Here is a 71,915-nt window from a genome sequence, read left to right as displayed (position 1 = left end):
CACACTTTGGGTTTTCTGGTGACAACTAAAGAAATTACATTTGCCTACTTGTTAGTTATAATGTTTATTTTTTTCTGCCTTTTGGCTCATATGGCATCTTCCAGCTGAGGTTCTCTGAGCATCTCTTGTGCTTTAAAAAAACCTATGACTAGAAAATAATAATTATTATTATTATTATGTATTTATATTACTGTAGCACCTACATGCCCATGTCATGAACCAGACCCCCTGGTGCTAGGTGCTGAACAAACACAGAACAATATAGACAGTCTCTTAGCTCATGATCTAAGTATAAGGCAAGAAACAACAGATAGATAGGTGTAGTACAAGGAAACTCAGAGACAGAACTACTCAACATGACAGGCTGTCTCTCAGTGCACCATTAGCCTAAAAGCTGTCAAGTTTTTTTTTTTATATTGTGCTTTAAAAATGTGATTGGTTTTCCAGAAACAAAGCACAAACACATACTTTTATTTTAAAGTGAAACGAAAAAGAAGGAAGCAATGGTCTCGTAGGTCTGACTGTGACAGCTTGAAAGGACTCTCAGGGAGTGCCCTGCAGATAGGCCAGTGAATCCATTTTATTCTTTATTGTGAAGTACAAATATGGTGAACCACATGTACCATATCAGAGAGTGTCTTTTTTTTTTTGGTCCCCTGACCCCTCAAAAACTGATTTAAATTTTTAAATGTAGGCCACTGGTCCCAAATGTGAAAAAACCACTTCCCACGTATGAAAATAGTAAAACAGAATTAGAGCAAAGAATTACTGTCCAGGGGTGTTCCAATTCCACTCATTCTACGTATGAGTTCCTGCCTCAGAAGGTGATCTCCAATGAATGAAACTGGGTTCCTGTAAAAAAAAAAAAAAAAAAAAGACATTATCTTTGCACAGGACAGGAGGAATTTGGTGTCTCCAGAACAGCTGTTGTGCTGTCTTTGCTTGCAGACTGGCATGGGGGTCCCGATTCCTGGAATAGCTCCCTGAGAGTTCCAGATCAAAGTCATTTTTCCCCATGTAGATAAGGCCTTAGAAAGGCAGGCACATTTCTTTGAATTTACATCTGCTGAATATATAGAGCAGTTCCCAAGCACAGAATCACAGAACATTAGGGTTATAAGAGACCGCAGGAGGTCATCTAGTCCAACCCCCAGCTCAAAGCAGGACCAACACCAAGTAAATCATCCTTGCCAAGGCTTTGTCAAGCCAGGCCTTAAAAACCTCCAAGTACAGAGATTCCACCACCTCCCTAGGTAACCCATTCCAGTGCTTCACTACCTTCTAGCGAAATAGTGTTTCCTAATATCCAACCTCCCCCACTGCAGCTTGAGACATTGCTTCTTGTTCTGTCATCTGCTACCACTGAGAACAGCCTAGCTCCATCCTCTTTGGAACCCCCCTTCAGGTAATAGAAGGTGGCTATAAAATTCCCCCTCACTCTTCTCTTCTGAAGACTAAATAATCCCAGTTCCCTCAGCCTCTCCTCAAAAGTCATGTCCTCCAGCCCCCTAATCATTTTTGTTGCCCTCTGCTGGACTCTCTCCAATTTGTCCACATCCGTTCTGTAGTGGGGGGACAAAAACTATATGCAATACTCAAGATGTGGCCTCACCAGTGCCAAATAGAAGGGAATAATCACTTCCCTTGATCTGCTTGCAATGCTTCTACTAATATAGCCCAATATGCTATTGGCCTTCTTGGCAACAAGTGCACACTGCTGACTCATATCCAACTTCTTGTCCACTGTAATCCCCAGGTCCTTTTCTGCAGAGCTGCTGCTTAGCCAGTCGGTCCTCAGCCTGTGGCTGTGCATGGGATTTTTTCTTACTAAGTGCAGAACTCTGCACTTGTCCTTGTTGAGCCTCATCAGATTTCTTTAGGCCCAATCCTCCAATTTGTCTAGGTTACTCTGGACCCTATCCCTACCCTCTAGCCTATCTACCACTCCCCCCCAGCTCAGTGTCATCTGAGAACTTTCTGAGGGTGCAATTAATCCTATCGTCCAGATCATTAATAAAAATGTTGAACAAAACTGGCCCCAGGACCGACCCCTGGGGCACTCCGCTTGATATTGGCTGCCAACTAGACATCAAGCTGTTGATCACTACCTATTCAGCCTAACAATCTAGCCAACTTTCTATCCACTTTATAGTCCATTCATCCAATCCATACTTCTTTAACTCGCTGGCAAGAATATTGTAGGAGACCATATAAAAAGCTTTGCTAAAGTCCAGATATATCACATCCAACACTTTCCCCATATCCACACAGCCAGTTATCTCATCATAAAAGGCAATCAGGTTGGTCAGGCACGACCTGCCCTTGTTGAATCCATGTTGACTGTTCCTGATCACCTTCCTCTCCTCCAAGTGCTTCAAAATGTATTCCTTGAGGGCCTGCTCCATGATTTTGCCGGGAACTGAAGTGAGGCTGATTGGTTTGTAGTTCCCTGGGTTCTCTTTTTTCCCTCTTTTAAATATGGGCACTATATTTGCCTTTTTCCAGTCATCTGAGACCTCCTCCGATCATCAAGAATTTTCAAAGACAATGGCCAATGACTCTGCAATCACATCAGCCAACTCCCTAAGCACCCTTGGATGCATTAGATCTGGGCACATGGACTTGTGCATGTCCAGCTTTTCTAAATAGTCCTTAACCTGTTCTTTCACTACTGAGGGCTACTCACCTACTCCCCATGCTGTGCTGCCCAGTGCAGCAGTCTGGGAGCTGACCTTGTCTGTGAAGACTAAGGCAAAAAAAGCATTGATTACTTCAGGTTTTTCCACATCATCTGTCACTAGGTCGCCTCTCCCATTCAGTAAGGGTCCCACACTTTCCCTGACCTTCTTCTTGTTATTAACATACCTGTATGTAAGCGGACTGTTATCCCCTTACTAACATTCAGTGGGGGTGTTTGGTTGCTAGCTCCCAGCACTAAAAGGGGAGGGATCGATGGCAAATCAGGACCCTGAAACCGACAGTCCCCAGGAACAATGGCAAGAGGCCAATGCTCCAGGTCAGCCTGATTGACAGGGCGGGCAGGCTAATCAAGCAGTCAGGAGGCCAGGGGGGTCCCACCCTCTGTGTGAGCTGGAATTGTCTGAGTCAGACAGAGTGGGGCCAAGCTAAGGAGAGAGCAGGGGGTCCAAGTTAAGCTGCTAGGAGCAGAGCTGCAGCCCAAAAAGGCAGAGCACAGCCCAGAGAGAGCAGACCTGCTCTGGGAGGAGAGCTGCAGCAACCAGAGCCAGAGGGGCCAGACAAGCAGCCCAGGAAGCAGGTGAGAGCTGAGAGAGAGTCACAGAAGCAGCCTGCAGAGCAGACCTGCCCTGGGAGAGAAGCTGTAGCAACTGGAGCCAGAGGGGCCAGAGAAGCAGCCCAGGGAGCTGAAGGCAGAGCCGCAGCAGCAGCCGTGCTGAGGCAGTGTGGAGCTGGGGCTGGACAGTCCGGAGCTGGGTGCGGTGAGCAGCTGGGGAGAGCGAGGGGGACCCTGGGCAGTGGGCCCAGCACAGGGAGACGCCTCAGCCAAGAGGCCCTGCAGGCCAGACTTGGAGGGGGATCATAACCCTGACAGAGCAGGGGTGACACTGGGGAGAAGGGTCCTGCCACCCAGAGCCTGAGAGAGTGTGGCCACCACCAGAGCAACTGTCTGACCCGCAGCGTCCCTGCAGCACAGCCAGGGCCTGAGAAGGAGGCCTGGGACCTACAAGGAACAGACTGTGAAGTGCCCTGATGTCCAGAGACACTGTTTGTGATGGTCCCTGCCACAGAGCGGGGTGATGTGTTTTCCTTTAACCTTTCCCATTTTTCCTTATTCTTTTTTAAAATTAATTGTTAATTAAATAACTTGTATTTGCTTTAAATTGTATGATGTGATCAGTGGGTCAGGGAGGTGCGCAGTGCAAAGAAAGTACCCCGGAGTGGGGACACCCTAGCCCCTGTCCTAGGTGACCACAGCGGGGTTGGGGGTTGAGCCCCCCAGGAATCCTGGGCCCAGCCTTGTTGGGGTTACGAGGACTCTGCCAGACAGGAGAGTGGAAGGGGAATTCTCAAGGGGATGGAGGCCTCTGGGTAAAGGAAGTAGGAGCGAGGACTCAGATCCTTTCACCAACCCACTTCACCGGGGTAGTGCAGAAGCCAAGAAAGTTCCCCACAATAGCGGGACCATTCCCCCGCTTACATGTAGAAACCCTTCTTGTAACCCTTCACATCCCTTGCTAGCTGCAATTCCAGTTGTGCCTTGGGCTTCCTGATTATACCCCTGCATGCTCCAGCAAATTTTTATACTCCCCCCTAGTGGTCTGTCCAAATTTCCACTTCTTGTAAGCTTCCCTTCTGAGTTTAAGCTCACCGAAGATTTCACTGTTAAGCCAAGCTGGTCGCCTGCCATATTTGCTATTCTTTCTGCACTTCGGGATGGTTTGTTCCTGTGCCCTCAATAAGGCTTCTTTAAAATACAGCCAGCTCACCTGGACTCCTTCCCCTCTCATATTAGCCTCCCAGGGGATCCTGCCCCGTCAGTTCCTAAGGGACTCTAAGTCTAAGTCCAGGGTCCGTATTTTGCTACTCTCTTTTCTTCCTTTTTTCAGGATCCCGAACTCAACCATCTCATGGTCACTGCTGCCTAGGTGGGCAGCTCATTAGCATAAGGAAGAGAAGAGAAGGAATATGTAGCATGAAGTCTTAACTGCAAGGGCCTAAGCTTCTGGTTTTACACTATTATCACTATTATTTAGCAGAAGGTGGGGATGTGTGTGTGTGTATAGATATATATATATACACATGCATACTCAAATATGAAAAAACCTCAATTCTTGGGGACATTTTATTTGTCACCTCTTTGTCAGACATATCTCCAGTAACACCAGATTATCATTTACAGAAGGAAGCAAGAGCATTAGCACTACCACACTTCACCATTCTTACAAGACACTGTTGTCTCCCTGAATCTAGTCAAACTAGAAGGTATTTACAGCCTCAGCTAAGCTGCCGCAGAGCATGGTGCAAATGTGGAGATTATAAATTAGTTTTAAACTGCAATGACAATTGCTCACATCTCTGCCTTTCCCATAAATTTCAGAGGCAAGAGCAATTAATCTAATTAAAAACATGAATGTGAACCGGGCGGACGGGATTTTAATAAGCAATTACATTTTTCCATTAAAAATAGTTTGCATGATTTCCAAGCCCGTTTGTGTTTTTGGTTACTGAACCCCATATTAATCATTAAGAAAAAGCAGAGCAGCTGTCCTCAGTTTTAAGGTCTTCCTTCCTTTTTGGAATAAGAAGCTCAGAGGCAGATGTAGTTTTGCTAAGGTAAATACACATTCTGAAGTAGATTAGTAACATTTGACTGCCTAAGAGAGATGCTTGCCAGTTTGAATGGGGAATTCACTTGCTTCTGTGGAAGAGGAAGATCTGTATTACATGTAACCCTCTGCTTGCTATCAAGATGTTCTGTGTTGTGTATTGCTCTTTACAGATCATAGCCCTTGAATTTTCCACTCCCTTACAGCCCAGAGGCTGCTCTATCTAGCACCGGCAGGAGGGGGAATGGCCGCCAGTGAGATCAGGGAAGGGAAGAGATAAAGATGCAGCCCTTTCAGTCTCTTCCCGCACTGTGTGGACTCTGGCTTGTCCGAAGGATCTACTACAGTATGTGCAGTTCTTGTCTCCCAGATTCCAAAAAATAGATTGAAAAAGATCAGTAAAATATAAATGATTTGAGCCAGGTGTCCACACCACAACTGGTACTATTGTTAGACTCAGCAACAGAGTAAGGAAATTCATGAATGCTGAGCTAGGCTATTTGTCCTACAGAGGGCTGAGACTAGAACAGGGTAAATACAACAAAAAAGTATTTGAGAGTATTCTTGAGAATGAAATCTAGTGATTCACTTCACTGCTAACCAAGCCTCCCTTTTATTTCACAAATATTTGGGTGAGCAAGGTTTGAGTTGCAAGAATATTTAAAGAAAGCAACAACAGTATGAACACTGCTGGGTCACTGAATTCTCCTGCTGATCAGTATTGTCTCATTGTTTCCTTGTACTTCCCTGTCTGCTTTTTTCATCCATGGCTGATAGTCTTATATTTAGACAGTAAGTTCTTTAGAGCAGAGACTCTCCCTTTAGTATATGTTCATTCAGTGCCTAGTTTAAGATCATAAGAACATAGAACTGGAAGGGACCTCTTGGGTCATTGAAACCAGTCCCCTGCTATCACAAACAATTCTGTTATATAATCCCATTCATAAATTTATCAAGCTCCATCTTGGTTGCTAGCACAGTGGGGCCTTGCCTCTAGGTGCTGCCACAACACAAATAAATAATAATAGGAAATATTTGCAAGAATGTTAATGGCTCAAAATAATTTCCAGCATAATGAAAAGTTATGATTTAGTCACAAAAAGATTCATCAGACATTTACTAATAATGGATACCTTTGTAAAAATCACACCTTGTTTGCAGATAAATTATGAACTGGAAAAAGGACTCCTAGTTTTAACATTGAAGTCATCCAGTCAGAAGAGAGAGAAGCATATCTGATTCAGATGATATGGCAAAAATAGCAAATCATGAAGAGCAAATACTAACAAAAATTGTTTTGCAAAAAAAGAAAAAAATTGCACAAAGCAGTCAATCAACTGGGAATAACACTTTAATAAATATACTAACTTTAATATTAATAAATATCACACATTAACACATCACATTCTGTTGATGGATAATTTGCATTTATAGACAATTTTTTAAAAATATGAGCTCCCTTTCTTGCCAGTGCCTCTAAAGGACTATTAGAATCAGAATAATTGGATGGAGAATGAATTTGGATTGTGTATGGTTCAAATTTATTGCTCCTAGTTCATTTATTTATTTGCAGCACAAAAGAGAAAATTTGTAATTGAGATCAGCTAGATAGTTAAGCTATCAGGCCTTATTTAATATGCATCAGCAGGTGCCGCACATTAATCTTGATAAGGCCTTGATACTCTGCAATGCCTGTGTTTCCAGGTTTGTTAGAAACACTTAGGCCCAGATCCTTAAAAGTATACAGGCTTTTAACTTCCAGTGGGTTTCAGCCTCTGTAATTTTAGGAGATGGAGGGGTTTGCTCTTATTTTCCTTTTTATCCTGTTAGTTTAAATATTCCCATGCTGAAGTAATTCTGTGACTGGTCAGGACCTGGAAAATGGCTTAGCATGCGGCTAAGAGGAACAATGGCAGTTCTGAGAATACTTCAGAGGCAGAGTTTGGCTATAGGTCTAAAGACCAATATTCTGTTTTGTGTGTGAAAGTACTGATAGTGATTAAAACAGTCTCTGTGTCCCACCTTTCATCATTGGTGCTGTCAGATTCAGGCTCAAACTTGCTCCCATTGACATCAATGGGATTTTTCCCTTTGGCTTCAGTGAGAACAGCATCAGGCACTATTTGTTTTTAAACATGTTTTAAAGTTTCCTAGGCAGATTGGCATTGCCATTGTGCAGTGTGGACACAGCTGAGGCCCAGGCCCCCCAGACTCAGGTCCTGTGCTCATGGGCGCCAGATTTGTATCATTTTTGGTGGTGCCCAGAATGGGTCCAAGCAGAGCCATCCCGTCCATAGGACAGACCAGGGTAACCACCCCAGACCCCATGCTTTGGGGTCCAGAGTGGCCTGCTGGAGTAGCGGGAGGGGGGGCCAGCAGCAGCAAGTGACCAGGCCCCAGCCAGCCATGTTCCGCTCCACCGGCTCCCAGCATCACTGGGCAGCCTGGGGCCAGGTCACTTGCTTCTGCCAGTGCCAGGCCCCCAGCTAAGCCCCTAGACCGCCCTGGACCTCACGTCCCCCGGAAGCACATGGCCGCCCAAAGTGCAGGGCCCAGGGCAGTGACGGCTCTGAAAATATAAGCCCAGAATATAGGCCTGGCTCCACCTATGTTCCTGAATATTGGTGGAACATGGGCACCACGGGCCCATATAACTATGCCTGTGCTATCCCACAATCCCATTGCCCAGTGCTCCTAGCCATTCTATCTCAAGACTAGCCAGTAGGTGCTCTGGAAACAGCAGGAACCCCCTGGTTCAAATACAGCTGCTCGAAGTTTAACCCTTCCATTTTATTCTGATCACAGAGGGACCTCTCTCCTGCATTAACTATGGCCATCAAAAAAAAAGGCCTTTGCCAAGCATGCTGCTACCTCTCACGAAACTACAGTCAGATTCTGGTAAATATGTGGTGTGAGGTGAGCAAGACATTTGACTGCAGTGCCAGAGTACCCAAAATGACCATGTGTACCAAGAAATACACGAGCTGGCCATGTTGGGGATTCACTGGATTAAAGTGGCTCAAGACCAATTACCAGAAAGCCAGGGATGAGAACTGCACTTCTGGGACCTCCTTGTCATGTGCCTCCTTTATGAGGAATTTGACAAGATTCAGGAGCCCCCCGTGGCTCACACGAGCCTGAACTGCAATCTTCTGACCCCAGAATCCAGTTTGGGACTGGACGGGAGCCAGTAGGCGATGGATCAGGCAACCGAAGTGACTCTACTGCTCACTCTGATTGCCGAGGAGGCTTTGCCACTAGAGCAGCTGCAGCAATCCTGGGTCCCTACTCAGAGGAGCTTTTAAATGCCCCCACCCACCAAAGGAGCAGCCCGCTACATGGAACTGGCAACATAAACACAAGAGGCATAATTAGTCCCATAGCCTGGTACATTTCTGGCTCCATGGCTTTTGTTATTAATAATTGATGGGAGGGATTTCTAGTTTATGCCTCAATGTAAATGTATTACATGTTGCGGGCAGCAAAATATATCCACTAATGGTGGATTTTCATGCCAGCACCCTAGGAACCCCACCCCGTCCTCATCCTCACCTCGTGGAATTCATAATGGAAGCACAAACAACAGTGAAACAAGTATTCAAAATTAAATTTTTAATAGAAACTCTCACATTCCTACAAAGATGTGCTGAGGTGTTAAAAGTGAGAACTTTGTATTGCCTTCCCTTTTAGTACATCCTGCCATACACAATCAACCAAATGACAGCATAACAAACCACCTGTAAACAGTGAACTTTACAGGAGGTAGGTTAAATGTAGTCCATGGGTGACAATAGGAATGTGCTAGGTAGGTTAGGGGTTTGTTTGTAGTCCAGAAATATGCCAGAGGGAAGGGAGAGATGGCTGTGTAGATCTTTCAGAGTCCGTATCATCATGTGTGTTTGCATGCAGTCACAGCAGGCTGAATCAGAAACCACAGGGAGGCAGTAATCCATATGGATGCTGGTGCAGCATCCTGTTGGTTTCCCCTCATGAATTTTGACCCAATCCCAGGTGCTGATAGCTTCAAACCTTTCCCATAGTAGGAACTCCAGATAGGTAGTCAAATTGGAATGATGGGCATATTTTCTAGGTCTACCAGTGTAGGTCACCAGCCCACTCCACTCACACATGTGCTGTTCAGTCACCATAAGTTTGAAAACTTCTGTAGCATACACAGCTGAGTTGCCTCCAGCGGTTTGGAATAAAATGTCTCTTTGCCTTTCGAGAACCTCCAGAATGGTTACGTCCTCCAGAATGTGGAATGACTGAAAGGCCAGAGAAAGCTCAGGTAGTAAGTTATGCCCTCCCTGGTCCCCTCTTTCCCTCCCAGCCCCAAAGTCCAAGGTGGTCTTAAATTTTTAAAGAAAAAGCAATTGTATATTTTAAACTTACTGTTGTCTGTGGACTCTTTTCACTCTAACTCTGCTGTGTCCATGGAGCTCCTGGGAACAGAAGCATCTCTCTCACAATATAAATTGTCCACCCTCTATAACGCTGATAGAGAGAGATGCATGACTGTTTGCTCCCCTAGGTATTAATCATTACTCTGGGTTCATCAATAAACAAAAGTGATTTTATTAAGTATAAAAAGTAGGATTTAAGTGGTTTCAAGAAATAACAGACAGCACAAAGTAAGTTACCAAGCAAAATAAAACAAACACACAGAAGTCTAAGCGTAATACATTAATAAACTGTATACAGATAAATCTCAGAGATGTTCCAATAAGCTTCTTTCACAGACTAGACTCCTTCCTAGTCTGGGTCCAAGCCTTTCCCCTGGTACAGTCCTTGTTAGTTCCAGCAGCCATCTTAGGTGGTAAGCAGGGGTGTTCTCATGACTGGCAGCAAATGTTCTGGTCCACTCCCTTTTTATAGCTTTTGCACAAGGCGGGCATCCTTTGTCCGTGCTTGGCCCCCACGCCTCCTTCTGAATGGAAAAGTAAAAGGATTAAGATGGATTCCAGTATCAGCTGACATGATCACATGTCCTGCGAGACCCCAGCCTCCATTCTTCCTGACCCACACTACACAGGAAGGTTTGCAACAGAGCCATTTACAGTTCATTGATTCTGCAGCACCCTTCATGGCTTCCACGTAATATGTTCACATCAGTAATACAAGTTTAAATCTTATTCTCCTAACTTCAGACGTAGAGAAAATACATGCAAACAAATAGGATGACCACACTCAGTAGATTATAAGCTTTGTAATCATACCTTACAAGAGACATTCTGCATAAAGAATATTCCAGTTACATCATATTCACATTCATAAGGATATTTTCATAAAGCATGTGGAGTGCAATGTCACATGCACAACTACAAAAAGGGGAATAACGGGTTAGGTTTTTGTGCTGATTAAAAGGCTTGAGAGTTATATCATTCAATGATGTAATGCAGTTGTGAAAAAGCCTAATATTCTGGGATATATCAGCAGGATTGTTGTACCCAAGATATGAGAGATAAATGTCCCACTCTATTCAACACTGATGAGGCCTTAACTGGAATACTGTGTCCAGTTCTGGGTGCCACAGGTTGGAAAAGATGTGGACAAATTGGAGGGAGTCCAGAAGAGGGCAACAAAATGATAAGAGTTTTAGAAAACCTGAACTAAGATTTTTAAAAAACTGAGCATATTTAGTCTTGAGAAAAGAAGACTGAGGAGGTACGTAATAATAGTCTTCAAATATGTTAAGGGATATTATAAAGAAGACAGTGATCAATTGTTCTGCATGTCAGCAGAAGGTAGGACAAGAAGTAATGGCTTTAGTCTGCATCAAAGGAGATTTAGATTAAATATTAGGAAAAACTTTCTAACTATAAGAATAATTAAGGTCTGGAATAAGTTTCCAAGGGAGGTTGTGGAATCCCTATCACTGAAAGTTTTAAAGAACAGATTGGACAAGCATCTGTCAGGGATGGTCTAGGTTTACTTGATCCTGCTTCAGTAGAGGCAGCTGGACTTGATGACTTCTGGAGGTCTCTTGCAGCCCTACATTTGTATGATTACATGATTCTGCAGGGCTTAATTAGTGTGAGTCATCAACACCTGAGTGAATTTCACCCTGAGGCCATGTCTAACTAGGAAAAAAAGATGTATTAATTAGGGCTATTAATTAATCGCAGTTAACTAACAAGTTTAACTCCAAAAATTTAATTGCACTTATAACGATACAGTAGAATAGAATTTAAATTTATTAAATATTTTTGGATGTTTTTCTACATTTTCAATATTGATTTCAATTAGAACACAGAATACAAAATGCACAGTGCTCACTTTATATTGTTATTTTTGAGTACAAATATATGCACTGTAAAAATAATAAACAAAAGATAGTATTTTTCAATTCACCTCATACAAGTATTGAACTGCAATCTCTTTATCATGAATGTGTAACTTACAAATGCAGATTGTTTTGGTTACATAACTGCAAACAAAACAGTGTAAAACTTTAAAGCCTACAACTCCACTCAGTCCTCCATCTTATTCTGCCAATCGCTAAGACAAACAAGTTTGTTTACATTTACAGGAGCTACTGCTGCCTGCTTCTCACTTTCAGGTGACATTGTAATTAAGAACAGGTGTTCTCATGGCACTTTTGTAGCTGGCATTGCAAGGTATTTACATGCCAGATACGCTAAACATTCATATGCCCCTTCATGCTTCGGCCACGATTCCAGAGGACAGACTTCCATACTGATTATGCTTATTAAAAAAATAATGCGTCAATTAAATTTGTGACTGTTCTCCTTGTGGGGAGAATTGTATATCCCCGTTACAGAAAGGAGAAAGCCAATGCTGAAGATCAGGGGAGAAGTCTAGCAGCTGTGACTTATTAAACTGCTGGGTGGCAGGGCCTCTGCCTGTGGGAAGCCATAAAAAGGCATCGGTGATACAGGCTAGTTAGAAAGAAAGTAGTAATCCTGAAAAGGGAATTGATTGCTCTCTAACCCCTGAGACTGCTGAACTAGGCCCTAGCTGAGTGAGAAGAGGAGCTGGAGAGTTATTTGCTTGGATTGTATTGAGACAGACTAGATGCCTGGCACTGTAACAATGCTAAAACCTGTTTTTGGTTGTTCTCTCCAATTGTCTGAGGTTGAAGAAAGGGGTCCTTTGCAATTGTTTTGTTTCATTTGGACTGTAGCTGGGGGAAAACTCTTTGACTTTATTTTGTTTTGCATGAGACTACAAGGGTGGGGAGTGTGTGTGTGTGTGTGTGTGTGTGTGTATCCCCTTCTCCTTTTTGACTTGGCCAAAAGGGGCCGCAGCCCCCAACCTCCTGCCCAGTTTCCCCCCCCAGAGAAGGCAACGCTCCTGTTACAAAGTGTTAAGTAAACAGTTTAGGGTCTGGTCTGCTGTGTCATCACACTATCATGAGTCTGGTGTATCCCATGGAGTTACACAGAGCCGGCACTAGGCATAAGCAGACTAAGCAATAGCTTAGGGCCCTGAGCAGCTCAAGGAGGGCCCTATTCACTTTTTATTATGTGTTGGGGGAGGGCACAAAAATATTCCTGCTTAGGTCCTCCAATGGACTAGCATTGCCGCTGGTGTTACAAGAGCATAAAACGGATGTAACAGAGTCGAGAATTGGACCCATAAATAGGTTCTGCATGGTAGAAGGAGTCACAATAATAGTACTATATAGAGCTGACTCTTAGAAACTAACGATTTCATTAACACTTCAAACCCATTCATTAGACACTTCTGACTAAGCATTAATAATATTATTCACCTTTGTGGTGCTTTGCATCTGTATTTCCAAACACATTTACCAAAGAAGGTTGGTATCCTCATTGATTCTTTTACAAATGGGGAAACTTGAGGAAGAGAGAGGCAAAGTGACTTGCCATGGTCAAACAACATGGCCGTGGCAGAGCTAGGTCTCCTCGTTCTTATCCTGATGTCCTATCTGCTGAAAGATGGTCAGACAAAAACAACCTGACCAGACAGTAGAATTATTTCAGTTCACATTTCACTGCATTGTACAAGAGGCCTTATCAAAATAACTTGTTTCCACGTCTCATACATAATCTTCACTTAACACACCTAAGTTGTTCCCTGATTGTATACAGTACACTAAGTAAGGCTGCACTGAATCTTACATTCACAACCAAACAGTAAAGTAACTCACAATGCATAAAGTGGTTTTATTATACTTCTAATGTGGTAGCTGAATGTTGCTGGTGATCTCTGATAAGTAAAAGCCCTATAAATTGTTCCCCATGGTACTGTACTGATCAGTGAGAAACACGTCTCAAGACAACTCCTTAACCCGAAGCTTTATGAAAAGAATACAAGAAAGCTGTGCCATAAATAATTAAATATGTATTTTTAATATTAATGCAACTCGAAAATAGCTTGTGTTTTGCTTCTGATGTTCCAAAGATGTTGACTGTAGGCAAGCAAAGATCTTATTCCTGATGCAAAAAGCTTTGAAAATAGGACAATGTCTTTTATACTGAAAAGCATATTTTCAATTGTGGGTTTGTAATTGAAGTGTATTGGCTGCTGTGCAGTGCTCCTAGGAATGGGTACTGAAGATCAAAACCAAGCACATGATAAAAGGAATGGCAAATACATTTAGCTGGTTTTTAACTAAGTAATATGTCAGCCATTTAAAGACTACAACATTGTACTCTATGATAAGGCTGGTGCCAGAAACATGTCACTATGGATAAAGATGGTATGAAACAGATGCTAGCCACAGAAGCTTTGCAGCTCTATTAAACAATATTTCTTAACATTGTGGAAAAAGCTGAGTTTTCTATGTTGGTTAGATATCAATGTTATTTTCAAACTAGTAAATATGAAAAGTGTTTATTTACGTGACCGGACTGTCGCCTTTCAGTACTGAGAAGAGCCCAAAATGTAATAAGTCATTTTCCTTATTAGAATTCTGCTCTTCTTGGGAAGACCTTATGAATTTAAAGGATGTTGGAAAATGAGGAAGATCCAGATTTCCGGTGTCAATTGTGACACTGGAGTGAATTAGAGCAGGTCAACATTTTTCAAACTCAGAAAAATGTGGCAAAACTTTTCTGATTAAATTTTGTGAAATTTTAAAGTTTTTTTTTTTTTTTAATTATCTTACGTTGGGGTGAGGGAAGGGATTCAAAGCACTTCCAATCCTTATCGTTCTTTAAAGAGAGCAGGACAAATGCCCACCACTCTTGTTCCAACTTTGTAAGTCAGAATCCATCTTTTGACAGAGTTTGGTCTTGTTTATTGGTCAGGATTTGAAACCTTTTATCGGGTGCTGAGTGCCCCTACTCCCAGTGACTTCAATAAAACTTGAGGGCACTTGTTTAGAAAAAGGCATGATAGGAGCCTTCTGCTGTAATCCTATCCATTACTAGTATTTTTATACAACTTACTGTTGGCAGAAGCCTATTCGCTCAGTGAGGTTTGAGTAGCTCAGCCTTATTTATCATATGCTAGATATTCTATTAAAAAAAAAAACCTTGTATTAAAGTAAACCCAGAACATAAAGATGAATAACATAAAAGTGTCCTGTTAAAAAGAAATAGCTAACAGCTACTAGCCTATAAAAGAGAGCCCCAGCTACAGAAAGGAGCCCCTGTCTCCTAGCCCCTTGTGCCATTGCCAACAGACTAAAGTTTATATTTTCAATATGCATACATTAAATCAATGCTGGTTATTCCAATACAGCTGCAGAATAGCTTTACTTATCTGTGTATGGAATATATGGTTTGCATTATTACGTGCTGTGCACAGATATTGTACTGCACACAAATGCAGGGCATTGGTATTCCAGAGCTCAGGTGTACTGACACTTATGTTAAATGGGTTCACTTGACCCCTGTTGTAAATGGTCAAAACCATAATGGAAGCTGTGAAAACAGCCCAAGGAGCCCTACATATATTAGTGAGCTCTGATCTTCATGAGTTAGAAAAACATTAACACTCCAAAGTTAATGGAGAGCTCAGACATAACTACACTTGGCTGTCTGAGGCAAATGATTAGTGATGTTATTGTACATCCCTGTTGTACTGTTCCTCTGCAGTTCATTCACTTCTCCAAGGGCTATGTCGTCCTCTCACATTTTGGGCCTGATCCAAAGTCAGTTGATGCCAATGAAAGTGTTTCCATTGACTTCAGCAGGTTTAGGATCAGCTCCCCTAAGGCAGAACTCCTTTGAACATTATGGGAGTTCTGTTTAAAAACTGGTGACACAATATGCCCTCTAGTCACTAATAACTAGTAAATCGGTAACTTAAACTAAAGTAATGATGAAGGACATTAGTATATGATGTACCATTTGCTAGGCAGCCAAATAGTCATTGACCACTGCATTAGAAAACAAATAGATAAGACTCAGTTCTTGCTAGACCTCATGACACAGGTGTGATTTGCCAACTGGAACATGTGCTTCTCCCATTAAGCAGGAAAACTAGAATGTAAAATGCTAACTTCAAAGGGATTCAGCGAGTCCTTGTGCCAGCTAAAATGGAGATTTCACTATAAACTTTCTCCTACCAGCTTCATACACCTGCAGTGCCCCTCCATAACTTGTTCATGGATAATAACATGGTCTTTCTTTTGGTTTGGATTTTTAATCTTCTTGCATTTCCACATGGAGGTTCAGTATTTTGAAACAGAGGCCATTGGATGGGAAAACTGACTAAAATAACCAGCAAATTTCCACTCAATCTTTTTTTTGACACAAACTACTGGCTTAGCAGGATCTGGGACAAATAACCACAAGCTGCTGATGAGGTGGACTGCATGGACCTGCACCCCCATGCTACCACAGGCAAGACATGAAGACAGAGAGGCAGACATATAGAGGTCCAAGGAGAGTCATTATAACCCAGAAGTCTCGGGAAGGATTATGTTCTGAAGCACAATACCTTCCTGTGCTTCCATGGGGCAGTATATTTTGAAGCCAGCCCCTACTTAATGGCAGAGGCTAAACAGTACAGTCTATAGTTAACCTCTCTGTACCTTAGTTTACTAATCTATATAAAATTAGGATCCTAACTCTCCCTTTGCTTCCTCATAGAGCTGCTGTGAAACATAATTAATTAGTGTTTATAAGGTGCTTTGAGATCTTTTGATGCAAAGGGCTACAGAAGTACAAAGTAGTAGTATTTTTGTCTTTTCCACCTCACAGGGCCAGCTCCAGGCACCAGCTTAGCAATCAGGTGATTGGGGCGGCCACTCCAGAGAGGGGCAGCAGGTCCAGGTATTCGACAGCAATTCGGCGGAGGGTCTCTCTCACTCCAGGTCGGAGCAAAGGACCTCCTACTGAATTGCCGCAGATTGCAATCGCAGCTTTTTTTTTTTGCGCACGAGCTACTTGGGGTGGCAAAACCCCTGGAGCCGGCCCTGCCACCTCATCATGCAAATCAGTCATAACAGTGAGATCTCTGGGGTAGGGACTGTGTCTTAAAATAGATGTATACAGTGGCCCTGTGATGAAGGATAAAAACCCCTCACTAGACAAGCAGGGGTTAAAGACTAGCTAAGGGCTCAGGCAGCCCCACCTGGCTCTGTCTGTAACGCATGCCAGCCAGCGTTGGTGGAGAAGACAAACCCCCAGCTCAGAGGTTCTCTCTACACTGCAATTAAATACACCTCTACCCCGATATAATGCGGTAAAGCAGCGCTCGAGGGGGCTGTGAACTCCGGCAGATCAAAGCACATTTGATATAATGTGGTTTCACCTATAACGCAGTAAGATTTTTTGGCTCCTGAGGACAGCGTTATATCAGGGTAGAGGTGTACCCGCAGCTAGGTCAAAGCCCCGGCTCCAACCCAAGCCCAAACATCTGCACTGCAGTTAAACAGCCCCTTAGTCCAAGTCCAGTGAGCCCAAGTAAACTGACACAGGCCAGCCATGGGTGTTTAATTGCTGTGTAGACATACCCAGAGGGCCCCAGCACAAGGCGGTGAACAGACCTCTGATCCCCTGCTCTCAAAGAGGAGCACAGCAGAGAGCCAAGCTGCTTTCAGTGCCTGTGAGCACAGAGCAGTTGGACAGATGGCTGGAGGATCCTGCTAGGACAGAGATGCTGGTGCAGCTCCTTATTGCTGTTAATTTAGTTTCTTTCTTTTGTTATGTGGGGAACTGGGACCGGGGCTTGACCCCAGGGCAGACTGCTCTGAAAATGTGAGCCCCTAGGGGAGAAGGTGGGCTGATGTAGGAAGTAACTCAGGGAAGAAGCATCAGGCCTGGCAAGATGGATCTTAACCACTCGCCAGAAGCCGGGGGAGTGAGGGGGGGTCCTCTGAGTTCCACTACAGCCTCACTGAGGAGACTAAAGTGAAGACCCCAGGCACAAGGGCCCTGACACACTACTGGGCCTGGACCTGGGTCGTCCACCTGGCATGAGGTTCTGGAACTACTGAATTGAAACCTTGGATTAAAACCCCAGAAGTGAGTGAGATTAAATGTGACCCAGCCAGGAGGCCAAGTCACAAGGCGAAAGGGACCACCAGCAAACTGGGTCAGCAGGTCTATCGAGAAAAAATCCTACATCACTGCACCTTGCTGCCAAGTGGCATGCCAGCTGGTGAGTCGCTCTGTCACTGGGCCCTAGTAAAGTGAGCCCAGATCAGGACTTTAAGGTGCTGCCACACTACAGACAAAGAAAATGCTATATGAACTGAACTGAAGGTTAGTAACATTCCCAGAAGGAACTGTGGACTTTTTAGTTATTGGATCGAATTTCCAATATGCAGAAAACTGCAGGACGTTTGTACTAACCACTCAGTCCATTAACCTAGATTCCTATTTTAGCAGCTAATCAAAATATCAATACCTGGTCAAAGAGTTAGAGTTCATGCCACATTGTATTTCTTCTTGAAAAAGTGAAATGAAACAATTAACTAGATGGTACAATAAACCACTTTACGTATTCACAGCATGATACTCACACTCATTCATTTCTAACGGAGTTTCCTGCTGCTGGAGCAGTCTGCTACTGAACTGATGATCAGAGCACACAAACGCCTAGTTAGGATGGTGAGAACTCAGCTACCACATCTCAGCGTGTCCTACTGTACCCAAGGTCACCACCAGCAGGGCACAGGTGTAAAACCACATGAGCTGGTACAAATGCAATTGTGAAGGGGATGACAGTGACAGTTCTCTGTTCCTGCTACAGTCATCCCAGTGTGCACTTGATCATTTATTATATATTTAGCTCTACTAATCATCTTATCCCATTCCTGAAACTGGCAGGATTACATTTCAATGTGGTGTCAGAGCTTTTCTTTTAACAGTGGCTATACTGAGCTACACAATATTAACCAGCTTTCACATTTCACCCAGTGGACTGCGTTATCAAAGATGGCCTGGTGAGTTATTGTAAAGGTGACTCCTAAAAGCCCCCTTTCTTTTGTGCCAGCCTCGTCGCCAGTTTGGTATCCAGATGGCTTATAACAGACAAAACTCAAAGGAAGGCAGCTAGAGTGCAAGTGGTGGGAGCCATATTTGTAGTAATGGAAGCAAGGGACAGGTTCTGATCCCCCACCCTGGCATCCACAAAATCCCAGGTGGTGGCACTGCTTCAGAAGAAGAGCTGCCTAGTGGCTGTCATAAATAGATAGCTAAGGGTTAATGTTTCTTTCACCTGTAAAGGGTTAACAAAGGGAATCAAACACCTGACCAGAGGACCAATCAGGAAACTGGATTTTTTCAAAACTCAGGGAGGGAATGTTGGGTCTGTTTCCTTTTTGTCTGTCCTTCGTTGGAGGCTTCGTTCGATCTGCAAGCTTCTAAATCTTCAATTTCGAAAAGTTTGAGTAAAGGGAGCAAAAACGAATGCTTTATACTGTTTTTGTTTGTATTACATTTGTAGTTGCTGAATGGGTAAATTGTAATCTCTTTTTTGAAGTTTGTTTATTCATATTTTTCTTTTAAGTAATAGCCCTGTGTATTGTCAACTTAATGCGAGAGTATTTGCTGTCTTTTCTTTCTTTTATATAAAGCCGTCTTTTTTAAAAAAACTTGGTTGGACTTTTTCTTTCTAGTTATGCAGGGGACAGGATCTCGTGCCAGAATTACTGTCTCTCTGGGAAAGACGAGGGGGAAAGAGACAGGAGGGGAAGGTAAATCTGCCCTCTCGGTTTGTGTTTCAAGGGATTGAAGGCAGGAAATCTCCTAGTAGTACCCAGGGCTGGAAATCTGGAGGAGTAAAAGCAGGAAGTGGAAATGGTTTATTTCTCCTTGTTTTAGAAGACTCAAGGATTTGGGTTCTGGGGTCCCCCAGGAAGGATATGTGTTGGGGAGACACTGAGTGAGGCCAAGACCACTGGGATTCTTGGCTGGTGGCAAGCCTATCAGATATAGAGCTCGTAATTAAGCGTATAGCATGGGGTTCATCTAGCTTCTCAGGTTATGACCGCTAAGGTTCAAATCTGAGTAGGAAGCTACGACAGTGCTCTTGTTGTCTCCTCTCTGCCAGGATTAAGTATCAAGTCTGTGCTCACTGAAGAGCTTCTTATCACTTCACACACAAGGGTTTAAGTTTGGACAGGACTGCTCAGCCAGTGGTATGTGAGCATGCTAAAAGGAGACAAGTTTCTCTGCCTGGCATTTTAGAAAGTGTCTAGGGGAGTATAGGGAACTGGGGGATGATCTATTGACGGACTCATGCGCAACTGAATCTCCACGTGAGACACTGGTCCATTGCGGGGCAATAATTGAAAATTTGTTGGAACAGTGTGCTGAGTCTCTGATCAACTTTAAAGGGCGACATCATTAGAAGATGCGTGCAAAGCAGCATAACTGAATTCTCAGATCTCCATGCTGACTATACCATCTTGTTCATGTTATGAAGCATTTATTTGAGTAAGCCCACCATGATATCTACATTCTCAGCCGTTATGCACAAACACTTACAAATGTTAGCACGTGAGGCTCCAGGTCAAGCTGTTTAATACCTTAGATCAGTAGTTAACATAAACATCCTGATCTCAACTGAATAGCCACCCACTTTAAAGAAAATTGTGCAGCCCACTCCAATCTCCAGTGCTTTATGCCATGAAAGACACTCAAACTATAGGGAGAGACAACTCAGGAGTCTCATTGGAAGAGTTGTCAACATGCCAGCACCTGAAAGATTTCATCTCAGAAACTATAGCCAAGGGGAGCCAGAGCACAGCACGGGCCCGTCAGAGGGGGGCAAGTGGAGGCAATTTGCCCTAGGCCCCGGGCTCCACCAGGGACCCCCCCCCCAAGAGAATGGCTGGGGTTTGCACCGCCCCGGCCTGACTTGTCTCACCGCCCCTCGGAGGCTCGTCATCCAGAGCATCCAGGAAAGCTGCAGCATGGCTCAGTGGCGCCCCTTGAGCCCTCCCCAGCTCAGAGCCCCATGGTAAAGCCGGGGGCTAGGGTCGAGCTCGCAGGGGACTGAGCCCGCAGGGACAGAGAATGGGGGTGGTTGGATGTGGTGTTCAGGGTCTGTCAGGACTCAGCGGGTGGGGGGGTGATTGGGGTCGCGGGCAGTCACGGCACAGAAGCAGCGGTAGGATCCTGGGTGTGGGGGAGAGGTCTCTGGGGGATGGTGAGGTACACGAAAACAGGATGGTCGGGGATTCGGAGTGGGGCGGGAAGTGGTGGGGGTCAGACAGGGCAGGCAGGCTGTTTGGGGAGGCGCAGCCTTCCCTTGTGCCCCTAAAGCTCATTCAGCAGTTTGAGGCTTGCAGAAGAGCCAAGCTATTAGCTTTTCCATTAGGGCTACCATCCCTTTCACTTCTCAAATGCCAAACTATAGTCTATATTTAATTTCAGTGCCATAGGGAGATTCATGTCAGGGAGGGGAGTTATGTCAGGGAGGGTAGCTTCATTTAAAATTAGCCACTAGGGAGGGATCACTTGAGAAGAGCAATATCCTTCCCAACCCTACAAAGGGAGACCCACACACACACATTCCCTGAGGCTCCAGAGGGGTTATTCAGTGTTTTCAAACTTTTGTCCTAGTTCATAAACAGATAGTTAAGGGTTAATGCCTCTTTTACCTGTAAGGGTTAAGAGTTCACCTAGCCTAGCTGACCACCTGACCAAGGAACCAATGGGGAACAAGAGTTTCAAATGGAGAGAGAGAAGTTTCTTTTGTTTAGTCAGTCTCAGTTTCAGCCGGAGTGAAAAAGATCAGGAACCAGCCTCTTATCAGAGTAGTAAGTTTTAGAAAGGGATAAATAGGTTTATGTTTATTTTCTTGTAACTTGTCTTGGTACCATTAAGGGAATTATCAAATTTGGGTATTCTTGTGTGTATTGAGTTTTTGCCAGGGGAACATCCTGTGTTTTGATTTGTTGTCTGAGAGAGTAGCTGGTATGCTAATTTCTCCCAGAGGGTTTCTTTACCTTTCTTTTCTTTAATTAAAAGCCTTTTTCTTAATACCGATTGATTTTTTTCTTTGTTTTTAGATCCAAGGAGGTTGGATCTAGATCCACCAGGAGTTGGTGGGAGAAAGGAGGGGGATGGTTAATTTCTCCTTGTTTAAGATCGAAGGGGTTTGATCTGTGTTCACTAGAAAATTGGTGAAGTCCCTCAAGGCTACCCAGGGAGGGGAAGGTTTTGGGGAAAAGAGGGTGTCCAGACACTGAGAAATCTGGATGGTGGCAGCAAGACCAGATCTAAGCTGGTAATTAAGCTTCAAACTTTCATGCAGGGTCCCCACATCTGTACCCTAAAGTTCAGAGTGGGGAAGGAACCTTGACACCTTGGTGACCCCTTTCACATAGCAAACCTCTGAGTGCGACTCCTCTCCTCCCCTTATAATTGAAAACACTTTTTATATTTAACATTATTATACATGCTGGAAGGCAAAGCAGGGTTTGAGGTGGAGCTGACAGCTCCGACCCTCAGTAATAACCTTGTGACCCCTGAGGGGTCCCGACCTCCAGTTTGAGAATCCCTGGGTTAATTAATTTAGCACCCTTGCCCATTCACATGCACATGCTATATTGAGCATTTCAGTTTCCACAACTGAGCTCATCCCAGATTCTGGAACAAGCTCAAATGCTCAGTTCGTGGATACGTACATAAGCTATACTAAAGACAAACACACAGTAACCGTCTCCAGTTTGTGATGGACCCCATGGAGCCAGCCTCTAGAAAACAGATAAATTGATGGAGGTTAAGTCCATTAATGGCTGTTAGCCAGGATGGGTAAGGAATGGTGTCCCTCTGTTTGTCGAGGGTAGACGGATGGCAGGAGAGAGATCACTGTGATCATTACCTGTTAAGTTCACTCCCTCTGGGGCACTTGGCATTGGCCATTGTCAGTAGACAGGATGCTGGGCTGGATGGACCTTTGGTTTGACCAGTATGGCTGTTCTTATGTTCTAACCTAAATGAACCCAAAGTTATGGAGTCAGATACAAGTCAAGGAAGCCAGCAGAGTATCAGAAACCTGGAAAAATCTCTGACTGGAGGGGCAGGTCTTTGGCACAAGCCAAGGTGGTTCAAAAGTTTTGGAATTTTTTTAAGCAGAATTTTTTTATTGTTTCTTTAGTACAATCAAACACAGCAAGCAGCAAATATTTGGCCACACACTTCTGAAACCCCAAACCATACTCAGGTTTTGGCAGACTAACTTCAGCTTTTCAATTAAAAAAACACAACAAATTTTGAAGGAAAGTAGAAATTGTCCGTGATTTTTTTCTGCTTTTTAAAAACCCCTAGTTTTTGATCCAAAAAAAAGTTTTGACAGAAAATATTTGTCCAACCCTTTTAATGAGCTTTAGTGCCTTTTAGCACTAGCTGATGCTGAGAACCAGGGATACCTTGTAAAGAAATTTTCTCAAAACTGGGTTTGTGCCGAGATGCGGAAGGTTTATTTTTCCCAGGGCCACCTGTGGCGGGGAGCAAGTTGGGCAATTTGTGCCAGGCCACGCAGGGGCCCCCACGAGAATATAGTATTGCCATTTTTTTTTATGGAAGGGGCCCCCAAAATTGCTTTGCCTCAGGCCCCCAAATCTTCTAGGCAGCCCTGGAGGAAGGAGGATTAGGACCTGGACACAACCTGGCTGCAAGGAGCAGAGGAGGAGGAGAAGTATCATAGTCTGATTCTATTAGTCTATCAGGGTTGGAAGGGACCTCAGAAGGTCATCTAGCCCAACCCCCTGCCCAAAGCAGGACCAATCCCCAGACAGATTTTTGCCCCAAATCCCTAAATGGAGCCCTCAAGAATTGAACTCACAACCCTGGGTTTAGCAGGCCAATGCTCAAACCACTGAGCTATTCCCAATACATATGTCCAAGTGACAGGGAAGATAGTGATAGTCAACAGTGACAGAGAATGTGGCACAAAAGGGAAGAATTAGCAAGGAAACATCGGCTATGTTTAAATTACCAGCAATTCTTTCAGGAGATATCACCGAGAGACAACCTGAGATGTGGATGTGGACAGATAGAGACAAATCAGGAATGGAAAGCTAGATTTGTGAGTCATTCACATAAAGATGGTATTTGAAGCTTTGTGAATGGATGAGACAACTGAGATTTTATAGGCATAAAGGTTGGGAAGTTAAAAAGTTATGATTCCCACAGTAACTTTGATTCACTTCATTAGGGATGAGCTCAAGCTGCAAAGTTTGCATCTGAATCCAAGATCTGAACTCCCCAAAAATTAAGAGGACTATGTTCCAGCCTTTACTGTAAAGGTAAGGTATACAGATGCAAAAGTCAGATCTGAATCTGAAGTTTCCCAAAGCCCAGGGCTTGGTTTTGGGCCCATCTTTTTCTATACTAGACATATAGTAAAGAAAAAAAACCGTGTATGGTTACAAAATCTCATATGTGCCAGAGGACCAAATTTGAAGTTACTCTGGGGACAGTCACTTGAATTTTCAAACTTTTAAAATCTCATCCAAAAAGTTACATTAGCACCAGATTTCTTGAACTTTTTAAAGTAGGTTTGCAGTGTGTTGTTTTATTCCACTTTCATTTGAGAAAACTTGCTAAAAATCCCACTTTTTGGTTTACTTAATTTTTGAAATTTGATTTGTTATTGGGTCTAGTGGGTTTTGTGCTTGTAGAGCATCATTACCAAAAGTTAAAAAGAAACAGAAAGTAACTGGAGAATGCAAAAACCTGGACATAGCAAATCAACAATTAAATTAGGCCAACCATCTTACAAGGAAAAGAAATGTAAAAGAATTGATTGATAGTTTTGCACTATTAATCTCCCTTGACGGAGATCATGAACATTCACATAGCCACACTAGGTACTTTCACCCTCATTCAGGAATAATAAGGGCTATCTAAAAATCATTCTAAAGGAAAGTAGTCAACCAAACTTAGTGAGAAATTATTCACTCTCCCTTTTGGATCGTCCAACTTTTGCTCGGGGCGAGTGGATTCATGTTAAAGCATCTCTCTGGCATGTGTACATTTCAGATATTCACAATCTTTCTTGTTCTTTGGCAGTTCCCCTTTCAGATTGTGTCAAGGAATGTGATTCAGCCGGTGACCTTCCTGATTTGTTCAACATTTTGAAAAGCAAACTCTGGGCCATGCTGATTGACACCAGCTAAAGACCTGGTTTGCAGTTTCTAACTACCCAGAGATCTATTATGTGCTCAAAATAATGAAGGGATTGACTTTCCCATCACTTAAAATGATGGAAATCAGAAGAAACCCCATAAACCTCATGTATGATTGGAAGAGAATCAGGCCTTGGGAAAGCAGCTGTGATTCACTGCAAGTATGATTTAAGTAAAAAAGAAGTAGTACTTGTGGCACTGTAGAGACTAACAAATTTATTTGCTTAAATAAATGTTAGTCTCTAAGGTGCCACAATTACTTCTCCTTTTTTCTGATACAGACTAACAGTGCTACCACTCTGAAATCTGATTTAAGTATTTGCCTCTTGCAAACAGGGGTGCAGGACAAATCCATTCTGAGTGAGAAAATCCCAGAGATTTGGGGCATGGCCTCCTCTGCCACAGACACCTGGGAGGGGAAAAACGAAAGCTAACGTCATTGTGCAACCTCACCTGCAGATAGACAAGGAGGGAATGAGTGACTAGCTGGCAGCTCCCCAGATCAGCCAGGAGAGCAGAGCAGATGTCTCTCTCCCTTCCTGGAGCAGGTTACAGCCCGGGAGAGAGATGCCAGCGTGCGATCTTGACTGGATTGTTTGAGTCTTGTCTGCTGACTGTTAATGATTTGCTGCGGAAGCCACCCGCACAGGAGAAAGATTTTGCCGAGCAGCTGAGCCAGCAAAGAAGCCGCGCACTAGCAGCGCCCTCCCACCTCCTTCCTCCCTGTCTGCGCTCGCCTCCCACCCAGCTCTCTAGACAGCAGCTACTCGGCGGCGTCTGGCTGCAAATGGAAGTGGCTGGTCCCGAGGATGCCCCCTGCCCGCGGGCACCGTCGGAAACAGCAGGAGCTGCCGCAGCGCCTCCGAGATCGTTCCCCAGCCTCTTGCTCGGGATCAAAGACAAACTCTGCACATGGTGAGTACAAAGGGCAGAGGGCCGCGTGTCTCTGCCCTGCTGCCACCCGGAGGAGCCTTGCAGAGGCTGAGCCACGTGTGATCAGCACATGGGTAAGCGGCGAGCTCCCTTCCCGGAAGGGATGCCCTAACCCCCCCCCCCCCCCCAGGGCTACCCTATTCAGAGCAGCCCCCTGCCTGTGCCCAGCTACCAGCGAGTGCGAGCTGCGTGGGGCGTTTACACGTGGCTCTCTGGGAAAGCCCTAGCACCCCAGGGGTAATAGCAGCTCAGCTCCAGGACTGCTTGGGAGGTGGAGGAGAAGCCTGAAAGTGAATTGCGGGGTCAGGAGGCCAGTTCTCAGCTCTGCCGCTGACCTGGTGTGTGGCTTGTAGGCAGTTCATTTAATCTTACCAGGGATGATAACACTTCCCCTCACCTCCCGAGGGAGCGGGTGCTGTAAAACGTGTATAGAGCCCGGGGTGGAAGGTGCTACAGGAGAGCACGGTATTAGGTAGCTTTTGCAATTAAATCGGTGTCCCCAGCTTCATAGCAAACGTTCCCCCTTTCCCTGATCTACCAGCCACTTTATTGTGCACCCAACTGGTGTTGCCACATGCGAACAGGATGGACAGTAGGATCCTGTTTTGGCACCTTGTCATCCTTTTGCAACAAAACAGCCCCAGAGTGCAACCAAACCTGGATCTGGCATGTGGGATGATATTCTGCAGGCTCTAAAGCTGAATTGGGGGCCTGCTAGTGGCTCATGAACAGAATTTGCAGTTTGTGGGATTACCATGAAGAAGTCAGTAGCAGGGGGATGAATGCTTGAGTGGCAATCCTTTATGGGTCCCCTTTGATCCCTTCACTCATCCCTATTTGGTGTCTCTGTAACGTAGTATCAATCTTTTGGGAATGAGGGGCAGGGCAGAGCTAGTGACCTGAATAGGGAAGAGATTTAGTCTGTCCACTTTGGCTGCAGTCCTGGCCTCGTTTACATTATTGGTAAAACTCCCATTGATTTTAACGGGCTTGGGATTTCACGCTTTGTGTCTTATGGATAAAGTGGGGGAAGGGAAGCATGAGGAAATCTCCCATCCATCTTTCTGCCTTTTTAAAAACCTGCAGCAGTGAAGTCTAGGTAGGGTGTGTCACACATACGCTCAAGTCAGTGATTGCCTTGCCAACCTTTTTACGCCCACAATCATTTTTTGAATTTAAGGGCAACCCAGGATCTCCCCGCCCCTTCCCCAAATCTCCACCCTGCTCACTCCCCCCCCCCCGCTTTGCTCTGACCCCCCACCCTCTCCCCCCCCACCCTCACTCATTTTCACTGAGCTGGGGTAGGGGGTTGGGGTTCAGGAGGGGGTGCAGGCAGTAGTGTAGCCAGGTTCTAACATCAGGGGGAGCGAACACATAAAAAAAAGCGCCACCTGACATATCAAATTACACCTCTACCTCAATATAATGTGACCGATATAACACAGCAAAGCAGTGCACCGGGGGGCTGTGCACATGCCCAGTGGGACAGCCCCTCATCGCTCCTAAGGGGGCTGCTCTGCAATCTGTGGCCCCTGGAAGCAGGCAGCACACAGGAGCGGGTGGGGGAGGGCACAGTCCCCAGCATGAGAGAGACAATTGGACAGAGGTGGGCAGGGTCTGTTGGGGGTTTGCATAGGGGAGAGGCGGGGGGCTGCACTGGGAGACTCTCCAATGCAGCACCTAGCCACGCTGGCTCTGTGCATCATGAGGCCACTTGGGAAAAGGAGACAGGAAGAGAGAGAGGCCAAGGAGGAGTGCCCTTCCCCTCCCAGCTGGGTCTGTGAGTCCCTGATCTCACAGAGTCTCAGGACTGCAGGCCACCCAGCCCCCAGGTACTGGGCTGCAGTGCAAGCTAGAGAAGTCAGGATCAGTCAGAGCACTTTCCATGTCATCATGAAAACTCACTCCTGGAAAGCTGGGTGAGGTAATGGGGAGGGAGGGGTAATATATACTGAGGTGGGTAAGGTAATATATTTTATAGGACCAGCTTCTGTTGGTGAGAGAGACAAGTTTTTGAGCTTTCACAGAACTCTTCTTCAAGAAGAAGAAAGAACTCCATGAAAGCTCCAAAGCTTGTATCTCTCTCTCACCAACAAAAGTTGCTCCAATAAATGATATCACCTTACCCACCTTGTGGCTCTAATTTCCTGGGAACAACGGGGCTACACCAACCCAGCATACAAAAATGCAAGATTCACATGAACAGCACGGAGTGACCACCATCACACCAGGACACTATTTCCACGATTCATCTTAGCATAATGTCTTCATTACACCAAGGAAGTAGCACTATCAGCGCAATGAGATAAATATAGCCACATGTGCATGCCAAAAATTCAGAGTACAAGCACACTGGGATCCACACAGTGGGATAGTAGTGTCAGTTTAGTTCTCAGTCTCTGAGTCCATCCCCACTAAACTAAGGCCAAAGTCAGCTAAACACAAGGGCACCTGCAAATAGCTGTACTAACAGCAGGATCTACACTGGCACAATAGAAGGAGTTGCATGTCAGGGCACTAATTCCCAATCTCAGTGCAAGGCAATATGGGATCCAGGCACCAGGTCCTTAGAACCAGAATTTGTACTCACAGGAGAGTGTGATAAAATTAGAGAAGTTACAGAAGGCAACTCCCAAGAAACAAGGCATTGACCAAATGGCTGGGTGGATGTTAACCATCACCAGCCATTGTGTGCAGCAAGTGAATGACAATTAGTAACTTAATGACCCTGAGACTCAGAAATGCCTCCCCTTCCTCCCAACATGATCACAAGCCCTTCCCTTAGGAGACAATTCAGATTTCCCCTGATAGAAGAGTGAAAATAAGGCTACCTCTCCCTGCTCCCCAACATGGCGCCTGGACTTGTGTTTGCCAGATTACATGGACTAAACTAAACACATACTACAACAGCAGATAGTTTGTTCCAGCCTTCCCTTGGGAGACAATTCCATCCACACCCCCAAACCAGAGATTGTACTGCTATGAAGATTTCCCCTGATAGTCTCAGTTTTCCTCTCCTCCCCCCAACCCCTATCCCTTCCCCACTGCCTCTTCCCTTCCGCCCCTCACCCCCTAAGAGGCAGTCACCCAGATGCCAGGGAGGGGGAACCAAGCACACTACATGGCCACTGTCTCTGAAAGGCAGGCGTCTCTGCCTGGGCAGGGAGGGCAAGCAGGGACACCACACCCCACAGGAGATGCGCCTCCCCACCACCAATGCCTGTCCTGGTCCAGCTGCCCAGGTGCAGGGGATGTTTTTCGAGATGCCTCTGACTGAGCCCCCTGCCCCTCACCATGCAGATGGCAATCCCACCAGCAGCCAGTTACTGGCTCTCACAGCCACCTGGGAGGTTTCCAGTCCCCCCCAAGCCACTCTCACCACAAGAAAGACCCCTTTTGAAATACACTTACCAACTGCTGCTACTGGCTGCTTTTAGTTGGGTGAGAGGTTAGGAGCTGCTGCTGCAGAGCCAGAGAAATCATGCCTGCCACAAGAAGCAGGTAGGAGAAGGAGACGGGGTCTCTCAGCTCAGCCCCTTGCTCCAGGAGCAGTTCCCCTCGCCAAAAAAACAGCTGAGCAGCAAGCACTCGCACTCCCCTAGCTAGCTACCCTGCTGCCCCCGCCCCAGCTGAACTGCTGATGGCTCGTAGGCCCTCACGGACCCCATAAACAGTTGACGGATGCCCCTGCTGACCTCCTTCTTCCCCAAGGCCCCAGCCTCTCCTCCCCAGGAGCCCAGCTTGCTGGAGCTCAGTTCTTTCTCCCTCCCCTCACCGCCTCACTGATTAGCTCTCTGTCTCCCTCCTGCTGGGAGACAGCTAATCAGCGAGGCAGGGAGGGGGCAGGGTTTATGCAGCACACTAGGGGAAGCCAGCAGAGCTTGCCTGCAGGAGCCCAGCTTGCTGGAGCTCAGTTCCTCTCCCCTCTCTGCCGCATGATCAGCTGTCTCCCTCCTGCTGGGAGACATAGCTGATCAGCAGGGGCAGGGTATGCAGCACACTGGGGGAGGCCAGGACAAGCTTCAGAGCAGACCATAGGCCTCACCCCTGGCGCCATGGCAACCCCGCTTAAGGCGCTGCTTTTTTGAAAATGTGCTGAGGGGAAGCAGTTGCTTCCCCTGCAGCCCACTAGCTACGCTACTGGATGCAGGCTCTTGGCTGAGTCTGGAGCATGGGGTTGGGGTGCAGGAGGGGGTGAGGGGTGCAAGCTCTGGGAGGAAGTTTGGGTGCATGATGGGGCTCTGGGGTGGGACAGAGTGTTGGGGTGCAGGACAATGGGAGCTGCGGGGCAGTACTTGCAGGCAGAAGCAGCATTTAGGGGGAGACCCCTGCCCAGGGCCTTGCTGGCTGCTTCTGGGAGTGGCGTAGGGCCAGGGCAGGTAGGGAGCCTGCCTTAGTGGCAGTCCCACTTCTCCACCAGAGATGGTAATGGACTGGGAGATCTTCTAGGATTGAACGGCCGGTGACCACTGCCTTAAATGAAGAATAACCATGAAAGGCTGCTTCTAACTCTCCCTGTGTGATTTTGGTCCTGTAAAATGTGGAATGTGCTGGCCCTGATCCGGCAAAGCCTATGAGCATATGTTTAAAGTTAAACATGCCAGTAGTCCCACTGAAAAACTACTCATATGCTTTCATTTAAGTAGGTGCTTAAGGCTGTTAAATCACTGAGGTGTTGCAATGCTGAGTATAGCAAAGCCTAAATACCTTTTAAAAATCTGAGCCTATGTGTTTTGATGGATTGGGGCCTGACTGCTTGGTACTTTGCAGAATCGGGCCTATATCCCCATAGTTATCTGTCTGTATCCTAGAACCACAACATAGTAGGAACATTTTTTACAGTTTTGTAGCATCAAGGACTAGGATGACAAGAGAGGTTTCTAAGAGGCAAGTCTCTCAATGAGGATCCTTTTAGCTGTTGTCTAACATTGGACAAAACTCAGGACTACAATCTCTTTTGCATCTCAATGTCCAGAGAGTTGACTTCAGCTGAGACAAGCTTAGTATTGGAGAGTATTAGTATCTGGTTGAAAACACAAATGGGGAAAAAGAATCTTCACTAAAATTTGGAAGTCATTTTCTTTCCATGGGTTTAGAAAAGGAACTCCTATTCTTTCAAAATATTCACAAACATGTTGAATAACAAAAGTTCCTTTTCAAAACCTATGGACTGAAAATTACTTCATAATTTTTCATTCAAATTTTTATAAGAAATTTTTGATTTATAGTTTTTTGAATGTTTTGGGGCTCTTTTTTCCTCCTCCCTTACTACTTTTCTCACATTTTAATCGCCCCCCCATCTGCACCCCTTTTTCCATTTTCCACAGAAGAAGGGGGAAAGAGAAAAGAGGAAGGAAAAGGAAGGGGAAAATAAAAAAATCGTAAATAACATTACTGAGACTAATTTTTTCATTTTCCAATTTTGTGAAAATTACAAAGCCCCCAGAAAGTTTGTAAAAAAATGTTTTTTCTAAAAATTCTGATGTAAAGAAGAACTAATTTTTAAGAATAAAACAAAGTCTTCATATGGAAAAAAATTAACCAGCCTTAGAATTAGTTAGAGGTGGACAAAGGTTAGGTTTCACAAAAGCTTATGCTCAAATGTTACTCTCTAAGGCCTGGGCTACACTAGTGGGGTGGAGGGTGTTTGAACTAAGATACACAACTTCAGCTACACAATTCACGTAGCTGAAGTTGAAGTATCTTAGTTTGACTTACCTGGCCGTCCTCATGGCGGTGAGTTGACTGCCGCAGCTCCCTCATTGACTCCGCTTACTCCTCCTGCTGAGGTGGAGTACGGGCATCAATTTGCGGATCGATTTATTGCATCCAGACGCGACGTGATAGATCGATCCCCGATACATCGGACACTACCCGGCAGGTAGTATAGATGCACCCTAAGGTGCCACAAGTACTTTTTAAGGTCTGTTAGGTCATCTAGGCCAGTGATGCTCAAACTTTTCCAGTCGCATGGGGCCCCCTCTTACTATTAATGGAATCTATCCATGAGCCCCATTACTGCACAGTCAAGACTTCCTCAGCAGCGTGCTGCTTCTATATTGTTGCTAGGCTGCATTGCAAGAGCAGGGCCAATACCTGCCCTTCTGTCTCTCTCCTCTTGGGTTTTCAGGATGGGGGAGGGCACGTATGATAGTCTCTGGGGGCAGAGCCAGTGCTGGGTGTGGAGGCTGGTGGGAGCAGAAATTGGCATAGGTGGCCTGCTGAGGTGAGTTGGGGGAGGAGGTGGCGCTCCATCCCCGATCCCCTGTGGGGACTGGCACGAGCTGTCTGGCATCGCTGTTCAACCCCCCGAACATTCCTTCGTGCTCAGAGTGGCGCACCTCACAGTTTGTGCACCACTGATCTAGGCTATCTCACTGCCAGTGCAGGATTGTTCTCTGAGAGCTAGCTAAGTAGCGGGATCTCAAAAAGAGGGAAAAAATGTTATCTTTGTTCCTGTGGATGAATTTTGGCCAAAGTTGTGAAAGGCAGTATGTATACCCTGAAGTGTACACAGCAGAGCCATCTACTCTCAGAGCCATTTTGGGAACTGTAATAATAATTCATATACTATTTTGGACTTTTATCTCAAGGCTCTTAATACACATTACTAACATTAAATGCACTTCTATTCTGAAAAGTATCTCTGTAAAAAGGCATTGTTGGGCCCCATATTTACTGGTGTCTAATAACTTTTGTTAAGTATGCTCAGCTTACTTTTTTTTTTATCTGCCAGCTCTGCACTTGCAGCCTGCAATCCATTTCTTTTTCATACATCACCAGCAGTAACAAAGACCTTCAGTGACTCCTCTGCAATGCCATTAACTTTCAGTAGGTTTGCATAGGTGACACCAAACAACTCTGTTGAAGTGTCACTAGAAGGAATAGAACCCAGCTCACACTAGCCGTGAAGGGCTAACAAAAATAAAAAGTAGTAAGTTTTATTATTAACACTCACGTCAGCAGATCTGACTGAAATATGCATAGGTACAGAGCTCTTGAATAAGAAAATGTAATTTTTATATAATTTATCTTCAGTGTAGACTTTTTAAATTAATTTAGCCTCACAACACAACTAAAAACTGCTTTAAGTTACAGCTGCCTGGCTGTTACAAGGGTTCACACAAGCTTAGTTGCTAATCTGTGGATACGTCTACACAGCAGCTAGGAGGTGTAATTCCCGTGTTGGGTAGATGTGCATGTCCTAGCTCTGATTGAACTAGTGTGCTGAAAACAGCAGTGTTGACATGACAGCATGAGCAGTGGCTTGGGCTAGCATCCAGATTACAGTCCTATCCGAGATCCTAGGTATGTACTTGAGCAGCTAAACTGAGCCACCACCTGAGCCACAGCAGCCACATTTCAGCCTAGTCTGCATTACCAAGTTAGGGCGATGTATGCCTTGCATCAGCCCAGTTGTGCATGTGTCTACACTTAAGGCTCTGTCTGCACTACAATGTTTGGCTGATGCAAGTTACATTAAATGCAACTGCCGCAGTTAGCATCTTGCTTGTGTGCGTGCAGACTTGGCTCCTTGCATTGGCACTGTGTACACTCATCAAGAGTGCTTGTGTTGATGCACAGTGCTGCATCGTGGGTATTCTAGTGAGCAGCCCACTGCCGTTCGGCACACTGTCTTGGGCATAAGTGAGTTGGGCAGGTGTGACTGGGAGCAAGGTTTCAACTTCCCTGAAAGCAATGTTCTCCATCCCATAATATTGGAATCCCATAATTTTCATACCTATTTTCAGTTTCCCACAAACCGATGCAGGGCTTGTTGCTGTCTGCCATCTCTGACAGAAGCATGGAGCCTGCACAGTTCTGCACTTTTGTCGTGAGCGTCGCAAGCACAGGAGGCACGATGCTCTGGTATTTGTAGAACTGCAGGGAACATGACAATTTCTTGGAGGACAAATTGCCATGAGACATAGTGAGAACCAATTCATGGGTGTTGGTGGCATTCACAGAGCATCTGCAGACAGTGAAGCGCCACTTCTAGGTTGAAGAAATGAGCGCCGACTGGTGGGATGGCATCGTAATGCAGGTTTGGGATGATAGGCAGTGGCTGCAGAACCTTTGGCTGTGCAAGGTCATGTTCCTGGATCTCTGCACTGAGCTTGCCCCAGCCCTACAACTCAGAGACACCAAACTGGGAGCAACTCAGACAGTGCAGAAACAAGTGGCAGTCACACTGGACACTTGTAATGGTGGATTGCTACCTCTCAGTGGGAGTCATTTTGGAGTGGTATAGATGTGCGGACTCACCCCTGTGGCACCTCCTGCTGGTGACTTCCAGGAATTAGCTCATTCCAGCTCTGGAGCGCTCTCTGCAGGCCAGTGATCCACCTGTCCCCTGGACCCCATATCCCTCCCAGGACCCCAGTGCCCCTTTAACTGGAGTGCTGCCCCCTGGCAGTACCCCACCAATCTGGGTCTCCTCTGCCTGGGGAACCCCCAACCCACTATCCTCACTTTGCCTCATTTTTGGCTACTGCCCAGTGTCCATCTAGCCCCCATTCACTGGGGCAGACTGCAGTATCAGCCACTCATCATCAGCAAACGGGTCTGGACTGGCTGCCTATACCCACTCTCAGGCTGCCCCTCTGCAAGCCCAATTCCTAGATGGGCCTAGAACTAGGCCCTGCAGCCTGGGGAGTTGCCGGCCTAGGGCTTCCCAGCTCCTAAGGCCTGGTCCGGGTCCGGGTCCGGGTCCGGGTCCGGGTCCGGGTCCCCTGGGTGAGTGCCCCAGCAACCAGGCCTGTCTCCCTCTTCAGTCAGAGAGAGACTGCTCCCTCTGGGTTCCCTGGCCTCCTTATAAGGCCCAGTTACTTAGTTTGGGGCATGGCCCCAGCTGCAGCCACTTCCCTCAATCAGACTGGGTTTTACCTTGCCCAGCCCCAGCTCTCTGCAGGGCTTTTTCAACTCTCCAGAGTCAGAGTGGGTGCTCACCTCGCTACAAGTGGAAAATCCACAGTGAAGGCCATTGTGATGCAGGTGTGTAAGGCCATTAATAGTCTCCTGCTGCGGAGGACGGTGACTTTCAGCAATGTGCAGGACATTGTGGATGGAGCAACAGACAGCACGCATATCCCTAGTTTGGCCCCAGAGCACCTTTCCACAGGGTACATCGACAGAAAGGGCTACTTTTCTACAGTTATGCAAGTGCCGTTGGCTCACCAGGGATTTACTTCATTGCCATCAATGTTGGCTGGTCAGGGAAGCTGCATGATGCTTGCATTGTTCAGATAGCTACAAGCAGGGACCTTCTCTGCTAACTGGTGGATTTTACCGCTGGCAATGTTGAACTGCCAGTAGTGATCTTTGGGGGGACACAACCTACTCCTTAACACCCCTGACTCATGAAGCCGTGTGCCAGCCATCTTGACAGCACCAGTTAACTATCAACTCAGCAAGTGCAGAATGACAGTGACAGTGGGAGGTGACAACTAGAATTGTATAGTCGGAGGGGGTTTTATTGTCACCTTGTTGTCACCATCCCATAGCTATAACCCACACTCAGTGAGGACCTGTGATGTAGGCTCTATTCACCACTGAACAGTGCCTCCTCCTGGTGGTTCTGGCGATTAGCTCTGCCAGGCAAATGCCCCTTCCTTCCATTGTCTCTTTCTCCAGTGTACAGTCCCTCTCTCGCTCTAGGAGCTGCTGCTGCCTCTTTGTTACTCTGTCCTCTGACCAGGTCACTCAGCCGTTTCCCTTTCCAGGGTGAAGTTCTTCAAAGTCTCTTCTGTTCAGGTGGCATCAGGCAGTCCTCACGTCCACTGCCCTGACCCTGTCTCTCCTGCAGTGACTCAGGCAGTCTTCTAATTCATTGCCCCAAACAGTACCAATCTGCAGTGGTTTGCAGAGGAACCTACCAAGGGTCCTTTACCAAGCAGTCAAGGTCTGCAGCTTCCCTGACCTTACTGATCTCACTGCTAGACTGCTTCTTCCTTGCTTCTACTCTTCCTTCTCCCTTACCTCAGGGAGTGGGACTTCAGGCTTCCTCCCTGCTGCTTCCCACACTATTTCCAGTCTCCCAGATATATAGAAGCCCTGCCTGTTTCCTGACAGGTGAGCTTCCTTCTCATTAGCTCCCTCCACATAGCCCCACCCTGCAGAGTCCTAGATCCTGGGCTCCAGCCCGAGCCCAGAAGTCTACACAGCAATGAAACAGCCCCGCAGCCTGAGCCTGAGTTGGATAGCAGGGGCCAGCTACAAGTTTTTCTTTTCTGTGTAGACATGCCCTAAAAATCATGGACTCAATAGAAACACTGGATTTATGGCTTATTACAACAATCTATAACCCACTTACAACAACCATCCCAGCTGCTTCCCCCTCCCTTCCTTTCCTTCCTATGACTGGTGTGGTCTTAATGGGCCATTTCACCTTGAGTGATTCCTTGAAATATGTGTAAACTACTTATACTAAGCAATCTGTTGAACCTTGAATTTAGCAATGGCACTCAGCTTTCCAGACCTGAAGAACAGATGTGTGTAAGCTCGATAGCTTGTCTCTCTCGCCAACAGAAGTTGGTCCATATATTTCCTCACCCATCCTGTCTCTGACTGTTCCTGGGACCATCACAGCTACAACAACACTGCACAGACACAAGGACTATGAGACAAGCTCAATGAGGAGCTATATGGCTTAAAGAGGCTTTGAAAGAGCACTTTAACTGCACTCAACCTGGCGCTGCAGTTTGGGGGCCTGTTAGGAATTGTGTGATGCTTGCTGCACATCTGTGCATATGTCACCGACACTGCAGCTAGTAATGTTGGGATGCTTGCTGTACATTTATGATAACTACTCTGTTTGGCATTGGCCTCTGGGTTGTGAGTATACAAGACCACAACTTTTCACTGCCACCAGGCATTGTGCCCCCACAGCATTTCAAATATAGACAGGCCCTTATATTTTTACTGCACTAACGTGCTCAGAGCTAGAACATGTGCATCTACTCAGACTAGAATTACACCTCCTGACTGCAGTTTAGACACACCCTAAAACTGTCTTCACTGCAGTTAACTCCTCTTGAATTAACTTAGTTTGAGTGCAAAATAATTGCAAAATGACCCTAGAACAGCACAAAATAATTTTTTTAGTGATTGTATTAGCAGCAGCGGAGTTTTGGTAACTTGAGCATCGCCTACACCCCATGATGGGCCAGCCAACTTGAGTTAAAAGCACCAATGCAGTCCAGTTTTGGGTTCTTGAGTGTGTCCACACTACAGTGTATAGAGTAGATATACCCAAGATGGTTTTGATCCAGCGAGCTTAAATAAGAATAGCAGTGAAGTCACAGCAGATTGAGTGGCCTCATGGGCTGCACAACACCATGCAGGACCCTGGGTATGTATTCGAGCGGTTAGCCTATGCTGCTGCGGATTCATTGCTATTATTATTTGAGCTAGCTAGTTCAATGCTAGCTGGCGTACGTCTACATGTGCTGCAGTCACACTGCTCGCTGCAATGTAGAAATACCCTTTGGGTACAGTGTACAGTGCAGCTGTGAGTGTGATTTACAGCTCATGCAGCCATACCTCTGGTAGCTTTAATCTAGCTAACCTGCTAAAAATAGCAGTGAGGATGTGGCAGTGTGGGCTGCACAAGGCTGTCTGACCACCTGAGTATGTACTTGCATTGTTAGCCCAAGCTAGGGTTTTATAGGGACAGTCCTGATTTTTGGGTCTTTTTCTTATATAGGCTCCTATTACCGCCACCCCCGTCCTGATTTTTCACACTTGCTGTCTGGTCACCCTAGCCCAAGCTGAAGCCCACACTCTCACTGCTGTTTTTAGTGAGCTAGCTAGCTTACAGCTAATGCTGGGACATCTACGTGTACTGCAGTTGCAGCTCAGAGGTACTCGTATGCTTACACAGCAAATGATGATGTGATTGTAGCACAGATAAGCATACCCATGCAAGCTTTAATATAGCTAGCACAGCTACCAGTAGTAGTGTAGACATGGTGCCCAGGGCTTCGGCATATCACACCTTCACTTGCAGCCTAGACCTACCCTAGTGTGGGGATGAGACTTGAGTTAGGGTATGTCTGCATGCAATCAGAGCTAGGCATAGCTGAGATAACTTTGAGCCATAGCTAGCTTGAATAACAAGAACAGTGAAACTGGCAGCATAGGCTAGCTGCATGGTTACATTCCAGGGTCCCCCATGGGTGGGTTTGTACAACCTGTGCTGCCAACTGACCTGCTTTGGCTTCACTGTTATTTGTGATTCAAACTAACTAGATCAAAGCTAGCTTAGCTATGTCTACCCATGCTGCAGTCACACCTCTGACTATAGAAGTACCTTTACTGGGGCACCACTTGAGTTAGCTTAGCCATGAAGACAAACCCATAGTCAGACAGTTTTCAACAGCCACAGTTTTTTGTGATGTACATGAAAATCTAGTTGTAAGTTTGGTTTTGGGGAGGGTGGTGTATTTATTAGCTCCCCACCACCCTCCCCAAAACCAAACAACAAAACCCTTATCACAACAAGGCACCCATAACCAGCCTGTGAACTAGGCTAGGAATATAATTTGATATATTAACTATGAATGTCTAGGAATACAACAAAGCTCAAAACTACTTTGAATTAAATAGAGAACATGCCTGAAAACCAAAGTGAGCTAGAACCCTTTTCCCGTTTTTAGCTGGGCATAGGAAGAGATGTGTGAGTTAAAGCAATGCTTGCACAGGAAGTGTTCGTTCTAATCACCATCAACAACTTGAGCGGAGTGTGATGGAAAATAGGAAAAATATCCACAGCTAATAATAACACTTTGCATTTCAGTAGCACCTTCCCTCCAGAAGTCTCAGCTCACTTCAAGTCACTCAGGAATTGAGCTTCACAGGAGGCTTGAGTTAGATAAGTGTTATCCCTCTTTTACAGATTGGGTAACTGAGGCACAGAGAGTTTAGGTCGCACAGGAAGTCTGTGCAGAGCAAGGAATAGACCACAAGCCCTGGGTATTAGAATACCTAGATACACTGGAGATATTCTCTGACTGGTTTTAAAACCACTTCAGCTAAACTGAGTTTAAAATTATTTAGAGAGAGAGTGTAGACTCAGTTTTAGACGATTTAAGTTGGCTTGATCTATTTTTACGGAATGGGTTCCAAGACTGTATGAGGTTAGAAAATGCTTCCAGTGTAGACAAGGCCCCATGTGCAAGTTTAAGTAGAAGGTGTGCTAAAAAATGGTATCAACAACATGTTTAAGTTGAGGAGCTAATGAAAGGGAATGGAAGAAAGAACTAGATGCCGAGCTAAGAAATGGCTTCTTATTTTTCTCTGTAAAACATTAATTATCTTAATATTTTGTTTAATTCTAAATTAATTACATTTTTCTTTTCCTTTTACAGTCATATTTTGAAAACACTTGTGCTGGGTCAGGTGCTTTCCTTGTTTATCTGTGGGACTGCTGTTGCAAGCCAGTATTTAGCAGAACAGTACAAAGTGAACACTCCAATGCTACAAAGTTTTATCAACTATTGTTTGCTTCTTCTAGTTTATACAACAATGTTGGCATTTAGGAGAGGTATGTGAAATACTGTGGGAGGGATTTTGGTTCATAAAACTCTGTTTTCCTTGCATACTTTTCAGATTACTGCACTAAAACAGTGAGACATGCACTCTGTGAAGTATGGGCCAACTGAACACCATGAGAGATATCATAAAAGTAGGGGTCCACTCCTGCACCCCAACATCAATGGTAAAATGCCCAATGACTCCAGTAGAAACAGGATTGGGCCGTAGAAGAGTGAATGCACCTGAATATTGTGGGGAGAGTAAAGGAGGTTTTATTTGTTTCATAATTACTTTAAAATATATACAAAATATTTTTTTTAAAATGATCAGTGATAGCATAGTGAGAAGCTGGCAATTTTATGGCCCTGACCCCGCCTTCAGATAGGCACGAGTGGATGCCTTTTCTTGTACAGAACCCCACTGAAGTCTGTGGACCTAATTCTCAGTTACTGAATTCCTATACTTCTGGCCGGAATAAAGAGGGGGAGGATGTGACGGCAAAGGCAGCTTTAAGATACCTTTGCACTTCCGATGTTCTGGGCTATATAATGCTATGCTCAGCCTTTTGGATAAATTAGAGCCGTCCTGAGGCTGCTGCTTTTCTTATTCATCTTCTCTTTAAACAGCCCTAGTCTTATCAGTTTCTTTTCAAATCAAGCTTTTTTCTATGGGGGAGGGACAGTTCAGTGGTTTGAGCATTGGCCTGCTAAACCCAGGGTTGTGAGTTCAGTCCTTTAATTCCCGTTTAAGGCACTGGGGTGAAAATCTATCTGGGGATTGGCCCTGCTGTGAGCAGGGGGTTGGAGTAGATGACCTCCTGAAGTCCCTTCCAAGCCTGATATTCTGTGCCTTTAATCATTTCTATTGCCTGTCTGTGGGCTGCATTCTGTTTCTACTTTACCTTTCTTCAGATGGGCCAACTAGAACCAAACACAGTAATATTAGATATACCTTAAAAAGCAAGAGCTCTGAAATAAATATCCAGCATTCCTTTTGAAACAAATATGTATTGACTGAAGTTTTCTCTAACCAGGCAGTGACAGCATTTTGCAAATTCTGAAAAGGAAGTGGTGGAAGTATATTCTGTTGGCACTAGTGGATGTCGAAGCTAATTACACAATTGTAAAGGCTTACCAGTACACAACCCTAACCAGCGTTCAGGTATGGGTCCTTTTCCCTTTCTGATTTGCTGCTTTTAAATCCGTTTGAATCCGTTGCTGACATGAGATTTTATAGTGCAAATATGGAACCGTTTTAAAATGGAAAAGATTGTCAATATATGGAGTCCTCTCTGCAGTCTGGGGAATGGAGCATGCTGTGCCATGAGTAATAGTTCTGGGAAGCAGTGAACATTTGCTCAATGTATCCAGTCCCAAGTCTGTTGAGTACAGCTATTATTTTGATAGAACGTGTTTTTAAGAGTTTGCTGACAACAGCTCCATTTCCTGGGTGGTGCAAAACAAGGATTTGGGCCAGATTGTGTCTGTCTGGCAAATGCCCTTATTGGGCAGGGTGGTGCTGTCCCCGCCCCAAGGAGCTCTGGGAAGCATTGTAACACAGTGGGGCACACCTGTTGTACGACACTCAGGCGGGTGCATTCTCATCCATGGCCAACCAGTGTTTCCGACCAGTGTGGAGTGGGAGCAGGGCCATGGCCCCACCTGCCTCCTGTTCCTTTTCACCTAGTTTTGATGCGGCATGTATCCCAAGCAGCACTGCAGGGAGCAAGGACCGCAGCTGTGGCTGCCCCTTAGTGTGAGGAGAAGGGGGAGGTTCCTTTCATACCCTTCTGGTTGAGCAGCTGCATGGGAGTCAGCCACAGCCTGGCCCTAAGGGGCTCCAGCAGAGACAGAGATTTGTGAGTGTGACTGAAAGCACCCCTGTATTCACATCCTATGCACCACTATAATAATAATAATCTTAGTACTAAATAGGGCTGTGAGGTATTACAAGGCTGGTCAATAACATCATGGTGGTGAAATGTATGTAGCAATATTATATGTAATGTTATGAAATCCCTCTGGTATGGTGTTCCGACCCACACGGCCCTGCCCAGGCAGAAGTTGTTAAACAAGCCTATCCTAAACAAAGGAATGTGTGACATGAGTAGCAGAGTGGTAGCCGTGTTAGTCTGGATCTGTAAAAGCAACAAAGAGTCTTGTGGCACCTTATAGACTAACAGACGTTTTGGAGCGTGAGCTTTCGTGGGTGAATACCCACTTCGTCGGTGTAGTAGACAGGGTCCTTGAGACAGCAGGGGGAGGAAATGACAGAAAATGAAGCAAAATTTGCATTTCAGCAAACACAGGTGAGAAAGAAGATGATGGTGCCTTCTTCACCACCAGATTCCCTGTCGCCTTCTTTACTGTTTGATTAAACTTTGCTTTGAGGATAACCTTTAGAAGAAACTACTTCAGAGGTTCACTGGACTATACAAGAGTGGGGTAGAGAACCCCACATTATCTCTCTCTCCTTCACCTAAGGAGAAAGTAACCAGGGCCTTTGAGCCTCTGAGAGAGATCTTGATGAAGGAAAGGGTCAGTCACCATCTTGCCGGAAAGACTGTGGGTGAGAAAGGCCATCTTAAACAAAGCTGTGGCCAAAAACTTGCTAGATTAGGTTTTAGATTTTTAGATTTATGTTTCGTCTCCTGTAGCTGAATTCACTTAAAAATCCTATCTTCTTTTGTAATAAACTTGTTTTATTTATAAAAAAAATAAGCCAATCCAGTGCTGTGTATAAATTGAACTGTTTGGTAACTCCAGTTAAAGTAGCAAACTGTTGAATATTTACCCTTAACAGGGACAATAAACCTTTAATATCTGAACTGTCCAGGAGATATTCCTGGGGAAATGCTGTGCAACTTCAGTGCAGCAGAATAATGCTCCCCCTCTCCCCCCATTCCCTGTGCTTCCTTGCAGAAAATTGTTTCTGTCGGGAAGCAAAGAGAAGCTGCACCAGTACTCATTCATCCCACCCTGGCAGCTCAGATGCTCTGTTTGGGCTGGGGTGTGTATGGTGGAGGTAAATCTCTGGGGGAGGAGGGTCTGGGGATGCCCTAGCCACCTGGAGACTGTTTGTCCCAGCTTTGGGGTGGGGGAGAGGATGGAGACAGAGTTCTCCCTCCCCCTCCCCCTTCCCCTTCCCTGCACAGAGCAGCCGGGGCTGGGTCAGATCCAGAAATATACCCTGGCTGCAGGAAGCTCTGCACTGGGGGTGGGGGGGGGATCTGGCTGCAGGGGTAGGGTGAGGATTGGGGTGAGGGAGGATTCCAGGTGCTGGGGGGGGCGGGGTGAGGCTCAGTGGGGAGGGGGTTGGGTGCAGGAGAGGGGGCCCAGATGCATGGGGTTTGGGTGGACAGGGGGAGCAGCTCCTTGTACACTGACCCCTCCCGCCACCCATACACCCAGAACCCCCCTCCTCTCTGCATCAGGAGCCCCTCACACCCAGAACCCCCCCGCCACTGATTCCTCCAAACCCCAACCCTGCCAAGCCTCAGCCCCGACATCAGCAGTCCTCTCTCCCCCTGCACTGAACCCTAACCACCGTCACCTGGACTCCTCTGCAGAGTCCCATTCTCCCTGCACCCAGAACCCCACACCGAGCTGCCCACACCCACAGTGTGCCACACAGAACCCTGGAACTCTTGAGGGAATTCTGCAACAAACAAATTTAAAAATTAAAATTCTGAAAAGTTCTGCATATTGTAATTGTCAAAATAGCACAGAAACACAATAACAATATAATCACACCATTTTCAATTATTTTGGTAATTTATTTAAAAATACTTGTCAGCAAATCGTTGAAAATGGTGAGATTATATTGTGTTATTTTGACAAATACAATATGCAGAACTTTGCACAATTTTAAAATATTGTGTACAGAATATTTAATTTTTTGTCATAGAATGTTTAATTTTTTTGGCGCAGAATTCCCTCAGGAGTAAGGAGAGGGCTGGATGGTGCAGAACACACATTTCTTGGAAATTTTGGGACTGGGAGTCTGTTGGGTCCACCCTACAAATAGTAACCAAGGGTGAGGGAAGCCGAAGTGTGACCGGTGTTGCTGACAGACTGCTGGCGTCCAGAGTTGCAGGACAAGGGCTGGAGCTATACACAGGGTGTGACATGCGTGCTGTTTGGCTGTTTGTGTGCAGCCCAGGTTGGGAGCTACAACAGCAAAGCACTTTGAGGCATCCAAGCTTGTACGGGAGGTGGTGACACAGCCCCTCACTGGTCTGTCCTGCATCTTGGAATGTGAGAGTGAATGAGCCAGACAGGGAGAAATAGGTGTTTAAAATACAGAGAGAGGCCAGAACCATAATGTTTAGCCCTGTCTCTGGCTCTGGATTTCCCCAAGGCTGGACACTGCTGGATAAAGGCTACTTGACAAAATGGCCCAATGGGCTGCCCCCTTAAAGCAAGTTCAGGATCCTCTGCATCAGTGAATCAACGGAGCTTGAAATCAGCCTCATGATTCTTCTCAGTGGGAAACTTCCATATGCTTTCAACAAAGGGAAAGCAAAACTATTTTCTTTAGCAGATGTTTGCACTGCAAGGAAGAATCTTGTAGATTTTTACAGTGATAACATTGAGATGGCAACTGCTTTTTCCCGGTAGGTAAAGAAAAAGGGATTTTGGTGCACGTGGGCAATGGTTTATCCTGTCACAGTGCAGACAATGCCAGTGGAAATTAGAATTCTAACAAGGACATATTTTAATTTCATACCATCATCTAGCTGAACTGATAATTGAAACAAGTTGTTTGACCATATACTTCACAGCACAAAATATGAGATATTGAAAGAAAGATCGCTTTATATTAAGGGCTCATTTACAAATGGCTTCTGAATAATTATAGATGTTATCAACATGTTATAGACAAGAGTATTATCTATTATAGACGTTTATAAGCACATTAGTGTTCTAATGGTTATAAGCAACCTATTGATCTGTTGGGATCTCTAAATCTGTAATCACTGACTAACCATTTATTAAAACATCAATTAACTGTTTATAAATGAAACCTTAGTATACAGTGTGGCCAAAAACTGAGCTGAGACAACATCTGGTAAATCAAATTAGAGGGTCATTTTTTTCCTTCCTGTAAAAGAGGAGGGCAAAATTGAACAGCAGCAGAGAGTTTGCTGAGGTGCTAGTAGCAATAACTCCAAATGTCAATTGCCTACTGCCCCATAGGTGTCTTAGAGCGCTATTGTATGAACCATTATTCTTATAAGTAATCCCAGTGACGTCAGTGGGCCAGATTCACTACTATGCTTCAGCTGCTTTGCCCTTCTCTGATCATAGTGCTAGAAGATGGTATCCAGGGCTGGTTTTAGGCACTGTGGAGCCTGATTCAAAAGAGCGGGAGACAATGGCGGGACTTCGGCAGCAGCTCTATTGGCTCCCGGTGCCTTCGGCAGCACGTTGGCGGAGGGTTCTTAGGGGCTCGGGGCCCCATGTGGGGGAGTCAGGTGAATTGCCCTAAAGCCGGCCCTGATGGTATCTTATACTAGAGGGCTCTGTAATCTAGCACAGTGGTCTCCAAACTTTTTTGATCACTCACCCCATCAGTAAAAAATTTTTGAGCACACACCCCCAATATATGTATATTTATGTATAAATTATATACATGTACTGCTATACTATTATGTACATTATAAAACATACACAAAAAATAGAAATTAAAAAGGATGAGATAAAGATACAATATTTATTTTTATATATATTTTATTTATTAATGGTACAAAAACCCTTTTTGCTGTCACAAAAAAAATTATTAATAATATTTTTTAGTGAGCAATGTGATTGAATATGCTTCCTGATTTCTGAACATCTTGGTTTAACACTTTGTGATACAGCGATTCGAAGGTCTGGATTAGGGTTAGGGTGTGGGAGGGTGCTCAGGGTGGGGTGCAGGGTCTGGGAGGGAGTTAGGGTGCGGGAGGGTGCTCAGGGTGGGGTGCGGGGTCTGGGAGGGAGTTAGGGTGCTGCGGGGAGCTCAGGGTGGGGTGCAGGGTCTGGGAGGGAGTTAGGATGTGGGAGGGTACTCAGGATAGAGGTGCGGGGTCTGGGAGGGAGTTAGGGTGTAGGAGGGCACTCGGTGGGGTGTGGGGTCTGGGAGGGAGTTAGGGTGCAGGGGAAGCTCAGGGTGGGGTGCGGGGTCTGGGAGGGAGTTAGGGTGCAGGAGAAGCTCAGGGTGGGGTGCGGGGTCTGGGAGGGAGTTAGGGTGCAGGAGAAGCTCAGGGTGGGGTGCAGGGTCTGGGAGGGAGTTAGGGTGCAGGGGGGAGCTCAGGGTGGGGTGCAGTGTCTGAGAGGGAGTTAGGGTGTGGGAGGGCACTCAGGATGGGGGTGCGGGGGAGGATCAGGGCTGGGGCAGGCAGGAGGTACAGAGCACTTATCTGGGGCAACTCCTGTTTGGTGCAGGGGGTTCTGCACAGCGCAGCACTGCCCCCCTGGCCACGATTCTGGGAGCCACGATTCTGGGAACTCCCCCCACCCCCCAGCAGGCACGGCCACCTGGAACACGGGCTTTAGGGGCTGCAGGGCCGTGGGCTAAGGGGGCCTGGGGCCGTGGCCTGCAGCTCTAAAGCCCTTTTCAGAATGTAGCCCTGCAAGCATGAGCCGGAGGACTGAGGAGGAGCAGGGGCAGCCGCGCAGCCAGCGGCCAGAGAGAAGCGGCGCTTTCCCCTTCAAAGCGCCACTTCTCTCCAGCCAGCTTTGAAGGGGAAAGTGCCGCTTCTTTCTGGCCCCTGGCTGCGCGGCTGCCCCTGCTCGTCCATGGGCCGGAGGACTCAGAGCCACATTCCGAAAGGGGCTTTAGAGCTGCAGGCCAGGGCCCCGGGGCCCCCTTAGCCCAGGGCCCTGCAGCCCCTAAAGCCCCTGCATTCCAGGTGGCCCTGCCTGGCTGGTGGGGAGGAGCTTCCCCTCTCCCTCCCTCCCTCCCTCCTCCGGCTGCCCTTTTTTTCCCTCCGGCAGCGCTCCTCCTGCCGCGCCCCCCCAAAGGATCATCTTGTGCACTCCCTGGGGTGTGCGCACCCCACTTTGGAGACCACTGATCTGGCAGATAAAGACATAACAAGATCCAGCTGAAGCTGGAAAAATTCAAACTGAAAATAAGATTTTTTTTTTTCACTGAGGGTGATTAACCATTGAAACAGATTACCAAGAAAAATTACCCATCCTTTGGATGTTTAAATCAAGATTGGAACTCTTTCTAAAAGATGTGCTCTAGCTCAACCACAAGTTATTGGGCTAGATGTAGGAATCACTGGCTGAAATTCTGTGGAAGTCAGAATAGATCATCTCATGGTACCTTCTGGGCTTAAAAATCTATTAAAGTTTTTTATTTTAAAAACGATTTTTTCGGTGTGGGCCGGAGGGCTGTATGATGATTAGAAAACTAGTGAAATGGTGACTGCATTTATCTATAAATAATGAAAGGGACATTTTTAGACAGATTGTCTAAAACTCTTTGCTTTTGCTTCTTTCTGGTAAAACCTATTTGATATCACGCAGAAGAGGCTTTGTTAAAGATTCAGCAATCTCAGATAGATTCCCTAATATCTCTGGCTGGTCTTTCAGCAAAATCAGGGAAGACAAGATTTTACCTTCCTGACATTTCTAAAGTTAAAAAAAAAAAGAAAGCAGAAAACAAACAAACATCCTTAAACACTCTCCCCACAACCTTTGACTTTATCCATCACTGAGAACCAGAAAGGGGACAAACACAGTTTTAAAAAATCCTTTGCAGGTCACATTTAAGTGCTTCATTCTACGAGACAACCACCTTAGAGCTTAGTTGTGATTTATCCCTAAGCAGATGCACGGGGAAGTAAATGGACATAAGGCTGTATAGCTTGTATGGCAGGGCTTGTGAGTCTGTGCATGGTGGAGGGAAGAGACGGAGCTTTGTGCCTGATGCTCATTTCTCTGAGCAGGTGGGTTGGAGTCAGGGGCAGAGACTAGACAGAGCAATGGTAAAGCTCTCTTACATGTCACTGGCTGGATGAGAAGGGGGAATATACAGAAGGTAGAAGTGGGCTGTTGTCGCAAATTCCCTTCACCCACCCAAAAGTATTAGCTCAAGGGAAACTGATGCAGAAGGACATCTCAGGCTATGTCTATATTGCAGGTGCTACAGTGACACAGCTATGGTGCTGCAGCAACGTTGTAGCGTAGACATTTGCCACAAGGAAAAAAGTATTTTTTTTCCCTCGAGAGGGGGTAGCTAGGTCGACAGCAGAATTCTTCCATCAACCTTGTGGTGTCCTGGGCTTAGGTCAGCTTAGCTACATCACTCAGGGGTGTGTATTTTTACATCACTGAGTGACACGGCTAGGTTGACTTGTTTTAGATGTAGATCAGGCCTCAGAGTCACCATTCCTCTCTGGAACTCCTCCTGGGATGGGATAGTTAAAAACCTCCCTACACAGGGCTGAAAGTAAACTCTTAACCTAGCCTTTAATTACAGGTAATGGAGTAACAGAGCTGTGAAATCTAGAACAATGTGCATTGTTGTTCCAGCAGATAAATGGCAACTTTAGTTTAACACTAGACAAAACCACAGAATTCAGTGGTGCCAGGGGAAGTGTAAATGTTTTCATTCTTAAGATAAAGCAAATGCTACACTGGAATCTTTGGTCAGAACATGTTCTCATAACAGCCTTGGTAGGTCCCTGTACATCTGTGGCCTTCTCAAATAGGGCAAACTGGAGAGAATCCAGGGAACAAAGAAAAAATTGATAGCAGGATTAGACGGAGTATGTGATTTATGAAGCACAATTAAGATTTAACCTGTGACAATTCCTCTTTCTGCTGTATTGATTTTAATTGTAATATTCTGTATAGATATGAGCAAGTGAAAACATGGGGTAGTAAACAAAAGTCATTTCGCAGCCTTGCTTTTGTAAGTGGTAATCAACTTCAGTAACAGGAGTATGCAGAATAAAACACTGAAATGGTGTACTTAGAAAGGCAAAAAGTAACAGTGAACATTAAGGACGGAGGGCTAAATCTTGGTCATGGTACTTATGTGAGAAGTTCCATTGATCTGGCACTTATGTTTGGATGTGACTCCAGGAGATCAGTTTTTAATAGGCATGTTTTAGTTCTGGTAAGTTTCAGTGATTTGAAGTACAATGTACAGGGCTGTGTGGGAAGCTGGACCTAAATTTGGCTGTAGTTCCTTGACCGTCACTTTCTGTGGCATCCATTGAGGCAGACTAGAAAGTCAACATCAGTTTCTGGCAAATTCCTACAGGAAAGGTGTTTTTTGTTTTTACCGAATTAGATATAAAAAATGAATACTGCAATTGACACAATGTTCTTTTTGTTACTTAATTTTTTGTTACATTCAATCTGTTTTATACTACAACCCAGTTTTCAGTTTTGAGTATACTACAGAGTTTATGATAATGCATTGCTGTATTGTAGATGTTTTCTGGAAGAAACTGGAGGCTTTGGGAACTGGCTATGGGATAACTGTTTCCCTCAAAAATTCTTTACAGCTTTCCTTTCAGTAGCACTAAATGAACCAAAACCTAGTTTTTTCAGCAGAAGCCATTTTAAAAATACAGGGCCAGATTTTGGTCTCAGTCACATTAGTACAAAGCTGCAATAACTCTGTTATTTTTACTGGATTTACTCCCGATTTTCACTGGTGGAACTGGGATCAGAATCTAGTCCGTAGTTCAGATTTCAAAGTAGAAAAAGGGAAAAAGAAAAAACCCGGATGAGCATGACCAGATTTAGCTACTTTAGTGTGGCAAAATAAAACCACTTAAAAAGAGAAAAAAGTGAAATCCAAACAAAAGTCCTCTTTCTAGTAGTTCAGTGGCCCCTGGAGGAACTTGGGTTTAGCAGCAACATTTTCACTCCTAATGATAGTAGGGGTGAGCAGACCCATTGTGAATATAATACACTTAGTTTATAGATACGAGAGACTTTCCGCTCAGTAGCATCCACACCTGCCTAAGTCACATAATGGCTTTGATGGCAAAATGTGGGCCCGATTCCCCTCTGACCTAAACTGGTTTTACACTGGTGTCACTTCATTGACTTCCATAGGCTTACTTCTGATGTACTCTGGTGGAGAATGAAGTCCATGTTTGCCCTCTGGAAATCAAGATTATTATTTTTTTGGCAGGTTTCTAATTAAAAAGTGTTTCTCTATACATATAGCTGCTGGACTGCTTTGGGATCCCTGTGTTGATGGCTCTATCATGGTTCATTCTGCGTGCAAGATACAGACTCATCCATTTCATTGCTGTTGCTGTCTGTCTGTTGGGTGTGGGAGCTATGGTTGGTGCAGACATATTAGCTGGGAGGCAGAACGGTGAAGGTAAGGAATTGGTTATCATCTGGGAAGAGTGTGGAGACATGGGTTTCATGACATTCTTACTTTCAAAGAGGAGACAAAAGAAGAGAAATGAATGGGTTTGGCTCTATTACAGGGTGACACCCTCTATTTCAGGTTAACATCTTTCCAAACTCTAGGACTTCTGTCTTTTCAGACTGCAGACATGGAGGTGGAGCCATATGTTACAGGATTCTCTTCTACTTGTCCCGGAGAACAACACTCCCGCTTTTGGTTCCTTTGTTGAAGTGTAATAGCTTCTCACTCCCCAAAGACAGTATTTGAGGACTTGTATTCAGACTTATGGGGATGGTGGTATCCGTTTGCCTGCAGACTTGGGTTAATGCTACTGCCTCAAAGACTGAGGCCAAGATTCTCAAAGGTATTTAAGTGTCTAATTTTCATTGATTTCATTGGGAGCTAGGCATCTAAATACCTTTGGGGATCTGGGACCAAGTTCATTAAGCCCTGCTCCTGTCTTTTTGCACCACTCCAAAGGCATGAAGGGGCCAGAAGGCTAGCAACTCTCTGCAGCTGGAGATACTGCTTGTATAGGGGAATCCCTGCATGGCATAGAAGTCGGTGTCAGGGGCATGCTGGGGATGGAGGAAATGTGGCCAGGAAGGCTGGCTCCTTGAGGCCAACGGCCAACTGGGCATAGATTAGAGCAGGATTAGGGCTGCTCTAAACTATGCTGGGGCCAAAACAATCTTGAGCCAGCACCAGCATTAGGGAGCCACATGGAGATCCTCTGCAGCTTGCCCATTACCTTGGGTTGCCAACATTGTACTTCAAGAATAAGGGACCATTTCTTAGTACCTCTGCCCCACCCCTCCTTCCGATATCATTATTAATTATCATTATTAATAATAAGCAGTACTTATCTACCTTCACCAGGGGTATTTCTTGCTGCTTTTTGCAGCACTCAGCAACTCCTGATCTTGTAGTACAAAGTTGAAAAAATAAGGGACGTCCCTTATTTTTTCATTTCTGTACAACAAGATCATTGGCAACCCTGCTGTGTACAGCATTTATTGGGTGCAGCTGAGTACTGTGGCCTTTGTCTATGTTTATCTCTTTTAACCTCTCCTCAAATAAAACCTTGCCCTTTAGGTTTTGGAGTTAATTAAGACTTCTAGTAATTAGTACTGTTGCAAACCAAAGAGCATGTGGATGAGTTCTCTTTGGCTAGAGCTAACATGTCAACATGTCTTTAGTCCAATTAAAAAACTTATTATGGGCCCAGAACTGCAACTGTTAAATACACTGAATAGCACGTACTTACACAACCAGCCTCATTGATGTCAGTGGGTCTTTTCATATGACTTAAGCTTTGTCTACACTACCGAGCTTTTAGCTATCTCAATTATCAGAGGGGTAGCCGTGTTAGTCTGGATCTGTAAAAAGTGACAGAGAGCCCTGTGGCACCTTAAAGACTAACAGACGTAAATCCTAGCAGAAACGAGTCAAGGTGAACCTCAGGTGGGAGGTGTAGTTTGACTTCGACTAGCTACATGGAGGTAAAACCCCCTTCTGCGTTGTCTCCACCAGGATTTTACAGCTATCTCAATGTAAAAAGACATCTGTTTTGTAGTGAAGGCATAGTCATAGTGCTACTTGACATTAATAAGCATGACTAATGTTTGATAATGGGCTCTTCAATCTAGCAGAGAAAGGTATAACACGATCCAGTGGCTGGAAGCTAAAGCTGGACAAATTCAGACTGCAAATAAGGTGTAAATTTTTAACGGTGAGAGTCATTAACCATTGGAACAATTTATCAAGGGTCGTGGTGGATTCTTCATCACTGACAATTTTAAAATCAAGATTGGATGTTTTTCTAAAAGATCTTCTCTAGGAATTATTTTGGGGAAGTTCTATGGGCTGTGTTGTACAGAAGGTCAGACTTGATGATCACAATAGTCTCGTCTGGCCTTACAATCTATGACAGAATAGAGTCCCAAGGGAAAATCTTCCTTCTCTGAGATTTCTAGATTTGTCATGATTCAGCCATCATAGATACAACATAGATATACTTCTTGCAAGAAGTGTCTTAGTCCTTCCCCCAGCTCCCAGTCATGTTTCCTAAAGAATGACTATCAAACTGCTTGGGGAAGAGGTTTTAAATCAAATCAAGGACTTTAATGAGAGCAACGATCTGGCTATTGAACTGAGGCATAAGGGCATTACCTGAAGACTGTTGGCATTACACGGAATCCCATTAGGATAGTATAAAAGGCTTATTTTAGCCCATATCATGCAATCACAGACTTGTAGCACTCACTTAAGAGCTTTCATAGACTTTGAGCCTAATTCAGCTCCCCCTGAAATCAATAAATTGACTATAATGGGAGCTGAATCAGGCCCTTAATGCAGAAGAACTGAATCAATGGTCTGAAAGGTAGGATTCTTCTGGATTCTGCTGCAATGCCCGCACAGTGCTTAACCCTAGCAGAGCTAGATAGAACTGGACCTTACTAAGCGTGTTTTAACCTTTAAAATAAAAACCAAAAGCTAAACTGGTCCCAAACTTTTCAAGGGTGGCTGGAGCCTTTGGCAATGTCAGTCTTCGGTGATCGGTCACAAGCAGGACAGAAACAATCCCCTCTCCTAACCTGAAAGGTAGAGACATTAGAAATAAACTTGTTTATTTAAAAAAAAAAAAAAAAAAAGCTAAAAAGTGTTTACAGTATTTCCCTTTTTGTGAATTAATATTTCTGTACAGGAAGTGACGTGGTGGTTGGCGATGTCTTAGTTCTGCTGGGTGCTTCTTTGTATGCCGTTTCTAATGTGAGTGAGGAATACATTGTGAAAAATCTGAGCAGAGTGGAGTTTCTAGGAATGGTGGGCTTGTTTGGGACTTTTATCAGCGGTCTACAGCTGTAAGGATCTAATATATTTACTTTAACCCTAATTAAGAACACACTGCAGAATGATTTCTTTGTGTACCACCAAATGGTGCTATTGTTTTTAAATTAATTCGTTGTTAAGTCTGCATTTACCTAGGCATTTGGGGTCCTTTTTGTTGATCTGCAGCATACATTTCATTTCCTTTTTACATCTGCTCCCAGGGCCTCAAGCGGCAAAAAACCCCCAAAACCCCAATCTACCGCGCCGCTTCATTCTTTGGCGGCAATTTGGAGGCAGGTCCTTCCCTCTGAGAGGGACTGAGGGACCCACCACCAAATTGTCGCCGAAGAGCCGGATGTGCCGCCCCTTTCCGTTGGCCGCCCCAAGTACCTGCTTGTTCTACTGGTACCTGGAGCCGTCCCTGTCTGCTTCCTAGGTCATACATGCTGCTGCTTCATGTAGCACCCTTGAGGCCCAATCCTGCAAACCTATCTGAGTGTGGGCCCAGATCCTCAAAGGCATTTAGGTGCCAAACTTCCATTGATTTCAATGGGAGTGTGGTACTTAAATACCTCTGAGGATCTGGGCCATAGTCTGTATTTGTGTGAATAGTCTCATTGACCTTCATGGGACCGCTCATGTGACAAAAGACTACTCATAGGATTGCATTTCTGTACAAGTTTTTCCAGTGGGAACCTGCAGGAGTTACACCCCGGCAGACTGACTTCTATGATTTTCTCATGTGACTAAAAAATCAATGTTAAAATGTATTTAAAAAGGAAACGGAATTAAAGAGGGGTATTTGTGATGTTTGTTTGAATTTAAAAATGAGGCAACATTTACTACTGCAAACAAACATAGAGACAGAGAGAGCAGGCAAACTAAGCCTACTAATTAATTTTATGTTCCTCACTTCTCAGCCTCATAGTTAATCATTTTCTCAGATGGTATGTTAAATACAAGTGAACCCATGAAAGGCAAAGAGCCTTTTTATTTAACTCTTATTTATTCTTTCCTTATTGTAAGAGAGAAAGAAAGTCAAAGCATTTCTTATACATGCTCATAATTAAATCCACTACTTGAATACATAGTAAAAACAATGCAAAGTAATTTTCACTTCGCCATGTCTTTTCTTATGTAGAGCTATTGTGGAACGCACGGACATAGCTCACATTCAGTGGAACTGGAAAATTGGTATGTGTACATTAAAATTATGTATAAATTAAAAAACCTCAGAAAAATGGATAATTGGTTGAATTTATCAGAGCTATGATATCTTCATTTCCCTTTATTTCATTTGCTGGCATAAAACAGGCAACATTCATATTGTGTTTTAAAAAAAAAGCTGTACTCTATGCAAACTCTGGGTAGCAAAGAGCAGGTTTTGGACCCCAAAATCCACGTAGGTCCATGGAACTGAACCACAATGACCGCCTAAGTACAGAAGACCCAATCAAGACAGAAGTTATGGCATTGGCTGCTATTTCATAATATTTTACTTATGCCACCAACATCATTGTTGTCTTGATTGGGTTTGTTTCAGCCAGAATATTTCAGGCAGATGCTGGTGTCTGCCCTAGGCAAAGTTAGTCTTAACTAGAGCTGATTGGAGGACAGAAATTCAGCTTTGCAAACGATCAAGATTTCAGAATTTGGCTTCATTCCGAATCTGAGTGAAAACCAAAAATCTTGAGATTCTCTGCAAAGGAAAATTCCAAACTAAAATTCATTTTGGATCAATCAAAATGTTTCATTTCAATTCCAGCGTTTTTATTTTGTGTCATATAATACAAGATTAAAAACTTGAAATGAAATGTCATTTCAAAATGAAAATTTGAGAAGCTTTTGCTTTGAAAGGGTCAAAATGGGATGTTTCAACCTGTTGCAGTTTTTCTGATTTCTTCTGAAATTAAACTCCAGCAAAAAGGACGCGATTTCATGAAGTGTTTTATTTTGGATGGAATTGCATATTCTGATGGAATATGATTCCATCAACATTTCTCTGACCAGCTCTAGTATTATCCAACGAAGACTGAAGGAACAGGATTATTCCTTTTTTTGATGTTACAGGCCCCCTCCTTCATCTCCCTGTGATCAATGCCTGTATAGAAATTCAGTACCTCCTCCCTGCCTTTCATCCATCCACACAGCATCTGAATCTGTACAAGACTTTCCCTGTTACTGTAATTTTCTTTCTTTCTTGTTTTTGCCATACAAGAGAGTTATGCATAAGGAACTTCCTTGTACTCAGTCTAATTAACATTTATTATTTGAATTACTGTAGCACCTGATAAAATATGCAAAGATTTACAATGTCTGAAGAACATAAGCCTTTTTTGCTCTCTTATTATTCATTCCTTTTAGTGTAAATTGTGGTCTTGTTTTACAGCGTTACTATTCGTGGCTTTTGCCCTCTGTATGTTCGGGTTGTATAGCTTCATGCCAGTAGTGATTAAAGTTACTAGCGCTACCTCTGTCAACTTGGGCATTCTGACAGCTGATCTCTACAGTCTTTTTTTTGGACTATTCCTTTTTGGCTATCAGGTAAGCAAAGATTCAATCGTAGTTTCAGTTAAGTTTCATTCCAAAGCATAACTATCTTAACTGTCTCTAACAGCTATTCGCAGTTGTGAGTTTGTGCAGATTACGTCATTCGTTTATCATGGAAATGAAAAAGTTGATCAGAAGACTCAAGTTTAATCGCATAATACTGCACTGTTAGGTAGATGGTGATTTAAAATTCATTTCACACTTTCTGGATTAAGTTGCTAAAGAGCATTGCAAAACCCTCAGAAAGTCTTGCAATCAGCGCAAGAAACTGTAAATAAATTAGTGATTCATCCTAGTCCCAGAGTTCTTTTCTTAATCCGTATTTTGAATCACCTTAACTTTGGGAGTGTTCAGATCTGGTCAGCTGTCACAGGATATTAAAAAGTTCAGATCCAAAAGTTCAAGCGTGTCTACATCTGAAGCAATGGTTTGGACTGATCTCAAAAGTAAATGTTTTCTGCATGTTTAATTAGTTACTAGAGACATCTGTGAGAGAAGAATCAAGCCTATGCAGTTATAGCTCTGAACAGAATGAAGACAAATGTATCTGTTCTACACTCTGACTAGGACATTCTGTGGAACTGCTTCTGTAAGGCTTGTTTCTTTTGCATTCTGTTGTAGCTGTGTGGTCCTATTAAAACCAACTCTTCCACTCTAATTGATCCTTTGTATCCAGAGTCATTCCCGAGCTCACTATCACCTTTTTAATCATTGACCCTCTCAGTGGATGGAAAAGCTTAGTGAGAAGCTTGAGAACTTTGCTTAAGAGGCTTAGCTGTATTACTCCAGGAGGTCACTTGCCCTCAGCCATACAGAAATCAAAAGCTTTTATGTCAAATTTGGTTCTAAAGGTGAAGGACCATTTATTTTGGTTCTGAAGCATAAGAGCAGAAGTATTGTAGTGTCAAGCACACACAATGGCTAGAGTTTCCTTTTGAAGAGATATTTAGCAATTGACATTCCCCACCAGATTACAACAGTTTTGAGCATTAATAAATTTTGGATCTAACTTACTGAACAGTGTTCATTTTAAAAATTAAGTAAATCTGAGAGACTGAAAATGTCTGCACAGTGCATTGTAATCGGCAGCTCAGTTACTGCATTCATTTCTATGTTACCTATCAATGATGTGTCTTGGCACCAAACGGCTAATGGCGTAATTCAAGAAGAGATAAGACATTTATATGGCTAATAGTAAATATTTTTAAAAGATAAGTAAGAATTTTGGAAGGGACATATATAAACCCTGAACCATGAGGCTTTAAGACAACTTGTTACTTTGGATGTTGGGAGGAAGCTTTCCCTAGAGGCAGATTGTCCCATAATTGCCCGCTGCAGAGTTCCTTGCATCTCTTTCTGAAGCATCTGGTACCAGCCGATGTTGTTGGTTTAAAAAAAGAGAGGTGAATTTCAGAAGGCATTGGGGGTAAATTATAAGAGAATTTCAGGCAATATAAAAATAAGAGTGAAGGACACGATAGGAAGTGGAGGAGATGGCAAGACTAATTTCTTGAAGGTTAAATTAATTCTTTGCTAGTGTCTTCACAAAGCAAGTGGAGTGAGTGGTGTTTGAAGCCATCAGACATTTTTCCTGGGCAAAAGGAGCAGTAATATACTCTGGATTACACTATGAATGATCAAGAAATGAAATTGTCTGGAGAATGACAACTCCACAATCAGAGCGCTTCTATAAGTAATTTAAAACAGCCAAGGGGAGGCAGCAAGAGAATGGAGCAATACTAATGCAGTGCCTACAGTTACAAGCAGGTCTAAGGGGAGAACTAGGTAACTACACACAATTTTTGCATATTTAACAGCAGCAGAGTTGTGTTATCTTTCTTTTGCTGTTGCGCAAAGACACCAGGAAGGATGTTTCATGGATTATAAAGGTATAGGGAATTGAATATACTACAAAAAATGCAAGAACCACTCAACTCTTACTGAAGAAGAAGAGTTTTCTCTTGTCACCAAATAATATTCCATATAAGGCCCCTCAGAGCAAGGCCAGCTCTACAGTTTTCGCTGCCCCAAGCCATGCGCCGAATTACCACCGCGGGCGGCAGGGTCAGTCCATGTGCCCTTAGGGAGGCAGGCGCGTTTCCGCGGCTGCGGCAATTCGGCGGCAGCTTCTATGTTTAGCTGAAGCTGTCCGCGGTGGCAATTCGGCCACTGCTTGGGGGCAAAACAACAGGGATTGCCACCCCTTGCAGATTGCCGCCCCAAGCATCAGCTTGGAATGCTGGTGCCTGGAATCGGCCCTGCCTCAGAGGTTGTTGCAGGTGAAGTTAGAGTATCTCTTTCTTCGTCTTAGCTTTATGCCACAGGGTGCCTTTATTCTACTATACTTTTCTGATTTGTGCTAACCCCAGGGGTTCCTGTTTGTGGTCTTCCAGTACATGATGGTTTTGTTAAGCTTTGCCATTATTGCCACTTGGAATAAGCTCATCACAGAATGATATCTGGGGTGGAGGAAGTTCCCATTTCTATTCCTGCATGGTGCTGTGAGCCCTTGCCTACCACTGGAATCAATAGGAATTAGGACACTTGGCCTCTTACAGGATGATGCCCACAGGGGGCCTTCATATGGCCAACCCTCCCGTTCAGAATTACATTTTTACCCCTTCTGTCATTGTCTTACATGCAACTGCAGCGGAGATCTGAAATACAATGCCAAATATCAAACAAACCAAAACCCCAAGAGCTCTCCAAAGACTGAGCAGGCGGGAGTTTGCTTGCTACAAATATTTTCTGAATGTGCTTCTGTTGTATAAATGTCTAGGAAAGAGTCTGTTGCAAATCTGGGCACTAGGTGGAGTTACCAGATTACCAATCACATTGATAGCAGATTTTAGACTTGGTAGTGGATGGTGCCTTGTCTAAACACAAAAATTGTGCAGATTTAACGAAAATTAGTTTCTATGTGATTTAAATTGGTGCAACAAAGCTTGACTGAATAGAACAGAGGAAAAAACTGAACATAAATAAATAAAAACTTGTTCTTGAGTGGGGCTTTTAGTCCTCTGAACTCAGCCCTGTTCCCACATATAGTAGCCTAAAAGACATGCTGAGGGTGTCCTGGTGGAAGGGGAAACAAAATTTGCTTGCCAGAGGGCAAGCAAAACAATGCGAGAAAACTCAGTTTATTTCTTCACCAGTGTGAGGCATAAAACACACTGGAGCTGTGAAACTACCAAGGCAAAAAGTGTCAAAGAATGGAACAATGTCTTACTTTGTGCCTGGTGAATAACCCCCTTTCTGTTTCAGTTCCAAAGGGAAGGGGCTACAGTCAGTGTCACACATTTCTCCCCATCCCCAAGTTTAATGAGTTCAACCCAAATGAGTTCTAGTGACACCAGATTACTGAACAGCATTTCTGTCTACTTTAATCCCACCCCCCATACTTATCTGGCCCCATCCCCATCGTATCTGAGCACTCTCCCAAACATTTAGCCCCACACCATCCCTGCAAGGTCAGGAAGGATTTTGATCATCGTTTTACAGATAGAGAATCTGAAGGCCAGAGAAGTGAAATAAGTTGCCTAATGTCACATAGGAACGTCTGTGACAGAGCTAGAAATTGAACCCAGTCCAGTGTGTACCGGAAGGGTTAAATTACATGTCTCTGCCTATGAGTCTGTGGTGAGAGGGAGGATGGGAGACCCTTTCCTGCCCCAGTGCAGGAAGCAAACATGGTGTGGCTGCTTCGGTTATTAGGGCCCAGTCTGATTCCCATCGCTGTCACTGTAAAGACTGCCTTTGTCTACACAGATTCAGATTGGCCTTCAGAGCATAAGTGAGGGAGGCCAGCCAGCAGTAGTCTTAGCATGGAACACTTCAGGAGGCATTTGTGTAAGCAGGGTGGGTGCGTAGCCCTGGCTTTACACCTCTCCCCACAGAGCTAGTAGGACGGTGCTGGAGGAATGCTGGCTGTAGCTTTTGACAAATGCTGCTTTAGTGCTTTCCTCTCAACTTCCGCAGCCATCCATCTAGCTAACTAATGCTGTGCTATCTGTTCAGGCATTGAGATTTACACACAGGAAGAATGACTCCAGCCACAATGCTTGGACTATGATGGAGCCGCCTCCCCCTTGCACGCCCCCTGCACTCAGAGCCAGGATTTAGCCTTTATTCTTTTATTTCAGGAAAAGTATCTCTGCCTTGGTGTTTAAGATACATACCTTATTATTCTCAAGCACATGCTCTAATGTTTAGGGTAACTTATGTATCAGAAAATCCACTTTTAATTTTCCTAATCTCTAAAAAGTTGAGTTGCCTGCATCTAAAATGGTTTTGTGTCTGTGGGGCAAATCCCATACTGAGCATAGGCAGAAGTGGGAGGATGCTTTTCTTGGTTTATAGGCGACCAGGCTGATCACACCCTAGCACAGGTGCTGGAACTGCCAATCATGGAGGCATGCACCACAGCTGGGACCAATAAAGGAAAACAAGCCCAGATATAAAGAAAGGAAAATGGAGAGGGCTGTGGAGGCAGAAAGGTTTGGGAGAGAGTAGGGACAACAGCACCATGCCCAGCTATCACTAAGGCCTGGTCTACACAACAGAGTTGAGTTGATTCAGAGCAGCTTATGATGACCTAACTATGGAAGTGTTTACACTTAAATGTTGCTCCTGCTGACGTAATCGCCCTGCTACGCCTATTTAATAACTCCACCGCCACAAGAGGCATAGAGCTAAGGTCAATGTAGTTAGGTCAATGTAATGTCAATGTAGACACTATGGCTACTTAGGTTAACCGTTACTGGCTTTCAGAAGCCGTCCCACAATGCTCCACACTGACAGTACAATTGAGTCAAGCGATTCTGTTGAGGATGTGCACTGCTGACATGAGCAAAGTGTAGGCACGCACAATTAAAGAAATTACTGCAGCAGCTGTTTGCTGACATAAGTTAGGTTGACTTAATTTAGTAGTATATACATGGCCTAAGAAAATGATAGGGAGACAAAGGAAGTCTGCACACCAGAGTTTAAGGGCTGAGTGACTCGTTTTATGCTAAGTTGATTGAATGGGCTAATGTGAAAAAGAGAGGGGGACAGGTTAGGAGGAAGCTAAGACCTCTAGAGAGAGACTGCCCCAAGAGCAGTTGGCAGTATTCTATTGAAAAAAAATCCCAGTGGAATTTGCATTAAAGTGACTGGTAAATATTCTGGAATAATTGGTGTCAGTACAAGACATCAGTGAAACAATTAGGTAAAACATAAATATGATTGGAAAGCTTAGGGAACCATCATCTCTAATTACAGGATGAACGTAAGTTTCAGCAGTCATTTTGTGGGTACTCACATATGGGCTCCAATCACCCCTTTTGCTTATGTGCAGTTCTTATGCCATGTGATAAACTCAGGACAGACAGCTGCAAGGGGAGGGACGGGTGTAGAAATCAGTCTCAGACGGTTAAAAGAGCCATTGGCCATTATCTTTGAAAACTCATGGCGAACGGGGGAGGTCCCAGATGACTGGAAAAAGGCTACTGTAGTGCCCGTCTTTAAAAAAGGGAAGAAGGAGGATCCAGGGAACTACAAGCCAGTCAGCCTCATCTCAGTCCCTGGAAAAATCATGGAACAGGTCCTCAAGGAATCAATTCTGAAGCACTTAGAGGGGAGGAAAGTGATCAGGAACAGTCAGCATGGATTCACCAAGGGCAAGTCATGCCTGACTTGACCTACATATGGCCTTCATTGGGGAGATAAGTGGCTTGTGGATGAGGGGAAAGCAGTGGAGTGGTTATTCTTGACTTTAGCAAAGCTTTTGACATGGTCCCTCCCACAGTAATTCTTCCAGCAGTTAAAGAAGTATGGTTGGATGATTGGACTATAAGGTGATAGAAAGCTGGCTAGATCATAGGACCAACGGGTATGATCAACGCGCCATGTCTAGTTGGCAGCGATTTGAGTGGAGTGCCCCAAGGGTCGGTCCTGGGGCGGTTTTGTTCAATATCTTCATTAATGATCTGAAGATAGATGTGGACTGCACTCTCAGCAACACTTGCAGAGTGACACTAAACTTGGAGGAGGAGAGATTATGAGAGGGTAGAGATAGGATACAGAAAGGACCCTAGACAAGTCGAGGACTGGGCCAAAAGAAACCTGATGAGGTTCAACAAGGACAAGTGCAGATCCTGCACTTAGGACGGAAGAATCCCATTCACTGTTACAGAACAGGGACCGAATGGCTAGGCAGCAGTTCTGCAAGAAGGACCTAGTGCTACAGTGGATGAGAAGCTGGATATGAGTCAAGAGTGTGCCTTTGTTGCCAAGAAGGCTAATGGCATTTGGCGTAAACTAAGGGTATGCCAGCAGATCGAGGGATGTGATATTCCTCCTCTATTCGACATTGGTGAGGCCTCATCTGGAATACTATGCCAGTTGGGGGCCCACACTACAAGAAGGATGTGAAAAAATTGGAAAGAATCCACGGAAGGCAACAAAAATGATTAGGGGCTGGAGTCACGACTTATGAGGAGAGGCTGAAGGAACTGGGATTGAAGTCTTACAGAAAGAGAAGGAGTGAGGGGATTTGATAGTACTTTTCAACGACCGAAGGGTTCCAAAGAGATGGATCTAGACTGTTCTCAGAGGTACCTGATGACAGAACAAGGATAATGGTCTCAAGTTGCAGTGGGGAGGTTTAGATTGGATGATTGGAAAAACTTTTTCCCTAGGAGGGTGGTGAAGCACTGGAATGGGTACCTAGGGAGGGTGGTGGAACCCCCGAGCGCGTTTTAAGGTCAGGCTGACAAAGCGTGGCTGGGATGATTTAGCTGGGAATTGGTCCTGCTTTGAGCAGGGGGTTGGACTAGATGACCTCCTGAGGTCCCTTCCAACCCTGATATTCTATGATTCTATGAAAAGGCCCTCCTCCCTATCAACTGGGGGATAACTACAGGTCAATCAGATTCAGCTGAGAAAGGGTTACCAAAGTATCAGTTAGAATCAGCTGAGAGGGAGCTACCTGAGGTTAATTAGGATCAGCTGATTCCAACTAAGGGCTGCCTGAGACCTTTTTAAACCCTCCCCTTTTGGGGAAGGAAAGGAGGAGAGAAGAGAGAGAAGGAGTCCTGTTGCCAGGGGGTTAGGAGCTGCAAAACAGTGAGCCTCACCAGGAGGAGAGGCTGCATTCCCTCCTACAAGGGAGAAAAATAAGCTAAAAAGGACTGGGGAAGAGAAGGAATGGACTTCCCCTGTGCCCCAAGGGGGACTATATTACCCAAGCCTGTCTTGCCAGGGCTAAAAGCAGTGGAGGCTGGGGAGACTGAGAAGGTGCCTTGCCACAGCTGCAAGCTATTCAGTGGCCAAAACTTTCTCCAGTCCATATTGTAGCTGTCTGTTGTACATAATGCACTCAGGCCTCCTATCAGTGACAGTGGGAGATTCATGCATGGTACAAGCTTAGGCCACAGAAATCCACAATGGAGATGAGAGTTGTCTGTCTTATTCCAAGTCACAGCAGGTGCTATGTGTCCAGAAATCCCATGTTCAGCAGTGAAAGTGCAAGTAAGAGGGTACAATCATTGTTCTCATTATCTCCCTTTAAATCCCTGAGGAAACTGTCCTACAACCCCCTCCTTGAGAGGCAGAGGCATTCCTGGGTGGGTCCAGGTATAATCTTCATGTTTATGGCTGGGTGTGTCCCTCTGACCTGGCAATGGCTCTGCACCTAAGCTAAAACTTTCAAAGGTGACTATTTTGTGTGCCTCAAGTTTTGGCTGTGCCCCAAAAAGGGCCTGAATTTCAGGGCTGAGTGCTCAGCGTTTTCTGAAAGTCACGCCCCCAGATCAGTCACTTTGAAAGTCTTAGCCACAGATCCTAAGAAGAATAATCCTTTTGGAAGCAGCAGAGAATCCTTTTAGGTGAGGCATAGCAGGGGAAGCTGTGCATGAGAATGCTTATTAGATATTATGGGCACCAGTACACTGTGCTTTGCTACGTCTGTGTGCCTGATGAGAATTTAGCTGCCTGTTTATAAGATAACTATGGACATAAACCGAAGGCTCTGTGAAAACAGACCCTCTTCGTGGGAAATAATAAATACAATTTAGACATCCACTGGCAAAATTCTGTCTTCAGTTTAAACTTTTGTAACCCTGGAGTAACTCCATTACAGGTAAGAGTTTCTCCAGATTAACATCAGTGTAACAGAGCAGAATCTGGCCCAATTTACATAATTTCTGAAATCTTTAAATTTAGAAGCTGAAGAGGAGTTGGAATTGTAGCAGCTATTTATCCTTCATTAGTAGTTCAACTTCAGTTGTACCTGTGTGACCACATTAACCTAAGGCCCCTGTCCATTTTGAGCCAGCTCACCTCTCCACGTGCAGTATTATGTGGTGCCCTTCAAAGTGCTCAACTATCAAAGGGGCTTGAGTCTGAAGTCCCAATTTTTCCTTCATTTTGTGACTGTGAAAAGTTACTCGTTTTCCTCAAAATTGAGGACAATGTTTGGAAAGTTCTAGCTAGTATTAATGGCAATACACCAAGCAACTGAACTTATTTATAACTGGGTTGCTACACTGAATTCTGATTCAGCTGAAAATAATTTTCAACACTGACTTTGTCAGCATTAATTGTATTCGGTAATAGAATCGTCTTGACATCAGAACTGTCAGTACAAGTGTTAACAGAGAAATCAAACAATACAAACCTCCACCAGAATTTATGGTATTAGACAACAATCATAAGACATAATTGAAAATCTCAGCCATAAGACAATAAGCACAGATAACAAAGATGTAGGGAACAATCCTGCATGAGTTGAAAGCAACGGGAATTTTTCTACTGACAGCAAGATCAGGCCTGAAAAGAATATTATGCCTGTATTATTACTGGGGAGCTAGTTTTGAGCAGGATATTTTGATTTCAGTCATCCAGCTGCTTCAGTAATTATGGTGTTGGGAAGAAAATCTGTACTTTTTGTGTCTGCTGACAAACTATTCCCAGCTAAGGGTAATTTGACCCTTTTACATTTTAAATGCAATTTTATAAAGTCAACACTTTAAGTAGACTCTTATTTTCCTATCAAGATGGTTTGTAATAATCCTTCCTTTTTTAGAATGATAACAGTTTACTGGATGATAATAATGGACCAAATCCTGTTTGCCTGATCCACCTAGTCGTCTCAGTTATCTCTTTACACTGGTATAACTTCTGTGAAATTAAACTGGTACATATCAGGAAACAAGAAAACCGGTTTGGCCCAGTAATAACACGTATATAGCCCATCAAATGGTTCAAAGTGATGTACAGCGCACCTACTGATCTAGTGACTTGCAGAATTCCAACAACAGGGACAAATTCTTTCTCACAGGTGAAAGTCTGGAGCAAATCCATCACAGAATTTCACCATGTTGCACTTAAAATTGAAACCACTCAGTGGTACATTACATTAGTGTTCACTTGCATAAACAATTACTCCTTGCCATCACCATATCTAGAACCATGTTATCCTTGGACACATCTGTCAAGATGGGTGTCTAAACTTAGGAAAACAATTCCCTGTATACCAGTGTTAAGAAGGGGAAGTGGAGAAGAACATTAAGGTAGTCTGAGTCTGACAGTGTACTAAACTTCTGAGTTTTGTTTTTTGGGCCCCATATACTATGGTGATGGATGCACTCTAAATATTGAGACATAAAGAAAGTGTAGCTGTAAGTGATGCTCTTGCTTCAAGGCACAATCATAAGACAGGATTACTGACCACATCTATTTCCCTTCCCCTCCCCATATCCTTGTCAGTTTTCAGGTCTCTACCTGCTGTCTTTTGTTGTCATTATGGTGGGCTTCGTTTTGTACTGTTCTACTCCAACTCGAACTGCAGAAGAAGCTACAACCAGTCTGCCACAACCAGCCAGCATTGGGTTTGATAACCTTGGACTAAAAATTGAGGAGAACCACCAGGAAACTCCGGCTGCTACCGTACAGTTTACTAAAGAAGAAAATGTGCGGGTGAACACGGGTTAGAAAACTAGCAGCATTTTAAAAGAAGCTTTTGTACTGCCAAATTTATCCCTCAATATCAATATGGAGAACTGCTCTGTTGCCAAAGGTGTACATCATGCTGCATTTGTTTTTGTACACTGGATAAACACTTAGCTGATAAGGCCAGATCCTCAGTCAATGAAGATATGTTAATCTAATCCAAATGAAGATCTGTCCCTTAAGGTGAAATAGAAAAATATTTGGAAGCCTCTGGGAAGTGACAGAACCTTATGTTCAGAAAGTTTGATTAATTTAAGAGCAAATGCTTTGTAAAGATGAAGCCAAATCTAGTTCTCAGGTCACTAGCAGGAGCAGAAATCCTTTGTTGTGTGTTAATTTTTAAGTGCCCAATCCTGCAAGGTGCTAAGGGAGTGTCCTCTGCTCCCATTGGAATGAGTGGGATTTGAAAGCACTCAGCACTTCTCAAGAGGCCCTCAGCACCTTGCAAGATCTAGCTCTATGTGCCATAACACATATGTTTGCAGTGTTGTGGCTGTGTTAGTCCCAGGATATGAGACACACAAGGTGAGTGAGATATTTTTTATTGGACCAGCTTCCATTAGTGGAAAGGACAAGCTTCCTCAGGTCTCAGGAAGGAAGCGCTTTGTGAAGCTTGAAAGCTTGTGCCTTCCACTAACAGAAACTGGTCCAATAAAAGATATTCCTCATCCCCCTTCTCACTCTCTCTCTCTCTCATAATACCTAGGTACATCTACGAAGTGATGTAGAACCTCATTCCTTCACTGGAGCCATGTGTAAAATTGGCAGTCCACATTTTTTTTTAAAAAAAAGGGGAGATGTTGCTAAGTGAACGTGGGTGGGGATGCTGCTGTCACCCCACGTCAGTCCACTCTTGGTAGCAAAAATGTGTGGCTCTCCAAAATGTTAAGTACTGTTGCTAGACTTGTAGTTCATTTGTCTTTATTTGTGCCATTTTTTTTCATTTCTAATCTGTGATTAAAACGGATCTGTCACTACATGAAAGTGAGGTTTTGAGATTGTTTAGACATTCTATGGCCAGACTTGTAGGTGTAAATTTGCATACTTCCACAGAAGCTGTGTCAGTGGATACCAGCTGAAGATCTGGCTCTCACTCTGTTTTTGCCTGTTGGAATTTTACTTTCTGTTAAAGACTGTATGTATTGATTTTTACTGACCAAACTATTTTTTAAACTAACAGGTTTTGTCTTAAATGGTAAATGATCCTCTTTAGAATATACTGGTTATCAAATGACAATGTGATTGTTTTTTGTATAGGTCAGTTGTAGTTTATTTGAGCAAAATGGTTTATTCAATTTTCTTTAGAGATCATAAAATAAATATTAAGTACATAGTGAGGAGGCTATTCTTCAATATTGCCTTTACATTGAATACTCCATACAGACAATGATTAGAAGAGCTGCTGATGCTTTGGGACAAGCTTTGGGTCAAATTTTCTGCTGCCTTGCACCTTGTGTTACCATTTGCACTAGTGCAGAACGAATGCAAAATACTACCACTCAGGCTTCATAGGTGAAGGGTACAGAACACTGAACCTAATTCCTTAGTTACAGATCAGACTGTTACAGTGTTGTAGCCATGTTGGTTCCAGGATATTAGAGAGACATGGCAGGGAAGGTAATATATTTTATTGGACCAACTTCTGTTAGTGAAAAAGACACACTTTTGAACTACACAGAGCTCTTCCAAAGCTTGCTTCTCTCATCAAAGGCAGTTGGTCTAATAAAAGATATTACCTCATCCACCTTGTCTCTCTAACATCATACCATGGGCATATTGTACTAGTATTGACTTTATGTGGGCACTAGATGGAGCACTGAGACAAGAACCCATTCTCTAAACTAAGAGTTTATATCATAACAACATGGTTTGTCATATTCTATACTGTGTTAACATGTACCATATGCAGTGCTGCATAGAAAAGACTGCACAATTTTATTGTCTTTACTTACAGCCATTTTAGTTAAAGCAGGACACACAAAAGAACAGTGCGCTCCTTTACCCAAGTGATGACTGAAACAGAACAAAGAGAAGAAAGTACACCTTTACCCCGATATAACGCGGTCCTTGGAAGACAAAAAATCTCACCGTATTATAGGTGAGACCACCTTATATCAAACTTGCTTTGCCCCCCCTTGTTCCCTGACCGCCCCCTCCAGAGACCTCCAGCCCTAATCACCCGCATGACCCCACCCCCTACCCAACCCCCCTGCTCCCTGACTGCTCCGACCTCTATCCACCCCTCCCCAGCTCCCTAACAGGCACTCAGCGGCGGGAAGCAGAGCAGCCCGGCCCCAGTCCACAACACTCTGCCAGCTCCAGCCATGTTGTTCTGCTTCCAGCTGTCAGTGAGTACAGGGAGGTTGGGGAAAGATTCCCCAGCCGCTTCGCTTTCCTTGCCCCGGCCTCAGCCGTGTCGCTGGGGAAAGGTCCTGCACTCACCTGCCTGGTGCGGCTGGGAGCTGGCGGAGTGGAGCGGGCTGGGGCTGGGCTGCTCTGCTTCCTGCCACCAGTGAGTGCAGGGAGGTTGGGGAAAGGACGCCCCCCATACTCACCTGCAGCGGGAAGCGGAGCGCTGTGACTGGGAGTGCCGGAGTGGAGCATGCTGGGCTGTCCCGCTTCTGCTGCTGCTGGTGAGTGCGGGGGGATCCCTTCCCCCAAGCCGCCTCCCCCAAGCGACATGGCTGAGGCTGGGGAGAGGGAAGTACAGTGGGCTGCTCCTGGCCCCCCACTAATCCCCCGGGCCACTCTGGGACTGCAGGGCCCCCAAAAGTGCCCTTCCACAGCTCCTACCCCCCAGACCTGGGTGCGGGGGAAGCCCCTGACCGCCCCCAAGACCCTCTGCCCCTTATCAAACCTCAGCCTGGCCCGGCACCTTTAACATGCTGCATGTCAGAGCTTTACCGCCCTGTATGCGAACTCACGTTATATCGGGTCACATTATATTGGGGTAGAGGTGTACAAGACTACAGCACTAGCATCTAATAAATGTCACTACCACAGAAACGCTTCCTGACTTGCAGTCTATCAGAAACTAACAGAGGCATAATAAGAGGCGGTGACTGCTCTACTTGGGAGAATGGTGAAAACAAATGTAACCCTTCTGCCCCTCTGAGTTGGCAGCAACAAGGGCCAGGTTCAGTATCCAGGGGTTCCGTTTCAATAACACAAGGCATAACCGGCTCGAGCCCCCACCCAGTGACCTGGGACACTTACATACCATACCCTCCTGGGCGCCTCTAGGAGGCAATACTTCCCCTCTCGCAAGCAGCGGAGTCTGAGTGTAGCGAAATTTCTTTTAATAAAGGGAAGGAATTAATGCGGCATCCCATTTGGCGAAGCACCCAAACAAACAGAGTTATAACACAAACATAACCACCGCCCAAGTCATTTGGCAATGTCCTCCCCCTTAGGGTCTTAAAGTTAATCACTTCAAAGTCCACAAACCAAAAGTCTCTGGTCAATGCACCCAAGAATTCAAGAGTCTATTTTGTAGAGGTCCCCTCCCCCAGCCTGGGTGAAAGGGGCAGCCTACGTGGTTCAGGGCGAACTGCCCTGCCTCTCCGGGTTTCTGCTTCCGCCTTCTCCAACGAACTGCTCCGCCTTACCAGCTGCTTCCACTCTGCTCCTCCGGTCCGGGCTCTAACATGCCCGCTCCAATACCAGGTGCCATCGTGAGCTGCCCAGTTTGTCCCATGCAACGCTGCCGGGCCGTGCTTGCCCTGTGGGCTGCTTCACACGCCCCACAGCTACTATCGCTCTGCAGCCCTCACACTCCACCAGCTGTCCCTGTGTGTCGACAGCCATCACCATAACACTGCTCCACTCCGCAGCTGCTCTGTTCCGCAGTAATACTTCAGGCTCCCCCACTCAGTTAGCCACGTACTCAGTGCTCCCAGCTCAGTAATTTTAGCGTCTTTGTGATTTCAGCTATAGATCACTCAGCACATAGTTCGGGAGCCACTGTAGTCAACCATTAGCCCAAAGTGAGTTCAAGCCTCAGCAACCTGATATAGAGTCTTAAGGAAATAAAAAATCAACTGAAACATTCCACAGTGGAGAGAGGAGAGGGGTGCAACTGGGCTTATCTAGCTCCACAAGGGAGCCTGCACCACCAGGCACAAATACCTGTCCCCAACCTCTCTCTCTTCACAGGGTTTTGGAACCCATGTCCCTTGTCTAGCAAGTACCACCCAACTGAGGTTGAGTCATTTCTGTCACAAAGCAGTCCCACAGCTCGGCAGTCTGGGATGGGGCAGGCGTGCCTATGCAAATATTTGAGATTTTGCATTCCAGACATTCTTTCCACACTTCCCATAATTCACCACCAGATGTCAGGGTACAGCTCATCCTGACTCTGCTTACACAAAGATAAGTTAGCTCTGATATTCACATCCCTCTGGTATTTCCCATCGAGGGGATGAAAGGAGAGGAAGGTCTGCTCCTGTGTGCCAAAATCTTTCCTCAGAAGAATGGGGGGGGAAGGTATTGTGGCTCTGTGGCGTCATTTGCCTCATGTCACAGCAGTCGTATGTGAGGGGTACTCAATTGGTATTCCGTTGTGCTTTGGGAGCAGGCAAAACTCTCCATCAAACTCCTAGAGCCCCCTGGAGATTTTTCCCTCAGTCTGATTTATACAAGCTCTTATGCCATGCTTTGAAAACTCCCACTGGGATAGGCTAGGCATGGCCAGGTGTCCATGACAGCATGATTCCCAAGTGACTCAATAATATAAAATTTAAGGGTTCATCCAGTACTTAATTTGTAATGAAAGAGGTGCCAGGGCTCAAGCAATTTTTTAACATTCATAGCTGATGCAGCAAGCCCAGAGGTTATGAACTGCCTAGAGGTGCTGGGGCTCAGCTCCAGCAATTCCTGGCAAAAATGAAGCACGGGGTTCATCATATTTAATCTGTGACTCATATTTAATCTGTAAAAACTCTTATGGGCAAGAATTTGGTAAATTAGCTAACTGGTGATGGATATGACACAGGGATTTTACCTGTGGTTAAGGTGTGTGATGGGTGTGTATTTCTTGGTCTAAAAGTCAATAAGAATGTATATTTTTTGGCGTTACTAATTGCATTTCACTTTCCCTATATGTAAAAGGAGAATGATAAGCCTGTCGCCCCTTGCTGAGTAAAGCAGCTGTTGAGGCCTTGCAGCTGAGCTTCCTTTTTGTAGAAGAATCAGCTATGTGGAGTCATGGTATATTCTCAGTGAAACTTGTTTTATTTACACACATGCTATCCTAGCTCAGTGGTGGTCACAAACATCATGCAGGGCCATCCCCTCTTTCTGTGATCTTAGCCCAAACTTGAATGCCTGGTTTCCAGGAAGCAACTCTGTCTCTAGAATTCTCTCTCTTAAAGACAGAGAGCGAAAAGCATAGGAAAAACTCCTTTTCTGCTTGCCATATCTTCTAAAGAAACAAAATCAGTAAAAACCCCAAACCAGCACATCAATATAACATTTACTTCCAAGACCAAATACTTGCTCACATGTCAAGAAAAAGGAGCTTGTAAGAGTGAGGATCAGCCCCAGCTGGTGACCTCTGTTAGTATATAGACTTGTTGCCAGTCTGAGATAGAATTTTGGGTTTGACGTTTTGATACTCTTATACTAATATGTGTGAAGAACAATGAATAAAGAGACTGTGTGTTGCATTTCCCACAACCAGATGGGGCAATGGTACAATGGGAAAAGTTAAGAGATACAGATAAAGTGTTACTGGGCCTGGTGGGAATGTATATATGAGTGCACACTTAAAGACTGCCTCAACTCCTTATCGCAAGGCAAGGTCAAGCAACCAGTCAGGAGGGACAAGGGGAGATTGGGTGGGGGGAAGGTAAAACACTGAAACACCAGAGAAATGCCTGCCCCTGACCGGAGTACAACCTCACTCCTTACCCATCCCATGGCATACAAAAGAGGTGGGATGAAGAACCCAATTCACAACCCTCCCAAACGGAACATGACCATAGTTGTAAGGGGTGTGGCTAGGGACATGCACTGAAGGTATATTCGGGCCTGCTAAGGAGTAGGAGGATGGGAGGTGGGAATGGGGAAGGGGGACAGAGGCAAGGCTCTGTGGCATCAGATCTGGGAATGGATCACTGGGAAACAGACTCTGCCGGCGCATAGAGCTATGCATATGTTTGCTTGGAACTAACCCCATAAATATTGAATTGCCTGCACTTCAGACTCACAGATACCCCTGCCTACAATCCGAATATGTATCCAACCAGCAGCCCTGGCTATGCCCCAGGTAAAAACAACTTTTCATTCTGGAAATAGTTCACGACATGCTTAAGGATACAGGAGAGTTTCACTCACTTGCCCTTTGTTAACTGGCGCACAGAACCCTGCTGTTACTGTATGTTTTTCAGCAAATAGTACAGAGACTGTAGTAAACTCTCCCATTACTTCACAAAATATGTCATCACATTTCCCAATCCCTGTCATAGGTATGTCTATGACCCCCTCACCACAGCATCTGAGCTCCCATACAATCTTTAGTGTATTTATCCTTGCGATCCCCCTGTGAGGCAGGGCAGCGCTATTATTATGGGGAACTGAGGAAGTGACTTGCCCAAGGTCACGTAGGAAGTCTGTAGCAGAGCAAGAAATTGAACCCTGGTCTCCCAAGCCCTCAGCTAGTAGCCCAATCACTGGACCATCCTTCCTCTCTAGAATGTTATCGAAAGTATCATTATGAAGGATTACAACTGCATTGTCATGTAGATGAACACAGAACATGTTGTAATGGATTATCCTTCCTTTTCAATGTGTACACTTAATCAATAATTGGCAACGTTCAATAATTCACAACAAATTGTTCCTGCACATCATCAGTGCAAATTAGC

The 71,915-nt window shown here is 44.8% G+C and overlaps 1 protein-coding gene across 5 annotated transcripts; it reads left to right on the top strand.

Moving 5' to 3' along the window:
- The first annotated feature begins 23,415 nt into the window (after positions 1–23,415).
- SLC35F2 (solute carrier family 35 member F2) lies at positions 23,416–66,386 on the top strand. Of its 5 annotated transcripts, none has more exons than XM_032790698.2 (9): positions 23,416–23,729; positions 25,291–25,746; positions 39,132–39,307; positions 40,331–40,458; positions 49,482–49,641; positions 52,382–52,538; positions 53,648–53,700; positions 54,896–55,050; positions 64,807–66,386. In XM_032790698.2, exons 2-9 carry the CDS (start codon positions 25,355–25,357, stop codon positions 65,029–65,031), a joined length of 1,446 nt encoding a protein of 481 aa, XP_032646589.1. In that variant the 5' UTR covers positions 23,416–23,729; positions 25,291–25,354; the 3' UTR covers positions 65,032–66,386. The 5 variants fall into 5 exon arrangements, with proteins under 5 accessions (XP_032646589.1, XP_032646588.1, XP_032646587.1 ...); XM_032790697.2 differs by having other exon boundaries at positions 25,168–25,746; XM_032790696.2 differs by lacking the exon at positions 23,416–23,729 and having other exon boundaries at positions 25,097–25,746.
- Positions 66,387–71,915: the final 5,529 nt, after the last annotated feature.

The sequence above is a fragment of the Chelonoidis abingdonii genome, chromosome 1, assembly GCF_003597395.2.
Source record: "Chelonoidis abingdonii isolate Lonesome George chromosome 1, CheloAbing_2.0, whole genome shotgun sequence".
NCBI lineage: Eukaryota > Metazoa > Chordata > Testudines > Testudinidae > Chelonoidis > Chelonoidis abingdonii.
This window is presented reverse-complemented; position numbering and strand designations above follow the sequence as displayed.

Excerpts from the sequence above, each read along its gene's own strand:
- SLC35F2 (XM_032790698.2), top strand. The coding sequence starts at position 25,355 with ATGTCTCTCTCCCTTCCTGGAGCAGGTTACAGCCCGGGAGAGAGATGC. Across the intron at positions 39,308-40,330 it reads AATGTTGGCATTTAGGAGAG|GCAGTGACAGCATTTTGCAA; the intron begins GTATGTGAAATA and ends TTCTCTAACCAG. Across the intron at positions 40,459-49,481 it reads CAACCCTAACCAGCGTTCAG|CTGCTGGACTGCTTTGGGAT; the intron begins GTATGGGTCCTT and ends CTATACATATAG.